At 47.4% G+C, this 72,089-nt stretch overlaps 1 long non-coding RNA gene across 2 annotated transcripts; it reads left to right on the plus strand.

The window, feature by feature from the left end:
- Positions 1 to 14,376: 14,376 nt before the first annotated feature.
- On the plus strand, positions 14,377 to 29,642 carry LOC109286416 (uncharacterized). 2 transcript variants are annotated; one of them, XR_009456361.1, is made up of 3 exons: positions 14,377 to 14,480; positions 27,078 to 27,209; positions 28,705 to 29,642. It is a non-coding gene; the product is annotated as an uncharacterized LOC109286416 (long non-coding RNA). The 2 variants fall into 2 exon arrangements; XR_009456360.1 differs by lacking the exon at positions 14,377 to 14,480 and adding an exon at positions 19,605 to 19,746.
- Positions 29,643 to 72,089: the final 42,447 nt, after the last annotated feature.

The raw sequence follows: 72,089 nt of genomic DNA on the forward strand, positions 1-72,089 counted from the left end.
ATAGGGGGGTCTCCCAGGCCATCAAATCCAGTCAACGTCTCCCCTCCAGTTCAGGGGTCCCAAAGAGAGATCAGAATCTCCTTTTCTCCTCTGAAGGGGCCAAGTATCCCCCATCTCCTCGTGCAGCACTGCCTGCTTCTCAGATGAGAAGAGTTCATGTCCTGCCTCTATTTTCTTCATCACTCTGAGCCTGTGGAAGGGTTATATTGATACCCTGTCAGTGTGCGTGCCATCTCTTCACAGCATGGAATAATGACCCTGGCTTCTGCTTTTTGTGTGCTCCATCACATTATGCTCCCTCCAGACCAGAATAAGTGTATTAAGAGCCCCCACCAACCCTAGTCCCCAGGGGTTACTAGAGCAGTGCCATTCCCACTGGGAGCTGCTCCAAAACATCAGATTTCCAGTCTCTTGTTCTCTGAGATGGGGCTTTCTGAGCTGCCAGCTGTGGGAAAGGGGAACAGGCTGAGGCTTGTCTGGCTGTGCTTATTGGAAGTAGAGGGGATTTCAGTTGTGTCCAGCAAAGAACTGCACGTCCCATATCACTCCATTGGAGCCCAGTCACTCAGCAAGCTCCTCTGCCTTAGAAAGGATGGATATGTAGAATTTGGTCCCTGCTGGCTCAAAGCAGTGCTGTGCGTGACCTGTCCCTATTTCAGTCCTGGACATGGCACTATGAGTCCTATGGGTAAAGGGGCTGACACTGTATGGGCACTCACTGCAAGCAGGGTGAGTGCATCCTGAAAGCTAAATCAGCCAGATAGATAGAGCACATGGGGACAGAGAGAACAGGCAGACTGTGTAGTTTTGGCTCCTTAGAAAGACCTTTCTGTCCCTGACTCTGTCAGTTGTCAGCTGGAGTGAGGCACTGATCGGATTTGCATCACTGGACCCTCGCTTTAGGTCAGCTCTTGGTGGGTGTAGGGTATCTTGACAGTGAGGGGCCTATCAGGCTGAGAAAAAAGGCCTCCCCTGGGGAAGTAGTGTAAGCCTTTTGCTTGAGTCATTTCAGCCTGGCCAGGACACAGTAATATCAGGCGTGCTACAGGAAATGGTCCTCCTCTGGGCCAGGAGGATGGAGCAGCTGTGACCTATGAGCTCTCAAATTTCCCTGCTTCTGATTCTCCACGTTGATGAGCTCATCAAGGACAGCGGCCAGTGCCTGGGGTTTGGCTGTGTCTCTGGCAAATATGAAGTGACCCAGGTGCTAGCTTATCCTCTTTCAAGGTGGGGATATGTGTGGTGGTAAATGTGGCTTCATCGAATCATAGAAAATTAGGGACCTCAGGAGGTCATCTAGTTCAACCCCCTGCTCAAAGAAGGGCCATCCCCAACTATATCATCCAAGCCAAGAATTGTCTAGCTGGATCTTAAAAACCACCACCTCTTTGGGTAGCCTGTTCTAGTGCTTTGCTACCCTCTTCATGAGAAAAGTTAGTTATTAGGAAAAACTAAACTTCCCTCACTGCAACCTGAGACCATTGCTCCTTGTTTTATCATCCACCACCACCACTGAGGAGTTTAGCTCCATCCTCTTTGTAACCACCCTTCAAATATCTGAAGGCTGCTATTAAATCCCTTCCCAGTCTTCTCTTCTCCAGACTAAATTACCCCAGTTTCTTTAGCCTCCTTTCATAAGTCATGTTCCCTAACTATTCCATTGCCCTCCACTGGACTCTCTCCAATTTGTCTACATCCTTTCTATAGTGAGGGGCCCAAAACTGGACACAGTACTCCAGATGTGGCCTCACCAGTGCAGAATAGAGGGGAAGAATTACTTTCCTCAATCTGCTGGCAATGCGCCTATTAATGCAGTAATAATGATTCATTTTTCAGTAATAAAATTTAATAAAAGTGATAAGAGAAACAGTTGCATAGTCAAATGATTCTTCTGGGCCATGCAACTATCATCCCTTACAGTGATTGCACTGCTTGAATCATAAGATAAAGACTGGGGGTCAGGGGCCCAGGGACTCAAAGGTACATGGGTGCTTGACTTCCATTGAAACTAGTGCTGCAGTATCTTAGCTTGGCAAATGTGTCTTTGGTTTCCTGGTACTGTAGGTGTTTGCTGACTTCAGGTGGGACCCGGAAGGATGTCAAGAGACTATTGCTTTCCTCTGGAGGGCATGAACTTTGTCTCATTGCCAAAATGGTCAAAAGGGGTGCAAGGAGTTGCATACAAGAGAGGGTGATTCTCCAGCAGTGTTTACCCAAAACTCTCAAATCCAGCAGGTTCTAGATCCTCCCTGATTCCCACAATCCCTTTTACAGGAGATCTGGTTCACTAGGCCTTGGGGTATGTGATCTCTGCTTCTCCTTCACAGCCCTTTACCACTAGAAGTGGGCTCTACTTGAGGTTAGCCCACAGTGTGGGTTCACAGAGGGATGGGACTATGGGTTTTTGGCAGAGAGGACCAGGGAAAACTTACTGAGTACCTAAGCAGCCTCACCACCATCATTCATATTTTCCTTTATGAAAAACTGCATGTGACTGCAAGAATGTAGAGAGGGTGTGCAAGTAGCAGGTGTTAAGGGCAGCTGGGGGTGTTGGCACTTCGCAATTCCAGGCTGCAGGGTATATCCCTGAATTTCCTCTGCCACCTCTGCCTCCTCATCAAAGGTTCGTGCAGTCCTCACAACACTTGAAGCCTGCTTATCATTGGAGCCACCTCCAGGAAATGCATTTTACATAGAAGGACCTCCTTTCACCAACAGGCTCCATCCTGCCAAAGGAACAAAATTCCTTGTGCTCATTCTTTTTAGGGCCCAGCAGCCTGCTTAGTGGCTGAGCTCCAGTGGAGTGGTATGAGGCATGCAGCTTTTTGCTGGAAGCCACTGAAATCCCCTCTACTTCTGAAAGGCCCAGTCCAGACAAGCCCCAGCATCCTCCCTTTTCCCACAACTGGCATATTTTGGTTTCCATTTGAATCCAGAGTTTACAGCACCTGGTTGTTGTGGTTACTGCCTCCTGATGCAGCCCAACCCTGAGAACTAGGGGTGGTGCTGGGTTGAGCTCAGCTTCCATGGAGGGAAACGTGCCACATATTCATCCAAGCTGCCAACCTGAGCGACTTGCACATGGGCAGGGTCTCTTCACCTTCCTCTTGCTCTGGTGCAGGGACTATCCCACAGGAAGCCAGGTGGAAAAAAAGGTTCCTTTAGCATGAACAGCACAAAGAAGCCAACCATGTGACTGCCAGCCAGAGATGACCACAGTTTGGCCATCCATGACATTTAGAAGCAGCTCAGCCCCGATCTGAAACAAGATGGAAATGTTGCTTAAAAGAGCTCCAAATAAGAGCAATGACAGAGAAGTACCTTTAGGAATGTGATCCTTACTCCAGGACCCACCACTCCTGGCCCTGCTGAGAGATCACTTATTACTCTGATCAGATTATACCTTGGCAATGTAGCAATGCTGCAGTCCCTGAGCTGATTCTCTGTGTCCCATAGGAGGACCGAGCACTGTGGCCAGCTCGGAAGGGTGGGATGGAGGAGCAGGTTGTGTGTGATCTCAGGTGATCTGTATGAAGCCCTGTCTCCTCCTCACTGTGCTTGAGGTTGGCCGGTCCTATCTGTTTGCCTTCACTGACTGAGAGACTCTCTCTCTCCAGCTGGGCAGCAATTAACCTGTGCCTGATTCAGTCTTGTGGTCCTAAAAGGCTGCAGGTTGTTGTTATGGGCAACAGCAAGCTTCTCATGAGGGACTTGGATTGCTCAGCCTGGGCTTGGGATCTGCCGACAAACCAGTTAGGTCCAACAAGGCTGAGAAGCTCGTCTCCTGATACAATTTTCCATTGTCCACTGCCTGATCTTGGTGATCCAGTTGATCATCTGGATCCAGATGCACAGCCATGGAAACAGCCGAAAACAGCTTCAGACTGTCAGAAAATCAGAATGTCCTGTGGAAATTAGAGTAGTCTAGTACAGAGAGTAGTAGCCTCCAAACTTTGTGTGAGTCTCTGTCTAGGAATATTCTGTTATGATGCAGTATTACATAATAAGGGGCTCTAAGGAAATGATGGTGGTGGGAATTTTAACACTTTTATCAGAGGAAGTTACATGTCAGACTCAATGAATCAGTGCAGCAGGAGATGGAATCACAGACTAGCTGGGCTGTTGGTATTTTCTGATACAGCAACCCTCATTCGCCTGTCCCAGCTTCATGTTTATGAAGGATGTTTGCAGACACTGCAACTGCCAGGGACACTAAAGTACATTAGGAGGACCACAGCTTGGTTGGGACTAATGAGAAGGAATCAGGAAGAGCATTTATTTCCTGTGGGTTGCCCAGGCATACTGTCTGCTTGCAGTATTTATCTCTTTGTGACTGTCAGTTGTTCCCATAAGAGTGACTGGTCTCCATGAGATAAGCCAGGTGGATCTCACTTTCATTTCTTGTGGGCATGTGACAAGTCCCCTTCCCCCCACTGATGTCAGCTCTGCTTGACATCCTTGTTGTCACTGTAACCAGAGAAGCCAAGGGTGGAAGGGTTGTGGAGAGCGAGCTCCCTTCTTACCTCAGTGGGGTCCTTCCAGGTCACAGTCGAGGAGCATAAGTCATGGGTCTTGCCTAGGACATTAGTTCCTGCAGCTGACTGCTGCTATCTTTCTTCTGCAGTGGGTAAATAATGGAGGCTGTCAGGTTCCAAGGCTGTTCTTTTTATTCCTTATATACTTCTTTTAACTCACATCTCTCGGCGTGTGTCTACATTGTCTTCATATGTCTACATTGTAGTCATATATATGCTGTAGCTTGGGTAGACATACCTGAGTTAGCTTTACCCTAGCAAGCACACCTACCGATAGCAGAGCAGCTGCCATAGCATGCAGCTCAGCACACATCAACCACTTGAGTATTTACCCAGCTTCTTTTGTGTGCTTTGCATCCTGCATTGAGCTCTATATTGCCATAACTACACTGCTAGTGCCTAGCTGGGGAGCTCTACACCAGCTGCAGTCACAGCAATGACTACAGGGTAGATGAACTCTCTGTTCAAGCCACCATCGGAGACCATCGGGGCTTGAAGAATTCTGGCAGGAAGAAAGCCGACCATTAACTCCTGCCCAGTAATTTTTTTTTACAAGACATTGTGAGCTATACCCAGCCATTGTCTAGGATTATTGTTGTCCTACAGTAGGTTTTAGAGCTGGCTGCCTGGGCACAGTCTGGGAGGGCAGGGAGGAAACCCTCATCTCACATCAATCAGCTGAACTTTTTATTTTACAGCTCATGCTGCACGGCTCTTCCAAGAATGAATAAACCTAGCAGAGTACAGCTGGCAAGGCTCTCACCATCTAATTCATTCCAGATGAGGATCATATGTCATGCTTTATAACTAATGATATATTTGAGGAGATCCTTTAGGAGTCTCCAAAGATGAGCAGGAAAAAAAGGAGAAACATGAAAACAGGCAGATCATACCAAGAGCCTTGATGGTGTTGCCAGCATCACCTGGTGAATGCTTGTCTAGTGGCAGGGTCTCTACTTGTTCCCTGTGTCTCCCCCCAGATCAGCAGTATTTGGCTGTTCTGGAAGAGTTTGGCACTCAGCCTTGAGCCTCCTAGACATATCTTGGGCACATGTGTGTGTGCACGTGTATGTGTATGAGGAATGCAGCTAGAAATATAATAAAAAGGTCCTGACCATCCCATCAGATCCACCTAAGTCCAAGAGAAGCTACAAGAAGGCGTAGACAAGTTCAGGTAAAATGAAGTATTTGCCCCTACCCATATGCAAACCCAAACCCTAACATTTGTAGCAGGAGGGTGTGAACATGTGCAGGCAGCCCTCTTCTGCAAGGACCTGTTTGAAACTCCTGCTCCTCCTGAATCTTCACCAATGCCCAAATCAGTTTTACCTGCCCAGCAGTTCCCTAGTTTAGGTGCATATGTGGCCCTCATATATCTGTTTCTCTCAAGATCCATAACATGCTTTTTATCACAATGCCCCTGTGAGATAAGGCAGTGTTATTATCCTCATATTAAAGAAAGGGAGCAAAAGCCCAGCAAGACCCAGGTGCACTCAGATAGGTATTTTGGTGCCTAGCTCTTATTTAGCTGACTAACTTCCCATTGAAATAATTGAGAAATTAGGCACCTAAATACCTTTGCAAATCTGGACCTAGGTGACTCACCCAAGGTCACACTGGGGGCTTGTAATAGAGCAAGGACTCAGACCTGTGACTGTCAAGTCCTAGGTTAGCACTTCGCTTACTGGACTGTCCTGGCTTTCAGCTTCATTTTTGCTTTACATTGCAGTAATACAGGCAACCTGGAGTTCTGTTTGCCTGTTACTTGATAGAGCAATTTTGGGGGTCCTCTTTTAGTCCCCATCCAGCCTCCTCCTTCTCATGCCCCTTTGTAGCTGCCTTCTGGAGTTGTTAACCTCTGAACTTTTCGCTAATCCTTGGATTAGCCATGTCACAGGTTATCTGATAAGGGTCTCACCACCCTTTGTGCCATCCCAAAATCCCTGACAAACTCCTGGGGGGTCCAGAAAGCTAGGTGCCATTCCACCATATGAGGGAGGAGATGTGCAGCAATGGGGGTTGACAGGACTCTGATAACCCCTGCTGGGTAGTAGTAACCAGAGAAACAATCCTGGAGTCATCTGCCTCTAATAATGAGCTCCCAGAGCAGGGAGAGCAGAGCAGGACCTCAGCAAATAGCTAAGCTGCCTTGGGAAAAGAAGGAAACAGGGTCCAATGGTCTCTTGTGCCCATCTTATCCTTGGTAGCCTGTGCCACTTTCTCTTTATAGAAGGGGGAGGGTGAAAAGAAAAAGTGGAGACCTTACATTACAGTAGACTGTTGCTGATAGCTGCAAATCTTTTCTGTCCCTGAAGGTTAAACCTAATGTTGATGCCCTGAGGATTAACTTTTTTATAACTTGATCATTTCTGTTTTTTAGCTCTGGAGGGTGTCTTAAGGTAAAAGGAAACTCACTCTCCCTACTGTGTCTTGAGCATCCACAACCTATTCAACAGGGTCCCCTCCTCCTTTTCCAACTTAGAGAAGATGACCAAAGAAGAGATGATAAAGGCCTATAAAAGCATGAATGGCATGGAAAAAGCAAATAGGGGTTTACTATTTGCTCTTTCTCACAACACTAGAACTAGGAGACGTATGGTGAAGTTTTAGGCAGCAGGGTTAAGACAAAAGGACGCTATTTTTCACACGGTGTGTAATCAACTTGTGGAATTCCTTGCTACAAGATGTCGCAGGGGCTAACAATTTCACCAGGTTCAGAAGAGGACTGGACAAATATATGTAGGACACATCCATCTGTGGGTACGCAATGTGACAGTTAGAGGGGTAACTGCCAAATTAGGACTTCCTAGACCTCTGAATGCTTGAAGATGTAAGAAATAACAGGCAGGCATGCAGATTAGTTTGAACAGACCCTTTTCAATGCTCTTTCTTTCAGCATCCACTCTGTGCTATTGTGAGATGAAGGATACTGAGCTAGGAAACTGAGAAGGATACCTTATAGACTAACCAAAGTTGATCTGTCTCTCTAGCTGCTATATATAGCGTCTACTTTGGTTAAGTGACAGCTAGCTAGCTAGCTAGCTAGTTAGCTAGCTGATCTTACCCGTGTGTGTGTGTGTGTGTGTGTGTGCGCGTGCACGCACGCATGCGCACACACACACACACACACACACACACACACACACACACTTTGGTTAGTTTATAAGGTGCAAATCTACCCTCCTACTTGACTTCTGACTAGTATGTTTAACTATGTCTTTCAGTAGAGCCATGCTGACCTACACCAGTTGCAGCTCTGGACCACGCTGTATAAAATTCTGGACTGACCCTGGTAAACCCCTCACACGGGGCCTGACTATCCTCTCACTCTGGTGTGGTTCCTTTGATTTCAGTGGAGTGACTCCAGCTTTTCTCCAGTTTATCTAAGAGGAGGATGATATCAAGGGATTGGAGAGAGCCACTTGAACAATCCATGGTGCCTCATTGCACCAGGAAGGTGGTTGGAACTGAAGAATGGCCATTTGTGTTCTCTGGATGGGCTTGGTCCCTTGTAGCAGGGCTGTACTGACTTTGGTTGCCCTCAGGGCACTGCTTGTAACATTTATTTCCCCCCAAGCTAGCAGAGCAGCTCTTTCCCTGCTTTCACTGTGCCCTGAGCTGAGAAGGGTGAGGCTGATGCCATCCTCCCTTGGGCCAGGTAGTGAATGGAAGCTGTATGAGGACCAACTAGAGCAAACAGTGCAATATGAGCTGGCAGTGTGTTTACATATCTCCCTGTCACATCAAGATAGGGAAGGGCTGAACGATGTGATATAAAGGCTGATGCCTGGGCTAGGGAAGAACAAACATGTACAAAAGGGAGGGGAGTGCAGAGGTGACGTCTGTACCCTGTGACGTTCCTTGTGCGTGCAGGATGTTTTGATTACTAAGTGTCAGCCACACAACTCATACACTCACTGAGATGCCAGGAGAGGGAGGGAAAAAGGTAGGCTGCTGTGCTGTTTTATTTGATAACTTCTCTGCCTCCATGACATGCTGACACACAGACAGGAACATGTACATGACATGTAAATACACTTTGCGGTTATGGACAGTGGTTATGGCTGACCTGTTCAGAGAGAAAGAGAGGGCCAGGCTCTGTTGATCTAGGATGTGACTCAGGCTGACACATCCTCTAGTGAGACCTTGTACAGGAGCAGCCAGCCAGGACCTGCCTTTTGGTTCGCAGTCCCAGATACCTGCCCACACCGACTGGGACCAAAGCACATCACCTGCATCTTCCAGCCAGTTGAAGCCCTCTTGCTTGTCTCAGCAGTCTGTGGTGCTGGACCGATTGCTGGTGTTTTCAGTCTCCATCCTGTCCTCACCCTGCTGAGGAGCCATGGACTGACCCAAGACTCACAGGATATGATAAAACAGGCAACAGTGGCACCTTGCACACGTATGGAGCATCATCTAGAACACACATGACCTCATCAGCCTTTCCTCTGTTTGTGCTTTCTTGTTCTTACCTTGTCCCAGTATTTTGAAAGTGCTGAGAACTCGCTGATATCAACACATGGCAGGGAGTTCAGATAAGAAAAACCCAAAGGGCTAATGAACCTGCAGGAAGGAAGGCACGGGGGAAATTGATCTCTCTTGCCACAGGGATGACTCAGGAGACACATAACTGTCACTAGTATGTCAAGGGTGAAAACTCCAAGTAGGAAGAGTGAACTATTAAAATAATAAGTAATAAAGAAGAGTATGGGTAAACCAAGAAGCTATGGGTAATGGAGTGAAAAAGGACACTTGGGCTGAATACCAGGAAGCATTTCCTAGTGGGTAATGAATGTAGGAGGCATCTCCTAAGCCAGAGGCAGGAGTTCCCTGATTCAGAACATAGAAAACATAAAGCACTGCAAAGTTACTCAAATAGAAGATTACCCTGATAAGACAACCTCCCAATAATTAGATGATATATATGGACAATTTATACATTTGTTATATTTTTTCAGGTATAGAATTTAAGAATTGGAGGTTTGCATTGAATTTTTCCTTCTCTCACTGCTACAGCAGGGAAAATAAATCTGGAGGGTCAGGTAGCTCCTTTGGTCTCTGCTTCCCCCCAGCTTTTTCTTCTGGACGTTCCTTCTGCCTCTCCTTACTGTGAGACCCTGCTCTCCCTGAGCACATGGAAATGAGGAGCAAATTTGTAAACAATGACCTTAAAATTAAACATGGCTGTAGCATTTTTCACATAGTACTACCCATACACTCAGTTTATCCAGAATTGATGCACACTACCTTTTTTTTGAAACTGCTGCAAGTTTTAGTGCAGGTACTCCATTAACACACTTTTGAGCAACACTTTGGCACTTACTTGTGTATAGTACAAATTTTTCTTTAACAAAATTTCATTTCCAGGGCAAAATCAGTTAAGTTCCAAATCTCAACTGAGCAGAGCTCAATCATTCAAGTCTGTGTGGTGCTACCACTGGCAATTATCCTCCCTCCCAGACTCATGAGTCTGGGGCTTCAGATACTCCCACAGCCATAGCAGGCATCCTATGTGCAAGCCCAAGGCCAGAGATTTTGGAGTTCAGATGCCCCCTAGTCTTGCTTGCCCCTAGTCAAAAGGCTGAAGGAGTAAGGAGTAAGGAGGGAGTAAGGAGTAAGCTAAGTAAGCTGGAAAGCAATCCCCTATCTCCATAAATTGTGTAGTTGAGTTCCTTGCATTTGGAGGCATTTGTAGACTCTCACATGAGTCAGCCTGCTCCCAGTGCAAGGGGTAGGCTTTCATCCTCTAACTACATTGAGGACATGTCTACATGTGCTATTAATTTGAAGTAGGCTTACTGTGCAGTAAAAATACTGCACAGTAAGCCTACTGGGGGGAGTACATCTACATGTGCTCCTTCTTGGGAGCAAATTTGCTCCCAATGGGAGCAGCCTGGAGAGGGCTGCTCCCACTCTGCCTTGCCTTCCTGCAGAAGCCATGGGGAGCTCCAGGCTCCCCCTGGGTGCTGGCCTAGGGGCTGGCAGGGAGCATAGGGCCAGGAGACAGCCGGAGAGGTGCTGATGTGCACAGGACGAGAGCGCTGCTGTTGCAGAGCTCCCCCGCCCCATACACATGGGGACAAGCCCTGTGCCCAGTAGGGCTTCCCCACACAGCCTGGGGCTGGCTAGGATCTGTCCTGTTCTGGGGCAGGTCCCATCCAGCCCTGGCTGGGGAATGATCCTGGTGCAGGGAGCTCCTGGTCCTGGCTCTGCAATTGGAGCCGGGGCTGGAAAATAGCTCCTTGCCCCCAGGAACTGCCTGCTACCAGGGTGGGCTCTGAGCTTTGAGCCTGGCCGGCACAATGTTCCCCTGACCCAGCAGCAAGCAGCTCCTGGCCCTGGCTCTGCATGTGTAGACAGTGACACTTTACTGTGCAGTCTATTAGTCAAGTGCATGGTAAAGTGTCTTGTGTAGATGCGCCCTGAGTTATTCAAAACTGAGAAGATCATATTGTCTCCCCTGCCTGGTAAGTCACACTTGGCCTATGAATAATATTAGCCTAAAACCAATGTCTTGTGATTTACCATATAGTTCACTGGGTTAGGCCAGGTGTTCTTGGAAAAGGGTCGGCAGTGAGAGGGACTGCACTTAATGGATACTGTTGTATATTTTATTCAGGTGGCCTGTACTAGTCTATCTAAGATCAAGCATTTTTGGTACCAAGGGAAGGGTATCAGGCCCTGGCTCTCCTGGTGCAGGCCTGGTGCCAGTTCCCTGTGGACCAGTTCCCTTTGGACTGGGCCAAAGCAAATAAAAACCCCAAACCAAACCAAAAAAAAGTTTCCATCAGCATGTTTGGCCAATATGGGATATGTGTTTTATAGTTATGTTCTGTGTTATCTGTATTTAATCAGCTTCATAGTTGGTTTCCATTACTAAGCACATGCTGCTTTTGGCAGTAGTTTAATGCTAGACAATGTCTTTAGTGAGATTTCCTTGTTTGCAATTATAAGACTTGGGGCTTTTTTCCATATGCTGATTTGAGGAAAAACCCTCATCTTGTATTTGAGTAAATATGGTAATTCTGGCCTGACTCAACAAGGGGAGTAGGCAGGAACTAGTGGTGCTTTCTTCTCTCTGATCATTTCCTGATGATGGCAGGGATGATTAGAGGGAGGGCATTTTATTGCAAGGTACAAGTACCTTAATGGGCATCAAAACTTCCATTCAGCCTGGGCCAATTTATTTGACATCAATGGGAGCTGCATGCAATTATGCCAAGGCTCAGGTGACCTGCTGTTTGTAAACTCTGCCTGAAATAAAAGAATTCCTCCAAGCTTCATGTCTTGCTCATCTCCCTAGCAGATCAGACAAATCCAGATCAGGCAAATGTGCTTCCTTGCAGGCTGGGGAAACCCCAAGATGCAGAGCAGGGGAATCCTCCAGGCTCTTAAGAAAAAACATTGTGGGAAAAGGCAGAGCCAACTCCCATGAAATGTTTCATTCATTGTGGTCCAGGCAGGAACTGATCCTGGCAATGAGAGGTAGGGGGTGGGGGAAGAAGCGGGGAATGACAGGACATTTTTCATTCCCAGCAGAGTGAGGGAGGGACAGAGGAGATTGGTTTTGATCAGAAGAGATCTGAACCTAGATTTCAGCACTAGCGGTAACTGTAACCTGCTGCCTGAAGTATCTCTTGGCTGGAAGAGACTTGTACTCATTTGTATTTGAAAGGGCCTCCCATGATCATTGCACTCACAGTTTGAACAGATTCCAAGGCTCCTTTTTATTATTGTTATTATTTTTTAATAAAATTTCCTGATTAGCTTCTAAAGCTTGCAGCAGAGGGGCCTGGGAATTCATTTCCTCCCCTTGGCCTTTCAGAGTGATTTTTCCAGGCCAGCTCAGAGTTGCAGTAAGAGAGCAGAATTCAGAGCCACGTTTCTGCTGAAAGGGTGAGGGTCAGGGCACCAGCAGTTTGCTTCAGGATATTTTTGCCTGCCTCACAAAATCTTCACACTCTTTCTGGAGAGTTCAAGGATGCCCATGATGGGAACAGCAATGGCTCTAAGTCAAGAAGGAGGGCAATTGGCAGAGCTGGAGGAGCAAATCTAGAGTAAGATTTCAGCTAGGGACTGAGTGTGAAGGAAGGCTTAAATAAAGTTAAGGGGAGCAGAAGGAGTACAACTTCATGTAGTGTGTAAAAAGTGTGCAAAGGGACCTCACCTCCTGCCTTCTCCTTGCCTTAATGGAGCAGCACACCAGTGTAGGTAGTGTGGTGAGCTCCTCACTCCTGGTTGGGAACTAAGGGCATGTCTTCATGCTGCAGTGAGAGGCACTGGAAGCAGTAGAGTTGCCTCAGCATGATGCTGTGCCTGAGCAGGCTTGTTAGCTTAGGAGCAGCTGCATACTAACATGTCTATCTGGCTTCTGTTTGAAATCAGAGCTAGCTTGGGTATCCCTACCTGGCACGGCAGCTTGCCAGCTAGACATACCCAAGTGTATTTGCAGGGCTGGAGTGTAGGGAAGCCCAAGCCTGCTGTAGCAGCTGAAGGATGCAGATCAGGACTGAGCTGTTATTAGACCTTTACTTGTGTGTGCTCCAAACTTCTCCATTTCCCCCTCTGGAACAAAGGCTTGTACTTCCCTCCTGCATGCGCTGTACTTGTTGGAGTCCAGCGACAGGAGATATTGTGGGGAGAGGTGTGTATTATAAAAGCCCAGGCTGGGCTGGTGACAGGATACTAAGATGATGAAGCTAACTTAATAGTACAGGTTATTCACAGTGTCCACAGCTAAAGCCTCAGCTGTCTGAGGATGAGGTGAACGAAGAGCTTGAAACCAACCTAAGATGGTTGTTGAGGAGCAGTCAGACAGAACAACTGAGTAAGAAAGCCATGGGGTCCTCTCTGAAAAATATGCCAGGCTGTGACGACCAATCCCAGCCAGCTCCCATCCGAAAGTGAAGAGTGCTATGCTACAGCAAAGGCTCTGAAGAGAACAGCATTCACCCAGCTCCTCTGAGGCAGGCAGGGCATGGAGCTGGCTGGGATTTGGTCACCTCTGGTTGCAGTCTGATCTGTACTTTACTTCATTCCTTTAAGAGCTATTCTGCAGACACAGGGAGGCAATGAGGCGATATGAGGCTCTAGCTATTGAGACAACCAACAAGTCCAGGCATAGCTCCTTCTATGTAATGGCCACTGGAGAGGGGGCCAGTGGGTGTGTTTTGGAAACTGCCTTTGGGTTCTCTGTGTGTATATTTAATGAGGACTGTGACTAGCGAGCTCCATGAACATGGGCATGGCCAGAGAAACACTCTTCAGTGTCATCTTGGGCATATGAATGGCTCTTAATCCCCACCAAAGCTCTTGATATACAAGACATCTAGAAGCTCCTAGAGATTCCAGTTTGCCAGGGCGGTGTGGGAAGAGAGGGGGTGGGTTCTCAGCACATCACATTCGCTAGCCTTATTCTTTCTTCCCTGCCCTTCCCATTTGGATCCTTTATTTCTTGGCCAAGTCTCCTTGCTACTTCCCAGCTTCTCAATCTCCTCCCCACCCCCACTTCTGCCCTTGGGATGTGCCAGAGGGCAGCCTCTGGTGGTAAAATGGGAGCATTTCTGATGCCCAGATCCTTGCTGCTTTCAGTTGCTGTCTTCCTGCCTGCTCCCTCATTCCTCCAATGTATGTGCAGAGGAATAAACTGCCCTCTTTCCCTCTGCCTCTCTCCCCTTTCCCCCTTATTCTGTACGTTTCTCTCTCTCCATCTGTTTGATTGAAACTTGGCAGGGATTTCAGAGACATGTTCAGTCATTAAAATGACTAACCCAAGTAAAGGCCAGAGTACAGCTTAAATTGACGAGGGGTGGAGATACAGGATCAGCTGATCCCTCTGAGTTCCAAGTCGGCAGTGGGTGAGATTCCTTCTCCCCTTGTTAATATGTGGCCTCCTGCCAAGTCAAATAAGCTTTCAGGGAAAAAAAGAGCACATTGAAGTAAGAGGTAAGATTTCCAGTGAGACTGGTCAAAACCCCTGCTCCCAAGTCCCTGGGTTTAGTGGATAGTTTGGTGATGACCAGGCGTAGCAGGTGAGCATGGGCAACTGGATTAAGTGAAGTGATGCCCAGGCACATCACATTCTGGTACAGACCAAGGATGGGGGCTGTGGGACAGGAGAGTGGATAGGAAACAACAAGTGGGATATGCATGAAACTCAAGGGCCTAACATTTGTATTACATTGAACTGAGTGGCAAGCGTGTGTGCACATGCACTTGCTCATATGTGCCTTCTGGTTGAATGTGAGTGTACAGATTTACTTATAGGGCAGTCTGCTGCTTACATATCTATATGTGTGTATAGGCATGTGAGTGTGTATGCACATCTTTCCACTCTACATGTGTGGGGGAGGCCAAGTGTTTTCGGAAAGAAATGCAGTTCTCTTTCCTACCCTTCTCCTTCCCCAGTGCCGCATCCATACCTAGAATCCTGTCTTCAGTTTGAGTCACCTCATTCCCAAAAGGACAGAGTTGAAGTAGAAAAGGTCTGATGAAAGGATGTGGAACCGTGAAGAAAGATGTAGAACTCTAATCCAAGGAGAGATGAGAGTGATGGGGGGCTACTGAGTGCAGAGAGTAGCTAAGGGGAGACAGAATCGCTGGGTATAAAACAGTGAATGATGTAGAAATGGCCAGCTGGGATCCAGTGCACTGTGCCCCACAAGACAGAGGGAACACTGTTTAGGATTAAATTAAAAGGCAACTAATTCCAAATAGGTAAAAGGAATCACTATGCAAACCAGCTAAACTTTGACAAGAAACAGAGTTGAGAAGGATTTAGTATCTATCTAAGCAAAGAGTAGCATTGACCTACTAGTTTATGAAATGCCTACAGCTGTGATACTGGTATTTAGCCACTGTATGCAGCATTTACTGTGGCATTGGTCAGGATAAAATTCCTAGATGTACTTGCATCCTCACACTTCAGCTTATATGCTGCTGGAGAGCTGGGAAGCTGTAAGCAGGAAGAATACATCTCCTTTCCTTCCTATTGTATTGGACAGTTAGGTGCATTATGGGGAGTTGGAGGTGGATTATGCTTTCCATGTAAACCTTGGGCACTGGTCATTGCTGGAGTCAGTGGTTTCAACTAAACCAAGTAATAGTTTATTTCTGTCTGATAGGATGCCAAACTATACAAACCAATCTGTTCCTGTTTGGCAGAAGGGAGGCTGCTAGGCTAGCAGGACCCGTATCCAGATCTGACATGGCAGGGGGAGGGTTACTGGTGGCTAGATGGACAATGCCATTGTTAGCTTCCCTCACTTAATTTCAATTCAGCGTTGACTTCACTTTTCCCATTTCTGAGCCAGTGAATCTGGTTCCTTAACAGCTGTAGGGGAAGGGCGGGGGGGCAAGCTTTGATGCATTGTGTTTTTCCCTCCCATTTCTGTATGAAAGCTGTCACTGGGCAGCTTCCCTGCCTGCCACGTGGCTGCACAGGCGCTAGTCACCATGAGGTCAAAAGAAGAAAGCCAGCTGCTCCCAGCTGTGATGACCCTATCTCTGGCTTGACTAGAATGAGATGATGAGAGCATCTTGCTCTGAGCAGGCCTATGAGAAGCTTAAGGGCTTCCCCTTCATAAGACAGATCCTTAGCATATCTTTCCACAACCCCTCCTACTCTTTCACTGGCCAAACTCATGGAAGCTCTCTAGACCATTAGAGGTTGGCTCATCACTGCTCATAGTGTAGTCCTGCCTCTTGGGGACCACTAAAAATTCCATGGTGTCCCCTGGGTGGGATCCCAGGCAGCCTTGGCCTCTCCACTAAGCCCCCTCACTGACTTCAGTCTTTCAGCAATGTGCTGTAAGGGAAACCAAACTGGAAAGAATAATTACAATGGACCTTAGAACCCACTGTCCTTTGAGCAGAAAGGAGCTTTATGATTTTTACTGGAATCTGCTGTGGCAGATTACCAGAAATAAAACACTTCGAATCAAGGCCAAGCAGTCCTACACTACTGCCCTGCCAGCTCAAATGGGATTTAACCAGATTGGGAAACTAGAAATCTTCCCAGCCCCCTTGCTTCCAGGTGGGAGATGGTCCAAACCCTGCCCCTCCCCCACTCTTTATTGCCAAAGTTGGAGTGTAATAATGACAGTATACAAAGGTGGGAGGAAAAGACCCTAGTAAGAAGGTGCAGGTGGGCACCTATCCTCCCAGAAGGCTCCTGCATTGGCCCTCCATTCCTTCAGAAGGGAAATACCTTTTGTGGGAAATCTTTGATTTCAAGAGACAGCGAGAGGTAGAAAAAAGCGCCCCACCCCTTTTTTCAGCATTAATAACAAAGTTGGGGCCAGGAGCTATTTGAAATTAAAGGGTTCTGCTCACGGCACAATAGCAGCCATGTTTCTCCAGAGAAGCAGGACTGCCTGAAAACTGAGACTTGGCACAAGGAACAGTAAGGTAAGTGGCACTTTCAACAGGTGCCTCTCATTATCCTGTCTGGCTTTCAGTTAAGCAAGCCATACCATCTGCCTATCTATTTATATATTTATGTGGTCCCCAGCACCCTAGTGCCTGAGTCCCCCACAGACAAATTTGTCTTCACAGCACCCCTGTGAGATGGGGTAATATAATTATCATGTCTATTTTACTGATGGGGAACTAAGGCACCAGAAATCTTGTGCAAGGGTGCACAGCAAGTCTGTGGAAGAGTAGGGAACTGGACCCAAGTGTATCTGGCAGACCAAGGAATTGAATGTGGGGATCCTGAGTCCAGTATGCTAACCACAAAACTAGGCTGCCTCCTCACAGCTTGTGGTGGATGCTAGTTGGGTTGGAGGATGTGATATCCTCTATGTTTCCCACTCTCCTGGGCTAGGGACAGACATTCAAAAAGCTTGAGCCTGAATTGATTCAATCTTTGCAGATTAGTCTAACCTGGCTAGGCTGAACTGGTTTGTAACTGGACAGACATTCTCTCTGAACTGAGGAGATTCAGGCATATGCCTGCAGTGGCTCAGGCTAGAAGCTGGGGGGCACTAGAGCAGGCCTCCCTTCCCTTAAACAGTGATGAGCTGAGGGGTGTGTGGCCAGGCCCCTGAAGGACCTCTGATGAGGGAGGTCTCCCTGCATAGTCCCAGGCTTTTCCCTGCTGGCTGTTCAGCCCCCTGTCAGCCCCCAGCCAGCACTCTGAGGCAAGGGGTCTGGGGTGCAGTGCATACATCTGTTGATGATACAGAGCTTTTCAATCTCCTTCCCTGCTTCTTTATACTGTCTGCAGCAAACTGACAGGTGAGCAAGCCAGCAGAGGGCTGATAACAGTGATTATCACCTCACCAGCAAAGCAATAGCCCCTCTCCATTAGTTCAAACTCTTCTTAACCAGTTGACCTGTTGATTAGCTCCAAATAGCCCTAAGTAGTCACTTTTCTGTCTGACTGTCCCAGTGAAATTGGAGAGAGACGTACACATATCCCTCTCAGCATTAGCTAGTATACCACGTGCCTAGGGTCCGTGGGGCTGGGGGCTGTGCTGTGGGAGACAGGAGGGAGGGAGGGGGGGATTCCTGCTTGAGCAGCAAGCAGCAAGGAGGAGGTAGGGCAGGGGGAAGCCAGGCAGACCCTGCTGTGTCTGCAGTCTGCTGTAGCTCCAGCCAGGAAGTGTAGGGGAGGGGCCAGCTCTGCTACGGAGCATGGAGCCCTGCCCAGCCCATAGAGCATGCTGGGATGCTGGGGATGTCTGGTTTGTTTTAAACCAGCAAGGGGTCTGGGACAGACATTGCATAAAATGGTTTGACCCAAATCAGTTAAGTCTGATACCACATTCAACCAGGTTTATCTCAAACCAGTTTCTGCCATTTTCAAGCTGGTTTATGTGCACTGAACATCTGTTCTGTTACAGGTTTAAACCGGTTTCTGATCACTTAAATTGGTTTATGTGTAATGTCTGTCCCTAGCCCTAAGGACACCAGAGGATTTTGGCATTCATGAATGACAGCTTTGGATGGTTCTAGAAACAGAAGTCAGGGCTGAGAGCACTTTGTTGAAGTGGGATGGAGAGTCTGATGGGGAATGTAGTACAGAGGCAGATAATGAGAGCGCTGAGTTCCTGCCTCATCCTTGCTATGGTATCTGTAAGGCCATATCTATGATGTAAGGACAGTTGGTTGCTTACTAAGAGAGTGGTCTGAGTGAGGTGGTACTCTCTGCCCCTGTCTGGGGCTGCAGCAGACCCTATTAACTGACACTGCTTCTCAGGAACAAGCCTCAGGGACCATCCCCCCCTGCCCCGTGCTCTGACCCCATTAACAAATGCAGGTCACTTGGAGCTGGTCTAGAATCTGCAACCTTCACAGTGCATCTATTCCCATTGGCTCTGCCTTCTTCCATCCCAGCCCTTACAACTTCACCTTCCAGCTTGGCCATGCCAAGTTCCTGAGCACCGTGAAAGCTGGAAAACACTAGATCCCTGGTGGAAGGGGTTCCCTCAGTGCCCAGTCATCCTCTAGAGTGCTTTGAACTACTCAGGTGTGTAAACTCTTGGTGAAAGCTGAGCAGAGAGAAGGGTCCTGAGCAGAAGCCAAGAACCTGTTAGCAGCATGCTCTCCCTGCCATGCTGTGAATGCAGCCAGCCCAGCATTCAGCTGGTGTGCCGAGTCAGCCATTCTGGCCAGGATCCTAACCACAAATAACAGAGCCAATTACTGCCTGGTTTTCAGTTCTGGATTCAAGGGGAAGGAATGCAGCTGGATGTGCGCAGCAAAGCTCTGATGGTCAGCCCCCTTTTCACCAATGACTGTTAGCCTGGTCAGGAGGGTGCTGGCCACCAGGAAGGGTGGGGATTAATGTTGTTCTTGCCTGTGTGTTGATGGAGTCTTCCCAGAAGGGGCAGGAAGTCTCTAGCTGGGTTGCCCAGGGCAATCAGTCTCATGGTCTTGAGAATATCTGTCTCTGAACTAAGCAGAGAGAGACTCTAGGGCTTGACATGTAGGGATGAGGAAGGTATCTCCCTGAGGTAGTGTAGTAGCAGGACCCCAAACATCTTTGTGAGTTAGAAGAGTGTTAACATAAGCTTCTTCTCTCCCCTGTGCCATCACTCAGGTTGGCTTTACCTCTGCAGTTTTCCTCTGCAGGTGGGAATGTGTCTATCATCATCCCATGTGGCAAGGGAGGTATCCCTTCCTTCTTCCAGGAGATGCCACTTCAGCCTTGTCCTAAGAGATTTTGAAGGGAATGCAGCACCCTCTTCCTCAGACAAAAGGAGAGGTAGGAACTGTACAAAATCCATCTAAGAGCTTCTGAAGTAACTTAAGAATAACTCTTAAGATACCAGTAATGTAAGAAGATCAGAGAAACCATTCGCATTTCCCCATTTGTTCATTTTGTATGTCATCACTTTGCCTGAAGTCACTTTCCCTTGTACAGTCCTTTCCCTCTATTGTATGTGTGTGGGTCTTTCACAAGTCTTCAGGGGAGAGAGAAAACATTTTTAAAAATAGGAATCTCTGACTGTAAAACCACAAGACTGACATAGGCATAGGAGCCAAAACTACTTATTGGTTAGTCACAATCCCAATGACTTTGTTGGTATGATGTGTCCTTTTACCCATCCTCTGTCTACATCCTTTGTCTTTACAGACTGAGGGATCTCTGGGGTAAGAACCTGGCCTGTCTACAGGTCTGTACGATACTTAGCACATCATGGCTGCTGCTGTAACAGAAACAAATTATACATCCAATAACCACAATCTGCTCATTTTGGAAACTGACTAGAGTTGAAATTGACGGTTTCCCTTTATATTTAGGAGTAAAACCACACATCCTGAAAAAACTCTAACTGGTACAAGACATCCTGCTTAGCAACGCACGTTTTCATGAATTTTCATTAAGTTGAATACAAAGAAATACTTTTTATTGGGGTAGTGAAACCCTGTAATAAAACACCGAGGAAGGTTGTGGATTCTCCTTCAACATACATTTTTAAGGACAGGTGGGACAAATATCTGTCAGGGGTGGTCTAGGTGTATTCAGTCTTGCCAGGTATTTGGACTAGACGACCTCTTGATATTCTTTCAAGCCCCATGTGTCTAAAGTTCTGGCATCATACTAGTACTGGTTCTCCTTTGAAAATAGAGTCCATTTCCCAGCTCTCTGTGCTCATATTTACAATACGCTATGAGACTGGGCCTAGTTATCATAACGGTAGTATCACAGTGCGTGGCCTCCTTCTCCCTTGACAGCAGTGCTCCATCAGAACAGTGAATTGGATGACTGAGAGGAGAAGCTTGCAAGTTTCAGAGACAGAATATACCTGGGAGCAGAAGAAGAATGGTAAAAGAAAAGTTTGAAAACATGAACCAAGTGTAACTGATACAGTGTTGCATGCCAAAATTTACAGTACTTCTGGGCAGTGTGAACAGTCCCATACATCTCAATGCATTGTAAACCCCAAGACCATTGTTCTAGGCGTCACAGCCCATGCCCTCTCAGAGGACTCTGTGTATGGCAAGAGAAGAGTGCAGTGGGCCCCACTCGCCTAAATACATAGCTCCCCTCCCAGGCACCTGGCTCAAGGAAAGAGGATCTTTGCTGCTACTTCCATAGATGTCTTAAAGGGATGGGGGGCTATGGCTGCCAGTCCTGTAGGGGTGAGAGGGCGTCCATGTGACCATTGCCCCTGGCTCTTTGTGAGGGGAAGGCATCCACTGCCACTGCCTCTCCATTGTTTAGGGTCAGGACCACCAGGGTAGAGCCAAAGGTAGGGTCGTGCTTTTGGCTTAAACCAGCTCTGTCCTTGCCACTTGGTGCTGTATGCTTTTAGTAAGAGGACCAAGTTCTTGTTCTACTTAGTCCAGTGAAAACTCCAGTGACCTCCCCTGCCATGGAATGCCCTGTGGACACAGAATATGACTAACCAACGGCGTTCCTTTTGTCTCCGGTGTCAGCTCCTGAAGCTCCTACTTCCACAGGTTAAAATCCCTGCCACATACCCAACTCCTGGGGCTCTCAGGGAGCCCACAAAAGCCACCAATGCCAGGAGGAAGCTGTTCACACAGAAAACAGATGAATTCCCTGTTTCCTCTGTTCTCACCCACTCAGGAAGAGGAATGGCAAAGCAGCAAGGAGGGAGGTGATCTGCAGGAGGTCAGAAGGGAAAGGTCAAACTACCCGTACAGACCTGTAGGCAGGCCAGGTCAGAAGGGAAAGGTCAAACTACCCACTTGGCATCCGGAACTAAACTGTTTGATTTGTGCACCAGTAAGATCCCAGGGTGGGTGGAAGGAAATAATACAGACCCCTATTGGGTGATGGGAGGGTGAAGCAGGAGCCCTTCAACAGGACTGCTATGGCCCTGCCAACCACTCTAAGAGGAGTTATATGCATTTCTCCCTACTTGGAGGCTGGAGGAGAGTCCTGAGGAACCCTTTGGGGGTGAGGGGGAGGGAATGGGGGATCCTGAAGGGATTCTGCCACGTGCAGAATCTGTTTCAAACCCCACTGCTGCTGCCAAGGTTATGGGAACAGCCAAGACCTACACCCAGAGAGGGTGTTACATCCTTATGCTCCTGACAGCGTGGGAAGGAATCCCACCCCTGGCACAGGTGCTGTGTGCCAAGCATCCAGACCCTGCAGCAAGATTTTACAGCCAAGTTAATCACACAGAGCCAGGGCTTGTCATGAAGATGCAGGCGCCACACCTCAATCAAAGGCGCCACCTTGGTCAAGCCCTCCTAGGTATTGGAATGGCTCCCATCCTACTCAGTGTGTGCCAGAGAGGGCAGCGGATGGGTGGCAGAGGATTGCAGTGGGGTTTGATTTCCTGTTCAGCTCCCACTGGTTAGTTGGGCCATGTGAATCCTATCTCTTGCCAGATGACTCCTGCATCTCTGCAGGGAGTTGGACCAGATCATTGATTTTCAACCCTGGGGTGCTGTGAGATCCTTTAAAGGGTGCTGCACAAAATGAGCGCTGTTAGGTGTGCAAACACCTACACATGATTCATAAGATATACCCAGAGATTTCAAATAGGAATCCAGAGTGTCAAAGCCATTCTGCCCTGCTGTGAGCTTTCTGAATTCTTTACAACAGAAGAACTACTCTTATTTTTAAGTAGTTGAAAAATGAGAGACAGTTAAGAGCTGGCATTTTCCAAGGGGTACCTGGAGTCTAATGAGAGTTACCTTGAATCTAAAAAAAGTTGAGAACTACTGGACTAGATGATCCTCAAGGTCCCTGCCAACACTTTGAATCTAGGATTTCTGCCCAAAAGACTCAGTGCTCTTAATCAGAAGAAGGGCTTCTCTTTCCCTCTTTTTGTGGGGCTTCTCTTTCCCTCTTCCCCACTGGAGCTTTTTGTTTTGCTTCTCTGTGCACCATGCAGCCACATTGCTTTCTAGCTGGATGATTTCTGGTCTTACTCATTTGTCCCGCCTACTTCAGAGTTAGCATGGATTCCAATGACAACTTTTTTGAAAGTTCCTTGTTTAAAAACTCAGTGGTTAGATGTTGCAGATGGTCCCTTTTGATCTTTTGGCTAGGAATTCTATGGTTGTGTTCATATCCTTGGAGAGAGCAACTAGCTAAGCAAACAGGAACAGAGTGTTTTCTGATTGATCTGCTGGGAAGGGGCTGCCAGTCTATCCTGATAGCTTCTGAGCACCTTCATGATATCTCAGGCACATAAGCTGAGAAGGCATCTCCAATAATAAAGGCAAGGAGGTTCATTGTAAAGAGTCAGCCTTGCCCAGGGCCACCCCAATCACACCTGGCTTCTGGAGCAACATAGCACAGCACTGTTAATGAATGTTTGGCTGTGTCTTGACTGGAGGATAATAATCTTGAGTGCACAGAATAACAATGAATAAATGCACCATATTCAGAATGATCAAAGCCCTGGGAAGGTGTAATTAATGCTCACAGCTGCCCCATGAAAGAAGTCAGAATCAGCCCCTTTTTACTGAGAGGGGTGCTAAGGTATAGAGCTGCAAAGTGTTTTGGCCATCGGCTACCTAACCAGTCAGTGTCAGGGCACAGGTGTGGCTTCAGAAGGTCCTCCTGTGTTCAGGCCACTAGTCCACCATCCCTTTCTGTTGGATTTGGAACTCTCCTGTTCTCCCTTGTGGAGCTGGGAGGGTTGTGGTGTGGGGTGGGAGGGGAAGCACTTATCCAGGCAGCCATCCCTGGTGGGGGGGCACCCAAAGAAAATTCCAGGAATTCCTACAAACCACTGTCATCTAAGCAACAAGCATGGGACAAGAGCAGGCTGGGGAGTGCCTAGCACTGTGAAGCTGCTGCCTTTGGTTCTATACAGACTTGGGGGTGGACTCTTTTCCCCACTGGTGGCATTGTGTCAAGAGTAACAGAGTCAGAAGTTCACTATCAGCCGGTTACAACGGGAGCACACTCATTCTCAGCGATGGAGCCTGCACTTTTTCTTCTGAAAACATCAGGAGCTGTGCCATTCCTTTACAGCATTGAGGAGTGGCACCATGTGTGTGGCACAGTGAAGCTGGTTCTGGACTCCTCAGTGGCCTACGCCTTATGTGGGCATTTATGTCAGTGCCAAAAGAAGGTAACATGCTAGTAAACTTATGTGGGAACATTTTGCATTTAGGTTGCACTGGATGGGCATGGGTGTAAAGGCCTCCTTGAGGGGTAGGGCAATGAAGAATTGGTCCCTGTATGACTCTGAGAATTATTGCCCTCAGCATCTAGGCATGTGGCTTTATTGGCATGTGTATCAGCAACTTCATCCCGTCTGCAGGGGATTCAAATACCAAAGAGAGCTGCATGTGTCCAGTCTCCCTGCAGACAGACACTGAAATGCTGACTCCTGGGATGCTGCAGGATGATTTCTCCTTGCTCCCTGAATCCTCAGCTTCATCCTCTCCTCTGTAAGAGCTATTTGGACATTTTCAACTTGGGTAACAACAAGTGTTCTATTATTTGTAAAGATGAGGCCAATGACTGATAGAGGCGTGGGGGCCACAGAGGGGCCGAAGAGGCAGCATGACTGGCTTTGTAGAACTTCATACATCCAGACTGTACCATGTCTAATCCAAACCGGGGGGCAGTTCAGATCCTGGCCCCATTTCCTACAGGCAGCTATAGCTGCTCTTCATCAGGCTGCTTCTAGCTAGTTCATTATTCCCTTGTTCTCTCCCTGGCTGTTTGTTGTACCATGGACTGTCCCTCATTCTGTACCTAGACTGTGAACTCCTCAGGGTGGGGACCATTTGCTTTATGTACATGGGCAGCCTCTAGCTCAGTGGGACAAATAATAAAGTTAATGACTTTGGGGCCTGGGTGGGAGGTTTGGATATACAGGACCTTCAGGGTCTATAGTTCAATGGAGAGTGCATTCCTCCATGCTTGCATTTATTAGTGGAGATGCCTTCTCAGCTTATGTGCCCCAGATATCATGAAGGTGCTCAGAAGCTATCAGGACCCGTGAAGACTGTGCAACACTGGAAAAGAAAGTGGCACATGGGTGGAAGAAGCTTGTCCCTTGCTGCCCGGGCTATACCTGTCTGGGGATATGCAGCACTCATCCAACACCAGGATCATTTTATAAAAGTAGGAGCAGCGGTGGCTTGTACTGGGCATGGGGAGTCCCCATTTTCCTTCATTTCTGGAGGCCCAGTCTAGCCAGTTCTGCCCCTCAGCTGACTGGTCCCATTCCTCAGTGCTGTCAGCCCCGGCCTGTGCAACCAGCGGAGTGCCCGAGACACAGCAAAGAAATGAACATCCTGAGCAGACAGGGTGACAGGGTCTGTCACACAACAGAGGGTCTGTGTGGCCCGCTCGCTCCAAACTGGGTTGCTATAGGAAAGAGCAGAAGCTGGGGGGAATGTGTGGGACCTATTCACACCCCCAGCCCTAATTCAAAGTGTCCCTGAGGTAATGTTTGCCTGGCTTGCTGGGATTGCTGCCCAATAAAGGGCCTCTAAGCGGGAGGGGGGGGAGCTGGAAGGGGCTGGGAGAAATATTTGCCTTGAATGGAAGTGACTTTTAGAGGTGAAAAAAGTAAGAAAGAGCCCTTTGAGAGACATGGAGATGGGGGAGGCAAGGGGGATGTGGCAGAGGGAGTGTGCCCCCTGCGGGAGCACAGTTGTGACAGCAGCCTCCTTTTGCAGACATCCCGCCGTGCACGCTGTGTGGGGGTGCTGTACTAGCTTTCAAATGCAGAGGGCCCAATTCGGCTGCTCCGACAGCTTGCACTGGCCAACGGGTGGGGAGGCACCAGTCTGCGCCATGCTTGGATTGATCTCTTTATTTTACGTCTTGCTGTAGGCGAATCTGTCATGGCCCTGCCTGCACAGGGCTGTGAGGGGAAGGGGAGAAATGTCCAGCTGCTTCTGACTTGAGTTCAGCTCAAACAGGTGAATCGCCCACTCCATGGTGCATTTTTAAGCCCTTTGAGATAACCACGCTCTTCCCTAGTGACCATGGCCAAACTGACCCCAGTGATGCGAGGGAGCAAAGCTCTGTGTCCTGCCCCAGGCTGTGCTCCAGCCCGTCCCCTATCCTCTTTTCTGTCTGGTTTTTAAATAGCATTTGGAAACAAACAATCCTCTCTTGTACTGCACTCTTCCCCCTTCCCTCCCCCGGCTGCTGTGAGTGACACTGAGCCGTCTCCTGCCACACAGCTCCCAGACAGAGAGCAAAGAGGCCTGGTCGACTGCACTGAACCTGTGGGTGACAAAGCAGCAGGGGAATTGGGAATGTGGCCCCCCTTCCCCTCTTGTACTCCTCCTGAAAAGTGCCCCTCCTGGAGGCATGTGATGTACAAAAGGTCAGGGAAGACAAGGGCCTGGAAAGGGGGGCATCTCTGGGAGCGTGTCAGGGGTGGGGGATATGGAGGCCCAATGTGTGTCTGGTTGACTGCTGCATTCTTCACACATCAGTGAGAGCTGCTAAGTGCCTGGGTGTCCCTGAGCTAGTGAATAGGTTTTGAATGGGTTTCGGGCATTCAGGTGTCAAGGCAGGTTGAATAGGTCGCCTGCTTGGAACAGGGCTGCATTGTGGAATGAAAACTGTAGGGCTGCATGCTAAGGGCTGTGCACCATAGCTCATTAAGGCCAAAACTCAAAACTGACCAACAGTTTTTGATGACACCACTTCTTGGTGGCTCTGATTACAGCTGCCCTCATTTTGGGTGCTCATCACTTTGGCTTAAATACTTATGACTCCTTCTTTAATAGTGTGGTAGCATTTAGAAATTTCCACCATGGACCAGAACTCTTCCCCTTCTGCTCCCTGTACTAATGGACACTTCTCTGTGGTCAGAGTAGTTTTCATAGGAATATAGGAAATGGCTGATTGAATAAGCCTGGTGATGCATCTACCCTAGTATCCTAGATCATGGTAGCTAGTTCAGAGGAGGGCAAAAGAAAACCCAGTGGTATGGTTATGAGTTAACCTGAGCCTAGGGAACATTTCCTTCTGATCCTAGTAGTTAGAAGTGAGGTAAGCCCTAAAGGAAGGTGGCTTCTATCCGATGCTAAACCTCTTGCTTATTTCTTACTGTTTTCTCTTCCAGCTCTGCATGTCCTTGATGGCCATATTGATTTTTCATTGTCTCCCTGCTTTCATAGGTGCAGAAAGAACTGAAACCATTTGGGATGACACTTTCCAGGGCTAGAGTATCCCGGAGGATAGATTATTGTTTTGGAAAATCCCTTCAGCTACTTTTGAAAATTCTGGGAAAAAGAAATGAAATTCTCATGGTAGGAAACACCCCCCCCCCCCCCCCCCCCAGCAATCCCAAGCCTGTTTTTTTCTGCAGGCTATCGTGCTACATAGAGAGGAGGCTTGGCAAAGGGAAAATACTGGTGGGTGGAGGATAAATGATCATGCTCCTTGGCCACTGAATAAGTTTTTATAGCGGGGCTTAATGACCTCTATGACTTCAGTGTTCTTTGTAGTGGGCCTGATCAAGGGGGTTAGTGGGCCATGGTTGAGCTATTTTGCATCCAAAAATAGAAGTTAATTGGCAGTTTTCTGCAAGACAAATGAAGCTTTCACAGGTGGATCTAGAATTTTGAAAATGGGAGTGCAAATGGTGAGGTGCATCATCACATATGAAACAACACATATTTTTCTCCAGTTAACAATAAACTAGAAGCTATACTAATATGCTAGGGGCCTAGGGCTGCGTTACTGAGTTTAAAATGAAAGCAAAAACAAATAAAACTTCATTAGAATGAGTTAAAAATAATCTGCAGGGCTATGAAATAGGAACTTCATTACCAGGAGCAGCTCACAGACAGCAGCATTGCAGAACAAAGGATATCTTGATTAGTGGAACATTGAGACCATTGAAAAGAAGAGAGGGTTGTTAACACCTGTGGTATGAACAGTTTAGAAAAGATCAGGTAGATTATAATGAGACATGAAATCAGTTGATTCTCTCAGCACTGCCTAACTAGAAATGTTGCTGCCACTGCCAGGCAGTTGGTTTTAAACTTTGGGTGGATCAGGAATCAAAGGGTGTGCAAGTGTACCAGTGCACCCCCCTGGATCACCCCTGGAGGATTTAATATTCCATCTCAAAACTGATGTCTGACAGTGCTCTACAGAAGGGGGCGAGCACCCCATGTGGTAATGTTTGCAGTTGATATGAGATTATTTAGGTTAGTCAAGTCCAGTGAAGGTTGTAGAGAAGGCACTTAACCAAGCTAGGCGATTGGCTACATAGTGTGGACTATATTAGGCTCCAAGATGCTTCACGGCAATATAATCTACCTTGCATTTACTTGCATTCACTTGGCCAAAGAAGAGGAGGCAAAGGAAGTGAGGAAGTGAGAGTGAGACAAGTTAAAGAAAGTAGGCTAAAAGTTGCTCACACTAAATTTAGTGGTTCTGTGCTAGTTAGATCTGGTATAGGACAATATATATCTTAAATAGGGACTATAATAGCCATATGAATATTAATTAGAGAAGAACCTATTAGGAACATTTAAAAAGCTTTGGCCTTATTTAGTAAGCTTTTTGATACTGAGCCAGGGGTAGAGTATAAATATCTGGGTTCCTCTCACAATCTTTGCTCTTCAGCCTTGAACTGCAGTGCCCTTTTAAAACTCCATATGTAACCTAGGTGAGAAGTCCTTTCCCCAAACAGGTTGGCCACCTGTTTAAGACTTTCTAAGACTTTAAGACTTACAGAAATTAATTTGAAATGCTCAAAACTGTTAATAAGACTATTATTTCTTTACATCACAGGTACATCACAGGTTCAACCTTTTGGCCCTGTGGGCCAGAAGAGTGGTGTGGGGCCAGGCTGAGGGCTGGATTGGGCCCTGGTACCTGGAACTGCTTGCTTTTTGCCCCGCACACAGGCATTGTGCCCCAGGGGCCTAGCACCACTCCTTCCTGCAGGGATTGGATCCTGGAGGCCTGACACCACCGCCTCCAACCCCTTGTGCATCTGGATTGGATGTTGGGGGCCCGGTACCATGCCCTCCCACTTTCCATATGCTGGGATTTGGTTCTGGGGGTCTGACACCTTTACCAGCTGGCACTGAATGCTGGGATTGGGCTCCCCAGGGGTCCAGAGATTTGGCAGTAGGGAATCATGATGCTGTTCCCCACTGCCAAATTCTGAACCCTGGGGCTGTCTTGTGGGCTAGATGATATGATGCCATAGGCTGGCTCTCACCCATGGCCCAGAAGTTTAGCACCCCTGTTATAAACTAGTGGTACTCAACTTTTTGGCCTGGCAGACCAAATGAGTGTCAGGGGTTGTTTGCTGGCCAGATCGAGCCCCACACTCCAGGATTTGGGCCCACCATCACCCCCTCCCTGCTCTGAGAGCCAGGAGTGGGACCTGGGACCTGGCATCATCCCTTCACACCCCCATGTTCCATGCCCACCCAATCCTGCATGCTGGGATCACCACCCAATCCAGCATACAGGGCCTGGGGCTCTCCAAGGGCCCAGAAATTTGGCAGTGGAAGTGTGGTGCCACCATGCTCCTGATGCCAAATTTCCAGACCTGTGGGAAGCCCCATGGGCAGGCTCTGGACCACTGGTCAAGGATTGAGCATCCCTGCTTTAGATGAATGCACATTTTATAATTTTTAATCATTTGCTTGATATGCCTTACCTGGGCTATTTGGACATTTATATCTTATCTGTATTTTTTAAATTAAATATGCTATTAAAACTATCTACGTTAATGTCTATGAGTATTTCATTTTGCTGGGACTGGCTCTTTGAACCTTTCTTGGTTCTTAGAATATCTCTGGGGGTCAACCAAAGGGACAGGCAAAATTTAGCTTTGCTAAATGCAACGAAATGTACATTGTAGAGAATAATCAGAATTACCCATATGCATTATGAGGTTCTGTAGTAGCTGGCATGACTTAGGAAGGAGGCCTGATTATCACCGTAGACAGTGAAATGAACTCCTCTGTTCTGTGTGTAACTACGACTAAAAAAGTACAGATGCACGAGGAATTGGGTGGAGAATAAATCAAAAAACATTATCATTCCATTATCAAACATCATGGCATTGGCTCATGGGGAATATTGTTCTATGTGCAGCTCTGGTCACCCTACCTTGTAAAAGAGCTAACAGAAAAGATTATGTGATCTGAAGAGAGAAGGGTTTTGGAACCAGCAATGAGAATCATTAGGTGCCTAAGAAAAACTCTCATCTCCTAAAGTCAACATGATTTAGGATTAGAATTGCTGCCATTGTCTTCAAGTGGGAAACAAGTAGGGTCCTGTCCATTTAGGTTTCCACGCCATGCCTACCACCCTGGGGTCCAAGTGTTCTACAAGGAGATCATAACTAAAGTAGGCTAAGAGTACAGTTTATAACATTGCTGCTTGTATTGGGAAATGCACATGCCAAAACTGTGTTTCTCAATATTTGCAAGCTGGCAACCTCTTATGCAAAGTTAAAAAAAGAAATCCTCAGTCCCATGACATTTACTATAAAAACAAAAATATATTGATGCTCAGCCTGTGTGATTTTTTTGGTGAATGTGTTTGTAAAGGCTGAAAAATGCCTAGAGAGGAGGAGTGTGTGGGGAGTGGGGCAATGCTACTCACGTTGTTATAGATTGTCATCAAATTATCCATGTCTTGCACTTCCCCAGATTACCTCCTGGCGGGAAGGGCAACCCCTCAGATGAGAAACACTGCCTAAAACATATAGCACATATAATCTCTCAGCTGAGTACAACCTCTCAGCTGAGAGAACACTGTATTTGGGGCCTGAACTTCTGTATTTCATTTTAGCAGCCTGTATGTTGCCTGGCCATTGGGTCCATTGCACTTAATCTTGTGTTTGTATTTACCCAATAAATCTTCCAAAGAGATTTTGGAATTCCCCCCCAGGAGGCTAAGACTGATAGTGCAGGCCAGGTCATAGAGGACATGGCTCCCATTCATGCACATGAGAAACTGGAAGCACTCAATGTTTGTTACCATTTATTTCTTCACATTTTAAAAGATAACTTAATTAAGAACATTTTCCCTTGGATGCAGTTGGCCCCCTAAAGCCTCTATTTAAACAACCTGGAGATGCTCTGCACTGAATCCAAACCCTTTGAGAGTTCCTTTGGTTATTGCCGATTAAGGGAACTAGGTCATGCTGCTGGACTATAATATACATAATTCTGCTGTTCCAGCTGGAGAATCTGTGAAAGCTGGAAAAGAAAATCATAATCCTGGAAAGAGGTCTTGCTGGATGTACTCTTCCCAGAACTACAGAAAATCAGTCCAACTGTGCAGGCTATCATGAGAGACATCAAACAGACTTCATTACACCAACCAAATGGGTTGCATTCTAGTAGGAAAGGCAGGACTGTGCTTGCACGATAAATATGTAAATAAATTACTGTAGCCATTTCCCCACCCTGCATGGCATCAATTAATATGAACTGGAACACAAATAATATCTTGCAATTCTCTTTCATTCCAAGATGCTTGCAGGAGAACTTTGTCCTCCCCTGAACTGCACTTAGTACACAGCAATATTGAAGAGCTGTTTGAAATGAGAATGGCATAAGAACGTTTTAACAGTTTGAAAGGAGACAGAATGGAGTGGTATTACAGTCCTGCGTATTAAATCATAGACTCATAGAAAATGAGGCTTGGAAGGGAACTCAGGAGGTCATCTAATCCAACCCCCTGCACAAAGCAGGAACCATCCCCAGCTAGATCATTGTGGCCAGAGCTTTGTCAAGCTGGGCCTTAAAAACCTCCAAGGATGGAGATCCCAACACCTCTCTAGGTAACCTATTTCAGTGCTTCACCATGCTCCTTGTGAGAGAGTTTTTCCTAACTTCAGCCTTTTCCTCATCATCTGTCACAGTCTAGCTCCATCCTTTTGGGAACTACCCTTCAGGTAGCTGAAGGCTGCAATCAAATCCCCCCTCAGTCTTCTCTTCTGTAGACTAAATAAGCCCAATTCCCTCAGCCTCTCGTCGTAAGTCATGTGCCCCAGCCACCTAACCTTTTTCATTGCCCTCCTCTGGAGTCTCTCCAATTTGTCTACATCCTTTCTGTAGTGGGGGGCCCAGAACTGGACACAGTAATCCAGATGTGGCCTCACCAGTGCAGAATAGAGGGGAAGAATTACTTCCTTCAATCTTCTGGCAATGCCCCTACTAATGCAGCCCAGTATGCTCTTAAATTTCTTGGTAAGGAGAGCTCATTGTTTACTCATTTCCAGCTTATTGTCCACTGCAACCCACAGGTCCTTTTCTGCAGAGTGCTGCTTAGTCAGTTGGTCTCAAGCCTGTACCGTGCATGGGATTCTTCTGTTCTAATTGTAGGACTTTGCACTTTTCCTTATTGAACCTCATGAGATTTCTGTTGGCTCAATCCTCCAATTTGTTGAGGTCACTCTGAATCTTATGCCTACTCTCCAATGTATCTACTATTCCCCTGAGCTTGGTGTCATCAGCAAACTTACTCTTTTCCAGTCATCCAGAAGACCTCCCCCAGTTGCTACGAATTCTCAGAGATAATGGCCAGTGGCTCTACAATCACATCAGCCAATTCCCTCAGCACCCTTGGATGCATTACATCTGGCCCATGGACTTGTACACATCCAGCTTTTCTAAATAGTCCCTAATTTATTTTTTCACCACTGTTGGCGCCTCACTTTCTCCCCAAACTGTGCTGCCAGATGCAGGAGTCTGGGAGCTGACCTTGCCTGTAAGGACTGAAGTGAAAAAGACATTGAGTATTTCAGCCTTTTCCTCATCATCTGTGACTAGGTTGCCTCCCCCAGTCAGTAAGGGACCCACACTTTCCCTGACCTTCCTCTTGTTGCTCACATACTTGAAGAAACCCTTCTTGTTACCCTTCACTTACCTTGCTAGCTGCAACTCCAATTGTACTTTGGTCTTCCTGATTTCATCCCTGCATGCCTGAGCAATATTCTTATACTCCTCCCTAGTCATCTGTCCAAGCTTCCACTTCAAAACCAACCAAATGGGCTTCTATGTTGAAAGTGAATTGGCCAGGCAGATGAGCTAGATTATTTTGGACTGTGGACAGATGTCACAATATACATGAATATAGGAGGTAGGGAGATTTATACTTTTGGTGTGTAAGTCAGCTGAACTGATATAAGTACAGCCTGTATGTTGCTTCTCACCACAGCTTCTTCCTCCAGTCTGCTGCTTTACTGGCATAAATCCGTTAATTAAGCAGGTTTAAAGTTACAGCAATTTAGCTACACTTATACTGGTATAGGAAAGGACAAATAAAACAATTACTAGGTGCAGTGTGACCTGCGGCAAGCTGGTATAAATGTTCCCTCTGTCTTTGCTTTGAGAAGACTTTTCTACCCCTAACCTCTTATCTATGGCAGTGATTCTCAAACAGGCTGCTGCGGCAATGTTAGCAGTGCAAATATGATTCACATGATAAATCCAGAAATTTCAAATTGGAACCCCTAAAAACATTCTGACCTGTTGTGGTCTTTCTGAAGTCTTTGTAATGGAATAATGCTCTACTATTTTTCTGTAGTCAAAAAAACAAGTGAAAATTAAAAGTTGGCATTTTCTGAGGTGTGCTTCAAATCTAAAAAGGTTGAGAACCACTCATCTAGGGAATCACGGTAGCGCCTCAAATCAAATTGGAATGTGGCCAGGAAACCAGGATGGACATCCTGATTCTTGTGGAAAGTGCCATAGGATTGGACTACAAATGTTTAGAACCTCAGATTTACATCTCATCAGGAAGACAGCACTCTCATCAACTCAGTGACCCCTAATAGTCCCTTGGGGAATGGGCTTACAGGAAACAGAAAGAACACTTTCTACAACACTGGGGATTTTCTTACTGTTCACCCATCCAAATCACACTCCTGCTTGATGTAGCAGGCTACTTCCTTTCCGGATATATTATTGTATCATTTTCTTTTAGCATGGTAAAAACTTCATGGAAATATGTAATGCCTCCCCCTGTCATACTATAATGGGCTTGGGTATAGCATGGTACAGCAGACGCACCAGCGTGGGAAATTTCTAAAGAACCAGCTTCCTTTAAACCACATTTTCATTTAACTAGCCTAAATATATTCTGCTTTGAAAACATGTACTTAAAAATAACTTACCGAAATATTTATGTGCACGCCAATGGGAACTTTCCAGCTGTGATCACAGGCTCTGGGGGCACACTATACAGCCCACGGTAAAGGCCGCAACTGCCTTCCTGCTCTATCATGCAGAACTGTGTTATTGCATCTCCTGTTTCCAGGGTGTACTTATTTATTTCTCATCTCCCTCCTCCCCCATTCTCAAGGTTTTGGGATTTCAAAACCGTCACTGGTTCATTTTCTCAGCGTCATAATCATCATCTCTCTACCTTACTATTGCAGGTTCTCTCTCTTTAAATTTTAATTTTAATGTAGCTGTCTGATATAGAAAAGACTATATATTGTTTCCATTCCATTCCCTCAACCGCTCTTTCCTGCCTGTCTGTAGATGGTGAGCTGATTGGGAGGGGGCTATCTGTTGATTATATGTATGTAGAGTGCCTGGCACAATAGGGAATGATAATAGAGGCTGGGGCCTCTAGATAAGTCATTCTTAATCAGGGTACTGTGAGATCCTTTTTAAGGTTGCTGGGGAGTGACTCACAATATTAGCACTGTTTGCACTACTACGTGCAAACACCTGCACATGATTCATATGATACACGCAGAGATTTCAAATAGGAAATCAAAGTATAGTGTCAAAACCATTTTGACAAGTTGTGTTGTTTTTTGAGCTCTTTGCAACAGAAAAATGAGTAAAAGCTAAGAGCTTCAGGGGTACAGGTTGTAGCAGTGTTGACCTAAGGACATAGGCAGGCAAGGTTCTTTAGGTGAATCTGATATATTTTATTAGACCAATTCAATAGTTGGAAAAATTCTTCTTTGCAAGCTTTTGGGTACAAATACCCTTGATCAGGCTGAGGAAGCATCTGCAGTTGGTGTGTGCTCTTCCTGGATGGAATGAATAGTATAGAAGCCACAGGCTGGTATGCATGCAAGAAAGCTAAGAGCTGGCATTTTCTGAGGGGTGCCTTGAGTCTAACTACAGGTACCTTGAATCTAAAAAAGGTTAAGAGTTTAGACGCTAATGCAATTCTAATCCTAAACCTAATCCTAAAACTGTCCTTCTGTATTATGGTTTTCACCTTCTCCTTTCTTGGTTACCATCTGTATTCTCCTTGATGCATCAACAACTAGTTATTATTAACTGGAATGGGGCCAGCCAGCGTATATGACCATTACTATCTGTACATAAAGATAACCACTATCCTTAAAGGAAAGGAAGGCACATTTCTTAAGGAAGCATCACACCAACACCAGGTCAGGTGAAAAATTCTTGTCATGTGGCAAAAATTAGTCTGACAGCCCAGGGTGCTCAACCTCTGGTCCATGGGCCAGATCTGGCCCCTGGTGCCTCATTATCCAGCCCATAGTGCAACCCAGGAGTCCTTGGGGAGCCCTGCAGGGCATGCCCCTGCATGCTAGATCTAGCATGCAGGATGTTGTGGGGCCTGATCCTGGTACGTGGGGCTGAGTAGAGAGAGTGGGGAGCCACAAGACCCCAATCCCTGCAATCAGAGTCCAGTGGAGGTGGTACAGACCCTGGATCCAGATCCCCACATGTGGGGCTAGGTGGAAGCGATGTGGAACCCCAAAGCCTGACCCCACATGCAGAGTTGGCATAGCCTGCTGGGGCCCCCAATTCTGGCATGTGGAGCCCTGAAAGAGACAGCATGGGGTCCAGGGCCCCAATCCTGGTACACAGGGCTGGACAGGGACAGCCCAGGGTCCTGGGGCCCTGATCCCATCAAGCACAACTGGGTGGAGATGATGGAGGTGTCATGGGTTCCTAGGGCCCCAGTTTTACACATGGCACTGGGTGGGGGCAACATGGTCCAGATCCAGGTGCATGGGCCTGATTCTGAAGTGTGGGATCCAATCCAGCCCTGCACCACTCATTTGGCCCATGGGGCCAAAAGGTTAAGCGCCACTACTCTACTCAATGGAGAGACATCATATAACCATATATCTTGGTTTATCATATGATGTCCCTCTGTCCCAGTAACTTCTTCCCAGGTACTTCAAGTTCCCAATTTTCCACTTCAGCGTCATTCTTACATAAGCATATAGAAAAATGACATGCATGGTGTTTTATTTAGTACATATTGCCACCCTGAGAAGAATTTTATCCCTCCTTGTTTAGTAGAAACAAACAGCTCAGGGGAAGGAGTGTTCAGTGTGATGAAGAGTATGTGGATTAAGAGAGAGGTCAGATGAGTGTAGACACCATCAAAACTGTATTAGTGCTCAGCCTTGTTCAGTGTTGCATGATAAATCTTACTTAGGACACAAAATGACTGGAAAAAAATCTTATGCTGCCAGAGACATTCACATGTTGCCGTAGAATCAGAAGATGGCTGTAGAGATGTCAACTCACAATATGGCAAGTTCACACTTATTTTTTGTAGTCATATTTTGTGACTCTATGAAGTGTGACCTATGGATGTATGATTCTGCAAATATTAGTCACCACAGTATTATGCCACTGTCCTTGCCTTTAGCTATATACCTATAGAGATATCAATGCTTTTCATAATACTGTATTTATTCACTTGTCATACTCACCTTTCCCACAAAAATTAAGTGATCAAAAATTGGGTTATATGTCTTAAATGAGGAAGCTGATTCTGAGCAACTTGGTTAGGGATTCCATACCCCTCCCCACTTCATTCTGCTTTACCAAAATGTGATATGTGAATAAATATGGTAGTATATCTGACAACTTTGTACATACCAATGGGAAAAAAACAGTTGCCCATCAATGAAATACAGCTTCCTTTGGAATGCAATGGAGCAGCTATTAAAGCAGTGAACAAGCAGAATTAGATGAAGGCATAGAAATTATAAGACAATATCTGGGGTCCTGCTTCCTAGACATCAGGTGATTAAGTTAGAATTTTATCTTCTATAAAAAAGTGTAAGTCTTTAGCCCCTGTGATTGGGAAGCAAAGCTTTCAGATCTGAACAAAACATAACTCATATAGAGGTATCTGATGGCATCTGTAGAAAGCCTGAAGCACTAGTGTGAAAAGGTGGGGGCTGTCCTATTCATCTCAATGGGTGTTAACTCCAAGGCCCACTGTTTTAGAGGCTCAGGCAACACTAGTCCAGCAGGAGATCTGGGGAGCGTGAGCAAAGGGAGATGTGAATAACAAGCCTGTCCCATCAACCCAAGTAAAAACCTCAATAACTGGTATGTACTGGCTAGCTCCCTCTGTTGTTATCTACTGGTGGGAGTCTCTGCTGCAACTCCTGGAATAGTAGCATGGCTTTGTGCTTCCCTGGGAAGCAGGGAAGGTCCCCTAGACACTACCATTAATGGTGGAGTGCAAGGCTGCCAGGGCAGAACTATAGAGAACCTGGATAGTGTGATGTGCACAGGGCCCCATATTGCCTTAATTTGGCCCTATGTATAACAACACTGCATAAACATTGGAGACAGCAAGTTCTGAGATGGCATTTAGCCCAGACACTGGGAGTGACACCCTGATTTTTATGTAAAGTGCCCTGAGTGCCTTAGCACAACCTGTCAAGGCCCTGTATTCTATACCATGCCTCCACAACCACACCACACCACTGATTCAGGGGTTGGGAGTATGAAACATCAACTCCACTTGCTGCAGAACTCCAGCAGTCCATGAGAATCTCTCATCCAAACCGGGCACACCCTGACCCTGCTGAACTTTCTGAGGAGATTATAGCTTAAACTTGGCATGACTGCATAACATTGAAAGATGTAGTATGGAGGATTAGAAGCCATTTTTCTGCCCAAATGGGCTTGGGGAGTTGTATTACTTCTGCATCTGGAATGAAAATGATGCCTGTCATGAAGGCAGTAATCCCCTATCCACTCTAGCATGCAAGTCTTTAGGACTTCTCTAGCAGGTGGATGTACTTCTACTATACTCAGTGAATGGAAGTGAGCTGTGGCTAACCAGCACACTAATTTCAGACCAAACCAGTAGGGGTCACAGTAGGTCTAACAAATTCCCCACACCATCATTATAATCCTGCCTGCCCTCACATCCAAAACAATTTACCACTGATTGACTAGTATTAAGGCCTCTTCCTACAGAACAGCCACAGCTAGTCAAATAAGCCCAGCCTTCTAGATGCTAGTTGGTCTTACATACTTTCCTGAAAGGAAGAACTAGCTGCAAGTGCTCTCGTGAGATTTGCTAAGAGGTGGTGACACAGTTACAAGCATCTTCCCCAATACATATTCAGGCTGCAACTAGACAGTATAGAATATATAGGTGTGGACACATTCTCTTGCTGTCGTGCTACAGTAGGCTAACAGTAGATATGCCAGGGTAGAGGGTTTGCCCCTTATCTTTGTAATTTTTGGGCCTCCCCTTTCCCCTCATACTTCCACCCATACAACCCATTCCTAGAGCCAAAGATAAAAGAGCCTTGAGGTTACATGGACTCTGATTCTCCTGTGTTGAATGCAGCATACCCACAGCTAGTTCAACATCTGTGCAAGCAGCTCTCCACCCTAGATTCTAGATGGATCTGCAGTATCCTTGGCTCTCAAGGTGCCCTTTCCCACCATCTCAACTATCTGGGGCATTCCATAGTAGCAGTAGAGGGGTCATGGACCTATGCAATCTGCATGGTCTTAAACTTAACTATTTGATGGCCCCATTCAACTGCAGTTCCACCGAGGAAGTCCTAGGTACAGTATATGCAAGCTTGCCCCTTATGTAGCTCTTGATATATAGGCAGCCAGCACTTCTTTTCTTCAACTATAACAACAGTTCTTGACAAAAGAAGAAAATTGGAGGGGGAAAATCCTATTTGTCCATACCTGTAAACATGCGCTACCTTAATTTTCAGATGATTTGAGGACAGGCTTGATAACAGAATGGAGGCATGGCTGGCTGGGATTTCTGTGGCATACCTGCTCTCACGTTGAGTGCACGGGGACAATATAGAACAGTGCATGGGACAATGTCTTCATTGAATGGAGCAAAGTGGACTGGGTCTCATGTTGGACACAGGTTCTATATTTCATGGCTGTTTGCATTGTCATAGCTGGCTACTTTTGATTTGTCACTGAGCCCAACATGAGTTGCAAATTTGAAATTTTCAGGAAAATCTTGGTTCTTCTTGGTCCTCCTCTATCTTCTCTTCTTTCCTCTCCACTTCTGGCTTAAATTCAGGGAACTAGTAGTACCAGTGCTAATTTCCTTCCTGCAACAATGTTGAACTTCTGGCCAGGTTATTGCAGGCAGGGACTGAATCTTCATGCTCTAGTTGTGAAGGCATAAGCCACCACTGTTTGAACTGAAAGGATAAATCCTGTTAGGCATGGCTATAGCAAGCTCATCAACATCTGCACGTGACCCAGCCATCACTGAAGGGGGACAGAGCAACTTATTACTTAGGTGATGCATTCCCACCCTAGCCAGGGAAGCTCCACCCAAGCCTCAGGACTTCACTCAACTCAATTCCCCATACAGGCTACTACCTGTAATGCCACACCCCTGGGCAGATCATTCGCAATGATTACTGAACTCACATGCCTCTTAGTTGAGGAAGGGAGGAGTCAGGTGAAGAAGGAGCAAAACAGATAAATTAATCAGCTTCTGAACACAGTTTGGCAGCCCAACGGGGCCACCTTGGAGTGCCCTACCTAGCTGTAGGAACAGGTGTTGTATAGTGTGTCATTTGAAGAGGAGCAGCTGGGGAGATATCCTCAAAGATTCAGAGAGATGATGTAGTTCAACCTGTAAGGTTCTCTTCCAAAGCATCTGAGCTTTGGATCTTCTTGTGAAGTTTTCAGTGTTTTGGTGATATTTCAGAATAGGCCTTCCTTGGTCTCTCTGGCTGTTTCCTCTGTGAATCAGACCAGGAAAAAGCATGACAAGTTCAAAGTTAAATAGAGCAACCTGATGCCAATCAAACATCTTCAAACCACAATAAAGGTTTCAACCTGATCTGCTCTGGGAAACAGCTGTGGGCACTATTCCACAGGAAAGAGGCTGATACTGTATGAAGCCCTGGTGCAGCTTCAGCTAAGATATTTTGTGCAGGGCTGGGCCTTGTCCCCAGAGAGGCTGATTGCCCCAGGCAGAATGAAACTTGGTCTGCATAGAAGGGTTGATAGAAAATCAGGAAGGTCAGTTTGTAGCCTGTTGGACTGGATCAAGACTGAGCACTGTGGGCATGTCTAAATGTGCACATTTACTGCGCAGTAACCAAAATTACTGTGCAGTATGGGCGTGTGTCTACACGTGCACACCCATACTGTGCAGTAAATATGGTGACTTATGCTGACTTGAGCATAAATTTGATATCTGCATCATGCACGTATCAAATTTACGTCTGATTAGTTACTGCGCAGGAATGCATATGTAGACGCCTTACTGCGCAGCAACACTGTGTGTGTGGACTGACTTGGGACTAACTTTAACCTTAATGTGCTTTAACGCCTGCACATGTAGACGCTAGCCTATTCCTGCTTACTATGCAGTAACTTACTGCACAGTACATTTAAGCTGGTGCAAATGCACATCTAGGCATGCCCAGTATGTAGGGACCTGCAGGCAGGCTGTACCACTGCAGGAGAGAGCAGACTGGCTTAGATGATCTCCATTTTGTGCAATTTAGGGGCAGCCCACTATGTCCTGAGAGGTTGTCAGTGTGTCAAACCTCTAACTGGCCTCTCCTGATCTGGCTCTTTGATGAAGATTTTGCTAGTCAAGTTATCAATTGGTAATGTGTTGGAGTCTCTGAGGATTCTCCCACCCTAGGAGCCCTTCCCATAGAGAGTGAATTACTTTGAGGTAGTCTTTATCCTCAGGTGGGAGAGGAGATCCTAGGAATGACTTACACCTCACTCAAGCACCAAGCTTTTTGGCTGTTATCATGCCACCTTCCCAGTTGATTTCAATGGCAATGAAGTTCCAGGAATGTGGTAATTCCCCCCCCCCCCCCTGCATACAATGAGATTGTTGTTGGCTGGGGCAGGTACCAACATTAGGCTGAGACTGGGGTACCCCTAATTCATTCAGGCCCCTCTCCCCTTAGCACCATACTGTAGTTGAAGAGATCTGATAGATGAATACAGGCTGTATTTGGCAATGAATCAAGTCACGGGCCAAATTGTGCAATACTGTGAAGTACATGATGCAATTGAACTTTGCAATACCCATGGCAGAAGTTTAAAGTTGCAGAGCCTGGGTCCTTATTGTATAGTTTGAATGCATTCTCTGCATGTAGATACATGAGGTCAGCCAATGGGGTTGTACAGTAACACTGCTCAGGGCTCCTCGAGCTTTGCTGTAATTTTTCTTGGGTTTAAAATTGTTGGATACATCTGTTGCTCATGCAGGTGGAAAACAGAGTACAGGGGAGAACCAAGCTCAATGAAAACATGACTTGGCAAATCTAACTTGCACTGCTTGGACAATACCCCTCAGTCCTAATCTGCAACCATTTAGGTAGCATTGAGGGTACTTTTACACATGCTCCAGGGGTGGGTGATTTAATTAGAGCAGCTCTGGGAGCTGCTCAAATTAAAGTGCTGAGGTGTCTTGTGTATCAGCATCCTTGCACTTCAAAATGGCAGTGGGGGCACTTGAACAACAGCTTGTTCAATGAGCTTTAAGATCAAGTGCCCCTGCTGCCATTCTGAAGTGCAGGGTTGCTGGTGCACAAGATGCAAAGGCTGGCTAGGATGGTAATTACCACACTCCAGCAGACTCAATTAACTGTCTGCTCCGTCCTCCTCTAATTACAGCCTCCCAACACATATACAAGCACCCATAGATTCCTACACCCAGCTGTAACAATGTGCCTCACTCCTACCCTGCTGCTCCCTGTTAGTTCAGCCCTGGTTCCCCTAGTAATAAAAACAATGCTAATACTTCTCACCCATTCTGCTATTTTTCTCCTGGCCTTCCGTTACTGATGCCCTTCTCTCCTGACCTGCAATCTCCTCCATTGCTCCAAACCTGGGAATGATGTGAATGACTGTCTAAATCAGATTAAACCATGATTTGAAATTCAAATACAGGTCTACCCAATATAGTATGGTGCCCTATAAATACCTACAAAAACATTAAATAGCATATCTTGTGACATGACAGAGCTCAAAACTAATGTTGTATGGCACTGTATCCTTGGACAGCCTGTAATTCCAGGTCTCTAATGATCAGAAGCTAATGTTCCTAGCTGTGGGAGGCTGCCAGATATCAGAGCTTAAACCTGTCTATAGTCCAGCACTGATTCTTATCTATCCTGGGCCTTAGGCCAGAGTAATTCTCCACCTCTGCTTCTGCATTAACTATCCTTGAGGTAAAATAAAAAAATGGCATTTGTGAAAGATTGTTTTTCTTTATGTGGTGGCTGTTGCTGCTGTTAGGGTTGATGTGCATGTATAATCCAGCGGAGCCTGGGTTAGTGGGACAGTACAGGTAAGTAAGCCAGAGATGCCAGACAAATTCAAAAGTTCAGAAGTAACATGGAGCTGGACTGTTCTCAGTGGTGGGAGATGACAGAACAACAAGCAAGGGAAGTTTAGGTTAGAGATTAGGAAAAACTTTCTCACTAGGAGGGTAGTAAAGCACTGGAACAGGTTACCCAGAGAAGTGGTGGAGTCTCTATCCTTGGAGGTTTTTAAGACCTGGCTAGACAAAGCCTTGGCTGGCATGATCTAGTTAGGGATAGTCCTGCTTTGTGCAGGGGGTTGGATTAGATGACCTCCCGAGGACCCTTTCAACCCTCATTTTCTATGATTCTATGAACATGGTTTCCTAGTTGTCTCTCTCAGTGCTTTGCACTGCTATATGTCACTAGACCTGGGCACTAATTCAGAAAGGACACATGAATGGCAGCCCTACCAGCCTGGCCACTGCCACTCTGCCACTGCCACTGCCACTCTTGCTGCCCTGGCCACAGAAATTTCTTGTTCTGTCTCTGAGCGTAACAGAGCCCATGAATGCTATGTGCCCCCGGAGGCTTGGGGGGCATGGCGAGTCCCCGCAGTCGGCAGCAGCACTGTTGGTGGCACGATTGTGGTGGAGGTAAATGGGGAGCTGCCACAGGCAGCAGCAGAGGACGGTGGGGCGGGAGGTGAGTGCTGACCAGTGGTTGGCAACCACCTGCAGACACTGCCAGCCGCCTCAGTGGCGGCCGGCACCAATTGCAGACTGCCTGTAGACACTGCCAGCACTGTCAGCGGCGGGCGGGGGCAAGAGGGGAGCGGGGGCAGCAACCACCCACAGATGCCGCTGACAGTGTTGGTAGTGCCTTTTCACAGGGGGTACACTGCCACGATCAGGGGGTGCATGTGCACCTGTGTGTACCACCTTTGCATTGCCAATATCAGAGCCTATTGTATGTGACTTAGATTAGCAACGGTAAAGTGCTTGATGGATTGTCCTCAAGGTCCTCTGTCTCCCTGAAACATCTTACCTGCCCTCCTGTATGGCAGTGCCTCTCTTCTGGAGAGAAAAAGAGAAAATGCCTAGGCAGTTCCAGGTCTGCTCTTTCAGAAGAAATGATTTGGCACTACTGAATGTATCCTTCACCTTTCCCTTCCACCTTGAGGGGATGCTAATCCTGGGCATTGCCCATGCTGCCAAGTTTGCATGGAAACTGCTACTAAAGAGCCAAGTAGGAGCTACTTTTGAAGCCCAAAAGGTAGGGGAAGATGAATGCTGGGATCAATTTCCTGATGTACTTCCGCATCTTGTGATTCATTCTGCAGCAACTTTCAAAGGGAACTGATTGCAGTTTGCTGCTTGGCCTGGTATGCGAAGCCATTTCCTTCCATATTTCTTAAGCTGTGCCAAAATGATGCAATACTACAGGTGAATTTCCATACTTTCACAGGCTGGCATACATGGCATCTCACTGGATTCCAGCTGTTCAGAATGTGGTGGGTGCTTCCTTTAATGGACAGCAAATGTTTTCCCCTGAGGCACATGGAGACCCCTTCTTTCCCTGCCCCTTACATTACCCACAAGAGCAACACAGAATGCAACTCCTCTCATTGCAAGTAGCACTTAGGCAGCACCCTGATGTGGTGCACGCACAGCTCTTCCCATCCTTGTATTGTACATGTGGAGTTCTTCCCCTCTGCATGATGAATGAAAGGCATTTGCCTGTTCCCACTATCTCTATCATATGCTTGACAGACATGAGGTCACAAAGCAGCAATGCTAAGAGCAGTGCTAAGCAGCAATGTTAACAACAATGGCCTGGGGCTCAGGGAAACTGGCTCTGCCACTGATTTGTTGAGAGATCCTGGGCAAACCACTTGCTGTCTGTGCTCCTTTTTTTCCCACTTAGTAGATTGGGGAGAATGGCACTGATCCATCCACATGTATAAACACCTTAAGTTTAACAGATAGGTAGGACTATAGGAGCTCAAGAATTATGATCACCCATCCTGTGGGGCCCACAGAAAACATACATTCCACATACAGAGGCTGCTATTACTATGCAGTAGCATTGAGTGGCACGAAGCATGACACAATGCTACATCACCAAAAAGCTGTTTGGGGACACTACTCTTCAGTAACTTGGTTACTGCATAGTCATTTAGCACTTGTGTATGCAAATATTAAATGATTGTGCGATAACAACTGCACAGTCAGCATCTCAGTGTCTCATGTAGATGTGGCCAGTGAGAAGCCGTGTATTGGCCATGGAGAGGCCTGCTCTCCCATCCTGCCTATGGAGAGTACTCATTCCCTTCTTCACAGTGCACAGACAGCATATGGTTCAGAGAGCTCTCACCTTCAGATGGCCATTAAACCTATGGAAGAATTTCCACAAGAGTATGCATTTCCCAGTGAAGGATGCCTTTTGTCAGACTAACTTTCTGGCTAAATCTTTGAACCTGGTAGGAAAGAAATTATAGAAGCAAAAGCATTGGGGAAAACAGAGGGTTGCAATGGCTACTCAGCGTAGGGTAGCCCAAAACCTGGCAAAGAAATGAAGCTGTGGTGCAAGCGGAAGTAGTGGACACCAAGCAGCCTCTGTGAGTTGAGGTTCAGGCAGGAATACAGTGGTGCCCATAGGGTAGCAACAGAGGTGGGTGATAATCTGGAAATAAGACAGGAGTGTAAAAGGTATAGCAAAACCTACAGCTTTAACTCTTTAGAGGTCTCCAAGCTCAAGGAGGAGAGCAGCCCTTCCCATCTTTTTCATTACAGGATTAGCCAGGAGTTGATGAATGTGATATGGAATGCTAGGCTAGGATCAAGGAAGAGCCTGCAGATGCACACAGTCATGCAGATGCAGATGTGTGTTGGACCTAAGGGAGCAAGCTGGGGTGAACTCTTACTCCTGAGCAGCAGCTTTGACAGGGACCTTAGGTGGGATGGTTTGGCTGGACAGATAAATGTGCCATGCAGATGCTGGTTGCTCTAGATGCCTAATGCTTTGACCCTGAGCTGGAATTCCAGTGTTCTTGGGCCTTGGGTTGACCCCCAAGCTGAGGTGTGCATGTGCTGCTTCAGATACTCCAAGACCTGGAAGAAGAGGCTGAAGGCCAGGCCTGGATGATTCAGTAACCTTAACCTAGAGAGGGAAAATATCACATTGAGCCTTATGGGAAAACAGAAGGCAGCAGTTCCACAGGACCTAATTCAGAATAAGATGACATGCCCAGACAGTGGAGTGAGCAAGAGTGCAGCTTTGCTACCTAGCATGCTCTAGCAAAGAACCCACACGTAAAGCAGATGTACACATGGTGCCCTGTCTATAGAAGCTTTCCCCCTGGGGAGGGTCTGCCCAGGACAACAGCTCTGGGAGCAGCTGCTATCTAGAGCAGTGTTTCTCAACCCATGGGTCATGACCGAAAAGTGGGTCACAAAAATATATGAAAGGGTTGCAAACAAACTAAAATGGATCAACAAACTTTAAAAATGGATTTTCCTTTAAAGGAGAAAAAAATGTGGGAAACTGTGGCTTTTCCTTTGCAGGCTGGCAGAGTTCCTTGCTTCTTCAGACTGTCTGCAAACCAGGTCATTTCTAACACCTTTCTCTGTCTCCTCTTGAAGACTGATAGATTGCAACCAGCAAGTTGTTTGTCAGAAAAAAGTGTATCAGCCCATCAAGCCCTACAGAAGAAAACATCTCTCTCATTAGTTTCAAGCTCTTATCTGCAGGGTGCATTTTCATTTGCAAGCCACTAGCTCTCTGCGCTTTGTTCCAGTGAAATTGGAGACCGACACAGACACCCCTCAGTAGTAGCTAACATGGGGGGAGCATGGCCAGATGCCTAGTCCCTGCGCTGGGGTCCCTACCATGGGAGAGGGGCAGGGGGGGAGGGGGAATCCCTGCTTGAGCAGCCATTGTGGGGGAAGGGGAGGGGCAGGGACAGGTGAAGCCTGGCAGCCGCTGCAGTCCCTCAGCCAGCCAGAGCAGTGATAGTGCTCTGGCTAGGAAGGAGAGAGGCAGGGCCAATTTTACTCTGCTCCAGCAGACACCCTGCCCACTGCTGCAAAGCATCTGGGATGCTGGGGGACTCTGGTTTAACTTAAACCAGGAAGGGGTCTGGGACAGACATTGCATAAACCGGTTTGATCCAAATCAGTTATGTCTGATACTACATTCAACCAGGTTTATCTTAAACCAGTTTCAACCATTTTGAAACTGGTTTATTTGCACTGAACCTATGTTCTGTTACTAGTTTAAATCAGCAGAGCCATCTCTAGGGGCATGCAGGGCCTGGGGCATATCAGCCTGTGTCGGGCTGGGGAGGGGTGACAAGTGGCCAGAGCCAGTGGAGTGGAGGAGGGAGGATGGCGAGTGGCCAGAGCCGGTGGTGCTTGGTGGTGGCAGTGGCGGCAGAGCCAGCAGTTCTTGGCAGCGGCAGTGCATGGCGGTTGCAGTGGGGCCTATACGACACTGACCACGGGGCCCTCCAAAGCGCACGGTGCAGGGTGGTTGCCCCAATTTGCCTCCCCCGTAGGGACAGCCCTCTAAACCAGTTTCTGATCGCTTAAAACTGTTTATGTGTAATGTCTGTCCCTAGCCCAGAAGACACATACATGTGTGTGAGAGAGAGAGAGAAAGAAAGGGAGAGAGATGTTGAAGCCAGCTGGAACAGCAGTGTGTATATGTAGCTAAGCCTTGTCTGTTGTGTATATTCAGCAAACACTGTTATTTGGAACCCTCCATGTCTCAATGATTCTTTAAAATTATGGGTGATGAGTAAAGATCAAGAAAACACAACAATCAGTGACATGGATGGGTTCCTAATCCAGGAATATAGTGACTGCTGACACCTAGTAAAAGCAAATATAAACAAGCAACTGCTGCTACAACAGCTCCTATTAAGCCATTTGGCAAAACATTTGCTAGGATTGTGGAAGTTCTAGAAAATCACCTAATGTCAAAGTCGCTCGTGATGGCAGAGCATTTTGGGATTTAAGAACAGAATCAAAAAGAAAATGAAATAATTTGAAAATATGTGTTTGGATTAAGGAAATGAAAAGAGTGTTGCCAGCTGGGAGAGAGGAACTGGTTAGCATGCGGTATGCAAGATGAAGCAATCTAAAAACAGTTATTGACTGAGGCTGATTTGCCCTTAAACATGCTCTGGAAACTGCTGTGTCAATGGAGACAACTGCTATTGAAGACAGGGGATTGCAACAGCTTCAAATGGCCCAAAACAAAGATTAAGTTAATTTTTGGACGATGCACAAGTCTTTCAGGAGAGCCTTGGAATCTGAACACATGAAAGCAACAGTTATGCTCAAAAAGGGAACAATCTCTAAATTTTGCAAAGCTCGTCTGGTACCAGTTGTGATCCACTCAAAGGACCTACCATCCTCACAGGGGACTCAGGGAGTAGACATGGTTTATTGGAGGGAATGAAGTGCTTGGCGAGTGCTGGTGATAAGAGCTTATAGGGCATAAGCTGCCCTTCCCCAAGAAGGCTCAGGGCCATTTACAATAAAAGACAAGATCAGTTTCTTTTTCCTAGAGTAGAGGATATTTTTGCTTAATTACCCTGTGGTAAACTTTCTCTGAGGTTGACTAGCCCAAGCATATCTGCAAATGGAGAATGAATTCAATGACAAGAAGTAACCCCATATTAACACATACTGGGGTTTATTGCAATATAACAGGCTAGTATTTCATAGGAGTGCCACACCTTCTTTTTGGCAATAAGCCATGACCGGTAATTGCAGGGCATTCCTGGCACTCAGTGTAACTTAGATGATATACCAGTTAAGGGAGTGGGTGATGAAAAGCACATTGAGAACCTCTCAAAGGTACCTACAAGGCTGTCTGAGTATGGACTTAGACCCTGAGACATGGAGAAATGTGAATAGAAGTATTGTGACCACACTGCTGACAAAGATGGTTTTCATAAATCACAAGAAATGCTGGAAGCTATTCTTCAGGCACCCCAACCACAAATGTGTCACAATTAGGTTCACATTTGTTGGTAGTCAGTTATTATGAGAGGTTCTTGCCTCACATAGTGGCAATGCCTTATCGTCCAAAGAACTCTTACACAACGGACCAAATCTGTGGTGTTCCTTGGTGTACCAAGGCTTTGAATGAAGCATAGACCCTTGATATTAGTATAAAGCCTCTCCATACATGCTACAATGCATCTTTGCCTGCAAAGTTAGCTTGTGAGTCTTCCCTATTTGGAAGAAGAGCAGTAATTCCAGATATAATAGAAAATTTTAGGAACTTAACACTAGAAGAGACCTTCTGGGTCATGGAATCCAGGCCCCTGTTGTCACAGGCAGGGCCATTCCTAGTGGGCGGCAAATCGGGGTGACTGCCCTGGGCCCTGCACTTTGGGGGGGTCTCGTGGAGCCTGGCCGGCTTCGTGTCTGGCTGCCCACTGCTCCCCTGCTGCCGCCATGTCCAGCCCCACACAAGCTGATTTGCCCTGGGGCCCCACACCCTGCTATGGTCGTCTCTGGTCACAGGTACCACACATAAAATTCTCTTCATAAATTTTCAAGCTCCATTAAAAATAATTAGGATGTTTTCACCCATTACTCTTACTGGAAGTCTGTTTCAGAACTTCACTGCTTTCATGGTTAGCAATCTTCTGATTTCTGGATTACAGACTTTCCATCCATGTGATCATCCTAATAACTCTTCTTCACACCTGCTCCAATCCAAAGCCATATCTCTTGAACATACCTGGCCAGAATTGTACACAATAGTTTAGAGGAGGTCTCACCATGCCTTGCACAATGGCATTAATATTTCCTTAACTTCTGGATAGACCTCAGCTGATACATCCTAGGATTTGCATTTTTCCAACTTGTACACAAATGGCTTTCTCCTTTTGTTGTTTTCAACTGATGAATTCTCAAATAACAGCAGCTGTTATTAATTTTTAAGTACACACCTTGAGCTTCTTGGGCTTCACTGACTGCCTATCTTGCATGCAGACCAGCCTCTGGCTTCTTTACTATTCATTCCATCCAGGAAGAGCGCACACCAGCTGCAGATGCTTCCTCAGTCTGATGAAGGGTATTTATACCCAAAAGCATGCTAAGAAGAATTTTTCCAACTATTTGAGGTAGTCTAATAAAAGATATCAGATTTACCCAAAGAACCTTGCCTGCCTAATAGGTCTGTGTGAAGTGGCTAGCATTCGCTTCAGATTTGGCTGATTCGGTGGACAGTGATTTGATTTGGTGATTTGAATCAGTCCCGAATCGATTTGGCCGAGTCTGATTCAGAGATTCAGCTGCTGCTGAATCTCTGAATCAGCCAGGCCCATCCCTTGCCCCTCTTCCAGCCTGGCAATGGCTGCCCCACCCGCCCCAGCTCCCGGCACTTGGAAAAAAAACCCAAACTCACCGGGTGCTGCCGGGCGGGGGGGATGATTCCTGCTGCCCACCACTGCCCCACGCTGTATGGGGGGCTCTGCACAAGCCCCCTGACTCCCACCCCCCCCATGGCTGTCCCACTTGTTCCAGCTCCAGCCCCTTAAGAAAAAAAAAACAAGGAAAAACTCCGAACTCATTGTTCCTGCCGGGCAGAGGGTGATCCCCGCTGCCCTCCACTTCCTGTGCCATGTTGGGGGCTCTTCCACAGGGCCCCTGAAGCCCTGATGCCACTGCAGGAGCAGTGAGTCTGGGGTTTTGGAGATTTTTTAAATCGATTTGGACTTTTTAATTGGTCCCCAGATTCAATTTGGATTTGGAGATTCAGCCACCAAATCGGGCTGAATCTCCTTCGAATTGAATCACCATTCAAAGCTTTGCACAGCCCTACTGCCTTGCATTTTTTACTATTGAATATCACCCAATTTCTATTACTCCATCTTCTAAGGTCATCCAGTTCCTTCTGTCTGATACTCCAATCCTCCTGCTTATTGATGATACCTCCCAGCTTTACATCATCAGTAAATTTCATTAGTACATTACTACATCTTGTGCCAATGTCATTAATGAAGTGTCATTAATGAAAACATTTAACAAGATCAGCCCCTCATATGATATCTGAGGACCTCTACTAGTAAACTTCCTCCAGCTGGAGAATTCCCTTTTCAAGACATGTTTTTCCTTTAGCCAATTCCTTATGCACGTCACAATTTCTCAACTAATCATCATATTCTCCAACTTTGTTTTCAGTTTCTTGTATGGTACTGTATCCAATGCTTTACTGAAGTCCAGATAGTCAAGATCTGTTGCAGTATTGGTACTGCATCAGTTATCTTATTAATTGATTCATAGATTCATGGATTGTAAGGTGCTGGAAGGGACCTCACAAGATCATCGGGTCCAGCCCCCCTGCACTAGGCAGGAAAGACAACTGGGGTCAGGTGACCCCAGCAAGGTGACTGTCCAGTTTCCTTTTGAAGATTTCCAGGGTAGATGATTGCACCACCTCTGGAGGGAGTTTATTCCACAGTCTGGACACCCTAACTGTGAAGAAGTTTTTTCTAGTGTTAAGCCTGAAACAGTCTTCCAGGAGTTTGTGGCCATTACTGCTGGTTTTCCCCAAGGGTGCCCTGGTGAACAGTTGTTCACCAAGCCCTTGATGTACTCCCCTGATGTAGTGGTAAGCTGCTACCAAGTCCCTTCTCAGCCTTCTCTTTTTCAGGCTGAAGAGGCCCAAGTCCCTCAGCCTTTCCTTGTATGGCTTGCTTTGCAAGTCTGATCATATGGGTGGCTCTTATCTGAACTATGTCAAGCTTTTCCACATCCTTGTTGAAGTGTAGTGACCAGAACTGGACACAGTACTCCAGCTGTGTTTTCATCAATGCTGAGTAAAGTGGAAAAATCATTTCCCTGGTTTTGCTTGAGATGTGTCGGTTGATGTATGCCAGAGTATTGTTTGTCCTGAAGGCTACAGCATCGCACAGATGGCTCATGTTCATACTATGGTCTATTATTACCCCTAGGTCCCTTTCAGTCGTGGTGCTAGTCAGTTTAGCGTCACCAAGCCTGTAAGTATGTTGGGGGTTGTTCGTCCCCATATGGAGCACTTTACACTTCTCAATGTTGCTTCATCTTGTTCCGATCTGCCCACCTTGCCAACCTGTCTAGGTCCACCTGTATCTGCAGCCTATCTTCAAGCGTGACCATGCTCCCCCATAACTTGGTGCTGTCCATGAACTTGGCCAGTGGGCTCTTCACCCCCACATCCAAATCATTGATAAAGATGTTGAAAAGCACTGGACCAAGCACAGACCCCTGAGGGATACCACTGGTCACTTCTCACCAGGATGACACAGATCTGTTCATTAGAACTCGCTGGGTCCTACCCCGCAGCCAACCTGACTGTCGAGCAGTTAAGTCTGAAATCCTTCAGTTTTCCTGTGAGAACATCATGGGATATCCGATCAAAGGCCTTTTGGAAGTCTAGGTATACAGGCAACTCCCGCTTACCGCCGTTTCACTTACTGTGGTTTCGCTATAGTGCTCATTTAAAATACATACCCAGTTTCACTTAGCACTCAGAGCGTTTGGTTATAATGCTCAGCACGGGGCTGGGGAGAAGGAGTAGTGGCGGCGGCAGCAAGTTCAGAGGTGAGTGACAGCCAGCAGGGGCCCAGGGTGGGGCAGCAGGAGAGCGGGATTTGCTCCTGCACGCGGTGCTGGAGCTGGCTGGGAGAAGTGGGAGAAAGCGGGATGGCGGGCAGCATGACCACAGAGCCCAGGTTGGTGCCCAGGGCCAGGGCTGGCAGGGTGGGTTGGCAAGAGTGCGGCAGGAGCCCATGGCCACAGGCAGGTGAGGAGGAGTAGTGGCAGCTGCAAGAAGGGGCAGGTGGCCAAGGGGCGTGAGTGCAGGACCTGGGGTGGCAGGGTGGCAGAAGCACGGGGCCTGGGGTGGCAGGACACATGTGCATTGTCCCCTGCTCTAGGCTGCAATGTGGCTGAGCCTGCAGAGCCCCCCCTGCCCCTGGGCTGCACCTCCCCGCTCCTGGGATGCAGCTCGTGCCCTGTTCCAGTCACGCACTCACTCACAGGGCATGAAAACCATCCTAAGCCTGCAGCAATCCAGTGGCAGCAGATAGTTCCAGTGTTGGGTGCCCTGGAGGGTGCCCCTGCTGGGTGGAGTGGGGCACAGGTGCTGGCGGGTGGGTGGCCCCCCTGTTTCCCCCATGCCGGCCGGAACCCCACTGCGTGGGGTCTGGGCTGACAAGTTGTGCAAAATCTATTATATTTATTTACATTAAATGCTATGGGGAAATGGGTTTCACTTAACGCTGTTTCACTTCCCACTCTGTTTTTCCGGAATCAATTAAGAGTGCTAAGTGGGGGTTGCCTGTACAGTGTTGACCTTCTTTCCCTTATCCAGGTGGCGAGTTACCTGGTCATAGAAAGAAATGAGATTGGTAAGACAAGACCTGCCTGTGTCAAAGCTGTGCTGGCTGTTGTTCAGAATCCTACCTTCTGCAAGCATATTGCACATAGACCCCTTGATTAATTTTTCCAGGATTTTTCCTGGGATAGAAGTTAGGCTAATTGGCCTATATTTGCCCAGGTCCTCTTTCCTCCCCTTCTTGAAGATGGACACAACATTGGCCCTCTTCCAGTTTTCCGGGACCTCTCCTCAGTGCCATGAGTTTTGGAAGAGTTTCACACAGGTCCCGTGATGACTTTGGCCAGCTTCTTCAGCACTCTGAGCCTGTAAGTATGTTGGGGGTTGTTTGTCCCCAGATGGAGCACTTTACACTTCTTAGTGTTGAACTTGATCCACTTATTAAAGAAAGATATTATATTAATCTGGCATGATCTACCTTTGAGAAATCCACATTACATTTTACCCATGTCTATTTACCTCTACATTTTTTTATTATTCTGTTACAAAGCCTTAAATACTACTGAGGGTAGACAAACAAACCTGTGGTTGCCCAGATCACCATTTTCTGCTTTTTTAAATATAGGAACTACATTTGTTATTTTCTCATTACAGAAACAACCTCCAATTGGATAGAATGATTAAAAATACTTATTATGAGGCCTACCGCGTACTAGTTCTTTCAGAAGTCTGGAAAGAACATTATCCATGTGGCAGGACACAGGTTGTGGAGGAGCCAGCAGGTGCGGTGTGGCTTAATGAGGTGGTGACATGACTACAAGAGGGTTCCTGGATTGGAGGATGGGGCTGGGCAGCCTCAATATAAACCCAGACCCTCAGAGCTGAGCTGGCAGTTGTTGCAGGGAGCCAAAGGGATAACATCGCCAGCCGGAGCCGCTGCTCCCAGAACACCTGGTGGTTAAGGGTAGGAACTATGGGGATGGAGGAGGTTCCTGGTCCTGGGGAATGACCTAAAACTACACCCTGCTAGAGTTGGATGGTGTGGTAGAGCTGCCTGTGGTGGGGTGGTCCCCAGGAAATGCCACACCATTGCCACCCTAGGGAAAGGTGAGTATGGGGTGCTATATAGCCTCAGCCCCCATGACCTAGTGGGTTACTCCAAAGAGGGGACAGGTGAAGGATCCAGGCACATTATCAGACCTGAGACCCAAGGGGCGTAAGGCCAAGAGCCCCAGTGAGGGGGCAGAGTAGTGGGCCCAGTGGGGGTGTGTGAGAAAGTAGTAGAGCGATCAAGTGAGAAGGCTGCATAGAATATAGGGTTTGCATGGGCGGGCCTGAAGGACTGCACATGGGCCACGTAGAGTAGGGTCTGCATGGGTGGGTCTGAAGCACTGTGCATAGGCTGGACTTGGTGAGTGAGTGAGCTGGGTTTGGAGGGGCCTGAGAAGGCAGACCCATACGGGAGAGCGAGGGCAAGTGGCTCAATAACCTAACCAGAGAAACCCTCAACTGGTCAATGCTGGGGCCAGGACCAGAACAGTCAAATGGCAAGGATGCCCACTGTGAGGGACAGCCAAATTCAGGGGCCTGGAGTCCCGACTGGCCTAGAGGCGAGGCCAGGGCTTGTGTGGCCAAAGGTCATAGAGGGAGCCACTACTGAGAGGGAGAAGGGGCTTTGCAACCCAGAATGAGGGCAGAGTAGATTGCCTGAGAAGGGGGGATCCAGGTGGGGTCCGAACGCCAGGTGGTCAGAGAAGGAGGTCTGTTGTGGGGCCAGAGCCATATAGTGATACCATCTGCAACACATGGGACACGGTATAAGGGGTGGTTTAGAGCCATGTATTATGCCCTTGGCATCAGGTAATAAATGGGCAGCCTCCCACCTTAGAAACAACTACTAATTATGTTACAACAAAGGTGTGGTAGGTGAGGCAGGTGGGTGGACTGCCCTAGACAGGTGGGCGGGCCAATGGTTAGACTGGCCTCGTGACAGCCCCCTGTTACAATCCAGTACACTCAATTTACGTGCATTAAATTCTTTGAATTTTTCTTCTATTTAAGTTTTGTTTGTTTCCATTTTCATATCCTTGTTCACCTTAACCATCCAGCTTTTCCCCCCATATAACACATAATGTCATCATATTCAGTGAAAACAGAGGAGGAATATTCAGTTAGTTTTGGGGCATACTTAGATTATTTTACATCTTTACCTCATTCTCCCTTCATAGCGGCCCTACTTCTTTCTTTGTTCTCTTTTTTATTTATGTGGCTGAAGAAGCTTTTGCTATTTGTTTTAATATTCTCTGCAATGTCTAACTTAGCTGGACTTTTGGCAATCCTCACTTTACCCCTATACTTCTTGACCTAGGACAGCTTTCACTGTTGTTCAGTCCTTTTTTCCCCCATTCCCTATAGCTCTCTGCTTATTCCTAGTAACCTTTTGAGATGGTTATTTATCCAGCTAGGCGTGGAGTTCCTTTTAATGTGTTTTTCCCCTTGCTTGGGATATGGATTTCTGATAGATTTAGTTCCTCTGACTTGAAAAAAATTCAGGTCTTCTCTACATTCAAGTCCTCAAGCTACTTCAGTCATCTGACTTTATTAATTCCTTTAATTTGTCAGAGTTTGCCCTTTTGAAACCAAGAAACTTGGCTATAGACCTGCATTTATTTATCCTTCCATTTAAAATAAATTATGATTGCTCAATCTGTGTTTATTTTCTACTACCACTTCTTTTGTCATGTCCTATTAGTTACTAAAGCCAAGTCTAAAATAGCTTCAACTCTTGTTGGGAGAGTGGCTATTTGCTGAAAATTTCTCAGCTGTTGCATTCAGTAGTGTCTGGGCCCAACAATTATTAGTAGCTTTTGTTCATCAGTCTCTGTGGATTCCCAAAACTTGACTGTATGGGTCTCTAGGAAAATCCAAGCTTTATCCCACTTTCTTTCTAAACCCTTTCCCTCAGTAAACAGAGTTATGCTCATTTTGATAGATAAGCTTTGAATTTAGTCTGGGGAGCTAAATACCAAGACCAGAATCTGCAGGGTAAATGATTTATTCTGGTTAGCAATCATGAATCTATTGTTTTTTAACCCCCAAAAAGGAGTCTGGGTAATAGCTGCAATATGATTACAGAGATGGACAATATTCTTGAGCACTTGCCATAATGATATGAGTGCAAAATTGGCAGCCAACACACATGTGTGGTACCAGAGTGGTCGCTGCAATAACACGCAGCTCCTGTGTATACCCAAGAATTACATGAAGGCTATTTGGAAACAGTAAAAAGGAAAGTCCTGCCTACAAGTCTGGTGTGGTAGCCAGAGACTGATACAAAAGCAGAAGAGAGGACAAGGATACCAGTAGATCTAGTAAGAAAATTTTGCATTGGAATAATTTCCCAGTGGAAAACGCTTTTTCCATATTTCTACAAAAAAAAAATCAATTTTCCATTGGAAGATTGAATGGATGGTTCTCCAGTCACAAAGTGAAGGTAATGGGTGCTTTCTAGATAGGTGACAGCCTACTTCTTCAATTCTCAGTCCCACTGCCTGCCCAGCGGTTGGAGAAGCAGACAAGCATTGGGAAGGCTGGGAAGCAGGACCCCGAAAGTGCAACTGACAAGCACCTCCACATGGGTGGCCAGAAGACTGGAATGTTCCATTCTGGTTTTCCCAATGGATAATTTTTTGGGAAATCCCTTCCTATGAACAAAATCAGGCTCTTTACTTTTTATCTCAATTTGAGAAAATAAAAATTTAAAAAGATGATTCTTTTTTTGTAGAAAAGGATTTCTATTTTCCAGGTAGCTAAAGTCATCAATGAAAGCAGCACATGCATCAATATACTGCTTTGTATCTGTGGGAGCAGCTGACCGCTCCATAACAGTATATCTACATAGACTGCAATGGGCCATGTATGGGACATATGTTTTTGATTGCAGTAGATGCCCATTGTAAATGGCTTGAAGTACTGTGTGTGGATTCAGCTAATTCAGCACAGACGGTAAAAGCATTGAGGCTATTATTTTCAAGAATAGGAGCTCCTGAACAGATTGTAAGTGACAGCGGGAACTTGGTTTACATCTGAAGAGTTTCATTTGTTTGTCAAAAGAAATGGTATCAAACATGTCACATCAGCTCCTTGCCATTCTGCCACAAGTGGAGTCATGGAAAGGCTTATCCAGACATTTAAACAAGCTGGATCCATGCTAGATTTCCAGATGAAATTAGCTCATAACTCAAGACGGCAATTTTTTCCTGGGCCTGTAAAAATTCAGGACATGTTACTACGCATCAGTTGCCAGCAATGTTACGACACAATTTAACATCTGTCTGGACCTGTTGAAGCCTGATATCCAGAGGGGCGTTCGTAAGAAATGGTGTGATCAAATGTCTGCAATGGGTCATATCCGCTGCACAGTTTTCTTATGGAAGAACAACTCCTGAGTTGTCAAGAGATTATCAAGATAATTTGTGGAAAGCTGGAGAAGCTATGTCATAGCTGAGTCCTCTGGCTTTCTGGACAAAGGTTACACTGAACATGTCATGGTTAATTGGTGTGAATGGAGGACCCGTAGAGTGGAGTTACACCTGGGATGAAATAGGTCTTTGTTCTTGCTATGGTAATAATCCTTAACATTTACAGGGCGTGTCTACGTGAGACGCTTACTGTGACTAATTAGCTCCCCAGTAAAGTCTCAGCATCTGCACATGTGGCCCTATTAGGCCACTCAGAGCCAGACACAGGCATGAGTGAACAAGGCAGCCACTCAGGACCCAGACAGAAAGCGGGCCTGAAAATGGTAATTTTTAAATTATTATTACCATTATCCCTGGCAGAGGGGAGTCTGATACTAAAAGTTCACCTGGGGCTGCCAGGAGTCAAGGTTGGTGCTGAGGCCACCATAAACTAATAAACGCTGATGTAGGATTTACAAGTACTATTCTGTGGCACTGTTGGCTGTGTGTAGATGAAACAAGGGGTGCATGTGCATGACACTTTAAAGCAGGCTAAATGCTTTTGCATTGCTTTAATGGTGCCAGTGTTTGCACGCCTCGGTGGTGTATTGTGCATTAATTCCAGCAGCTGTAGGAAATTCGGCAGTGTAATGCACCTTAAATGACTTGGGGTGCAGCAAACTAAAACTTTGAGGATGGGGTGATTGTGTAGGAGGTGCACGTGGGTGCACGTGCACCCCCTGAGCATGGCGGTCACCACGTGCCACCCCGCTGCTGACACCGCTGGCAGCATCTGTGGGCGGTCCGTGATCCCTGATGGCTGCTGCCAACACTGCCGGCGGTGGCTGCAGGTGGTCACTGACTGTTGCTCAGCACTCGCCACCCTCTCCCCCCTGCTGCCAACAGCATCTGTGGGAGCTCCCCCACTTACTGCCGCTATGCTTCCGCCACTCCCACCACCGTGCTCCCGCTGCCGCTGTGCCCCTCCCAGCTGCCAGGGGCACATGTCATTCATGTCTGAGGACTTTTAGTTTGCTACCCCTACAGCCGCGGAGCAAAGCAGCAGACTCTGTGTAGCTCCACAGCTCTGCAGAAAGCTGTACAGGCAGCCTGGCAGCAGCCCGGGAAGGCAGGCTCTGCTCAAGAAAAGCGGTGAGCCTGATTTCCCCACCCCCCACTGCCTGGAGCCTGCCTGCCTGCCTGAGCTGCACAGGGGCCCAGTGTTTCCCTCCATGGCTGTAGTGCCCCCTGGGACCACCTGAGCCAGGTGCCTGCAGATGGGTACTGCCGGGGAGGGAAGCACCAGCCCTGTGCACAGCCTAGGGAACACTCCCGGCATTGGTGTTGGTGACGGCGAGTGGGAACCACCCACAGCTGCTGGCTGCTGGGGTGGGTGGAGGGGGAGTGGGAAGCAGGGACCTGGCAGTGAGGGGGTGGGGGGCGGGTGCGAGCGGCAACTGCCCGCAGAAACCAGCAGTGGCGGCTAATCTCGCGGGGGGGGGGGAGGGACGTACCCCCCCATGTCCCTCCTATGCATTGCCTATGCTTTGTAGGCCTCTCATGTCCCTTCCCAATCAGATCTAAGACTGAGCAGGTTCATCAGGTGATAAGGATTGACTAGAGGGTAGCTGATCTGTCACAAGGTGAAGCTGGGCCCAGTTCCTGTTACAGGGCCAGTTAGCATGTGATTACATTCTGATACTGCCCTCTGATGTATATGCCAATAATCATGTTGGCAACATGACTGGCATATCTGGCAACACCAGATCTGTGCAAGACAGATAACTTTGGGACTTGAGATAATGACATCCTTCAAAATGAAGGACAGGTGAGAGGCATGGGCGTATTCCTCACATATGAAGTAACATTCTGTCTTAGGACTTGGGCTTCACTGGAGATGCAGTAGGGTCAAAGAGAGAGCTAGCATTTATATTCAACTTTTATTCAGACTATTCATTGAACACACCCCATTTAGGTTCCTTTTCAGTGATATCTGTTTTTTTCAAGCTGATGGCCTTTTCTCAATTTGTGTTTCCATCTATACAGTTTCCATCTATTTGTTTAACAGGCATGTAGATAAATGCATGAACACAGTGAAGGGAGTAGGCGCAGTACATGACTCAAGACCGCGTGAGCAGCCAGACAGGTGTTTGATCTAGCAAGCTGAGACAGAGGAGTTTCCTAAGGAAACATCTGGTACACTGAAGACAAACTACATTGCACAGATATGGCCAGTCCCAAAGTTATCCGCCTTGCACACATCTGGTGTTGCCAGACATGCCAGTCATGTTGCCAACATGATTGTTGGCATATACATTAGATATATAGCCATGTTCCTTGCATACATCAGACTTGTTGTGAGCCAATGTTGTACAAAGAGATATCTGCATTGAAGGAGGGAATCCCATAGCACTTTAAGTCTCCTGTGGAATTAATGTTCCCACGCCCTTTATTTTGCCTCTTTCATACAGTGTGTCCTGCATTTAGGATGTCAAGAGATACGAACAACTCCTGCTTCCCAGCAGGGTGCAGGGCTGGGTTGAACTTCCTCTGCCATTGTTAATTGTACCAGTGTCTCCTGTTTGCATGTCAAAGACTTCTCTTTCCATGAGGTATTTTAGAAAGGGGTGGAGCACATTATTGGTGGTAGCAGAGAGTCCCTCCCTTCTGTTGTGCAGAAACTGTCTATCATGTACACTTCTAAATCACCCACATGAATTCAGAGAAATAGAAATGTGACTTATGTCCTCTGCCAACTGTATCATGTGAACAGAAAGTGAGATGAAGAGATAACAAAGTGTGTTTTGGAAACTGGCTCTGCAAGTGCTCAGGAATGAGAAAACTGTTGTTGAGTAAGACCTCTGCCCAGAAGGCCAAATCCTGGTATCAGTGGGCAGCCCAAGTAACCAGACTTTACAGGGAAGATTTCTGCAGTAATCCCCTACCGCAGGCCAGCGTGCTGCAGCATTCCCCTGAGATCCTCAAGGGGAAGTGGGAAGAACAGTTGGCAGACATGCATAGTTGTAGATCCATTCCCCTTTCTTCCTACCTGTCCTTGCATTCCCACTCTGAAAGTTACATGCTCATGATGAGGTCCTGGCATTTCTTATACTGCTAAATTAAATAATGTAACAGGCTGCCAATGTGGGCTCACCAGCTTGGCTTGAGATACTTAGCCTGGGGTAGAAAAAGTGCCAGTGAACTCTGAGCGACCCTAAGGATGGAGCAGGGGAGCCCTGCCCTGTGGGAAAGGAGAAGCCAATCGGAAGAAGGGGTTTTCAATCCCTTCATTCGCATGGAAGGGGGATGGCCGGGGTTGGGGGTCAGCTACCCTGAGCCCTGGCTGGCCAGTTTGCAAGCCAGGGAGCAACTGCCAGAGGGGATAAAAGCAGCAGCCGAACTGGCATGGGGGGCATTGCTGACAATGACTCTGTCACTTATTGGGAAGCCTGTTGGAGCAGCTGAGAGTGAGCTCCTTGATTCCTTGTGGTAGCATCTCAGCAGTGGCTGAAAGCTGCTAGTTACCTTACCTGTGGTTCTCGAGTCAAGTTTTGTGATTCTGGTTATGCCATTTAAGTTCACTTGTAGGTAACCTTTCCTATTATTCTTGTTTTGTAAATAAAGTGTAAATAGTTAACTCAGTTAAGTGTTAGATCTTCTTGGGACCACGGGCTGCTCTGTGGGCAGCAGGGGCCGGCTGGTAAGTAAATTGGTGCTGACGGGAAATCCTGCCCCACTCTCACCACACCATCCCTAATATTGGGCAGGGGTGGCAACTATTGGGCCACCACCTGGGTTACAATAATAAGCCTCCATGTATAAACATCACTCAGTATTTTCACCAGAGCAAGTCTGTTCTTAGAACTTTTTGCTATTTGATGTCTGCCTCCTGTTCCTTCCATCACAGACCAAAGCTGAAATTCTTTATATTCTGGGATTATCATGGGGTGCCCCTGGGGCAGCTACCAGTATGAAGCAATCCAACAACCCTGTGTCTCCCTCCATGGTGCTAAAACCTACCATATCATAGCCTGGTTTCAGGGCTCAGACACTCTTACACGGCTGTGCTAGAAGAAGCCTGCTGTGGGCTGTGCCTCCTTCTCCCAGTAGGTTTACATAACAGTTACTTCATGGCTGTACTGCCTGGTAACCATGTTAGGTGTAAACACAAACTGTGTTTGGTTTGATTGATGGCTAGAAGCTAAACCAGATGAATTTGAATGAGAAACAAGGCACAATTTTTTAACGAGGGTTATTAACTCTTGGCACAAACTACCAAGAGACATGATGGACTTTCCTCCTCTTGACATCTTCAGACCAAGGTTGGCAAGTCAGTCAGCAGTGCAGAAGTCCTTGACTTCAGAAAAGCTGACTATGACAAGCTCAGGAGGCTTGTCAGTGAGGCCCTAAGGGACCACGACCCAAAGGGGAGGGGAGTTCAGGAAGGGTGGTTGCTCCTCAAGGGAACAATCCTGGATGCACAAGCAAAGTCTATTCCGTCTCGGAGGAAAGGGAGCAAAAGGGCACAGCAGGCCCCTTGGCTCTGCAGGGAACTAGTGGACCTCCTGTGTCTAAAAAGAAAGACCTACAAAGGATGGAAGATGAGATCCACCTCCACGGAGGAATATTCTGCACTGGTCCAGACCTGCAGGGAGCGAACCAGGAAAGCCAAGGCTGCGACTGAACTCCAACTAGCTACAGGTATCAAGGACAATAAAAAGTCCTTTTTTAGATATGTGGGGAGCTGGAAGAAAAGCAAGGGCAACATCAGACCCCTGCTAAACCAGATGGGACAACTGATGCCCAGGAAAAAGCCAACTTGCTAATTAGGTACTTTGCGTCGGTTTTTCACCAGTCCCATGGGACGCCCCTGCCTATCACAGGACAGGGAGGCCCGGGTGAGGGAGATTCCTTGCCCTCCATCGATGCTGACCTTGTGAAGGAACACCTTGAGAGGCTGGACACCTTCAAGTTAGTTAGCCCTGACAATCTACACCCCAGGGTACTCAAGGAGCTGGCTAGCATCATAGCTCAGCCCCCGGCACGGATCTTCGAGAACTCCTGGTGCTCTGGTGAAGTGCCCAAAGACTGGAAGAAGGCCAATGTGGTGCCTATCTTCAAGAAAGGGAGGAAAGTGGATCCAGCAAACTACAGGCCTATCAGCATGACCTCTATCCTAGGGAAGGTCTTAGAAAAGATTAAAGAGACCATTCTTAACAGACTGGCCAATGGCAGCATCCTGAGGGGTAGCCAGCATGAGTTTGTTGTGGGTAGGTCTTGCTTGACCAATCTTATTTCCTTTTACAACCAGGTGACCTGTCACCTGGACAAGGGAGAGGAGTTTGATGTCATATATCTTGTCTTCAAAAAAGCCTTCGATCTGGTATCCCATGATCACCTTTTAGCAAAACTGGCCAACTGTGGCCTCGGCCTTACCATGTTCCACTGGCTGGGGAATTGGCTCCATGGTCGGACCCAGAGGGTGGTGGTTGACAGAAGTCAATCGTTGTGGTGCGCTGTGACCAGTGGGGTCCCTCAAGGCTCTGTCCTTGGGCCTATACTATTCAACATCTTCATTAATGATATGGACATTGGTATCAGAAGTTGACTGGTCAAGTTCGCTGACAACACCAAACTTTGGGGTAAAGCATCCACACCTGAGGACAGGAGGGCGATCCAGACTGACCTTGACAGGCTCAGGAAATGGGCGGATGAGAACCTGATGGTGTTTAACACTGAAAAATGCAAGGTTCTCCACCTTGGGAGGAAAAACCTGCAGCATCCTTATAGGCTCAGCAGTGCTACGCTGGCTAGCACTATGGGCAAAAAGGACTTGTGGGTCATGATTGACCACAAGATGAACATGAGCCTTCAATGCAATGCTGCTGCTAGTAAAGTGAGCAAGACGCTGGCTTGCATCCATAGATGCTTCTCAAGCAAATCCCAGGATGTCATTTTCCCATTGTATTCAGCCTTGGTAAGACCACAACTGGAGTACTGCATTCAGTTTTGGGCTCCACAACTCAAAAAGGATGTGGAGAAGCTTGAGAGAGTCCAGAGAAGAGCCATGCGCATGATCAGAGGTCAGGAAAACAGACCTTATGATGAGAGGCTGAGAGCCATGGGACTCTTCAGCCTGGAAAAGTGCAGGCTCAGGGGTGATCTGGTGGCTGCCTATAAGTTTATAAGGGGTGCTCACCAGGATCTGGGGGGGAACATCTGTTCACCAGAGTGCCCCAAGGTATGACAAAGTCAAACGGTCACAAACTCCTCTGAGACTGTTTCAGGCTGGACATAAGGAAGAACTTCTTTACTGTCTGAGCCCCCAAGGTATGGAACAGACTGCCGCTGGAGGTGGTTCAAGCATCTACTTTGAACACCTTCAAGAGAAATTTGGATGTTTATCTTGCTGGGATCCTACGACCTCAGTTGACTTCCTGCCCCTGGAGCAGGGGGCTGGACTTGATGATCTTCTGAGGTCCCTTCCAGCCCTAATGTCTATGACATCTATGACTTTCTAGATGATGTCCTTTCATCAGCGTTAAGGTATTGGGCTCAGTACTGGCTTACCTTGATGAAAGACTGTCTTATGTTATACCAGAGGGAAGATTAGATTATGTATTATCCTCAGTGGCTTTAAGACCTACGATTCTAACCATGGCTGAACACAGTTTTACATACTACTTTGGAAACGGTCTAACATCCTACCTAGGTGGAATAAGGATCCCAGTAACAGCATGGCAGTTCTGAACACAAGTAGTTACCATACATGAGCAAACTGCTTTACATTAATTTTGGGGTTGGCGGGGCTATAGAGCGACTCAATATAGAATAGTTAGACTACAGTTCAGTTCCCTTCTGATGTGGAAGGCTGAACTCTATTCACTGCATCAGGGGGTGACTGCAGTACTTTGTGCATTTGACTTGGCCAGTAACACCAAGTGGGCAGCTGTCAGCTCCTCCCATCTCCCTCAGACTCTGTGTCCATTAAGTGCAAAAAGGTGGGAGTTGCCTCTCGAATACTGTTGTCACAGCTGGACGTAGGCTACCAGTACTGGTGAGTAGGGAAGCCAGGCAACAGAGCCCTTTAAGTATGTGACACTGAACAAATGGCATTTGAGAAACCCTGCTAATGCAGCATTCACCCCACCCTGCTCTGGGAGAGCCTTTTGGAGGCTGCTCTTAGGGAAAAGAACTAGCTACGAGGGCAGCTGGAAGCCCAAACTTCAGATTCCTCAAAGCCTTACAAAGTCTTTGCACTGGTCTGAATGTTATGCATGAGATTTCAGGGGCATCCTGTTTCAGGGCTTGATCCTGTGACACCAGTCTGCACATCTGAACTGAGTAGATGCCAAGGCATAAGAAAACCTAGAAAGGAAAAGTGATCCAAACCCTTGGAGGCCTCCCAGTAGACCACTGTGTTGGGGTTGGGGAGAAATGCATCTCAGTGGGCTTATCCTGTCCATAGCTATGGAGATCCTGGAGCTGCCATATTGCAGGCTGTGCCGGGGGCTCCTCCTGCTCCTGCATCTTTGCTGTAGTATCTTCTAGCGTAGGGGTCAGCAACCTATGGCCCATGGGTCAGATCTGGCATGGTGGATCCTGCCCACAGACCTAACACTTTGGTTTCATTTAGCAGTGGGAGGCTTTAGCTGCAGATACAAGAGGCAGTGGTGGTTGGGCCCTAGCTCCTGCATTCCTGCCTCTGACCCGCTGCGGGTCATTCTGGCCCACAGCTGGAAAAATATTGCTTACCCCCATTCTAGAGGGCAAGTGGAGTATCTGTCTTGCAGATCCACTCCTGGCAAGCTCATCCAAGGGCCTGATCAGGAGAACTATGTCTTCTGTTTCACTGGAAGCTCTGAAATGGCTGATAAAGATGCATCCCTACTAGAGTCCGTATTAAACTACTTAAGGGTAGGCCCCTGGAATATGTTCATTAGTTTCCTTCTCTGCAAAGGTAGGCCACGGCTTGATGGCTACAGTGTACCCTAGGCTGTGCTCAGTAGCCAGCACAGTGTGCCATCAACTGCACTCATCCTGTAGCTTCCTTCCTTCTCCATGTAGTGTGAGGGGGCCGGGATGCCTCTAGATGGTAGGTGCAAAGCTTGTAGTGAGGGGGTTCCTTTGTTCTTTGCCTGTCCTGCTCTCCCTCCCTGTCTCATCCTCTCTCTTCTTTCTCTACCCTTCCCTGTCCTCTTCCTCTTCTTTGTGAATGTTCCTCCCTCATTTCTATTGCATCCCATCCCTTCTTCCCTTTTGCCACTCTCCCACTCCTGGCTGAGTGCTGCAGCTTTTCCTTCCCCCATGTGCTAGAGCCCTGTGCTGCTGGGGAGGTTAAAAGGCATATGGGGAGCTGTTGGATTTCTCCTGCTGATGGAGGGAGAGAGGGCAAGTTGCTGACCTCTCAGCAGGGAGTGACACAGGAAACCCATAATTACATGCTTGTGACAGCAAGGCTGTATCATCTTAATCACGTTGCTGCCATGTAAGAGATGCTGCCTGATGGGGATTAAGGAAAACAAATACACACTGACACAGCAGCTGCTCTGCCAGGGAATTACTATGGACATACTAGTGCTGCAGCCCTTGATACATGCTGCTCATCCCAACCATGGGGAGTCTGACATTAAGGCCCTGGCATGGCTGGCATTGCCTACATGATTGACAAAGGTGCTCTTCCCATGGATTCACATTGCCTTCATGGCATACAATAATCACAGTGCTCCCATAGCAGAACCAGGGCACCAGGTGTGGCTGTGATTCCCTTGGTAGCCAAACGCCTCCAACCCCACTCTGGCTCCTTGGGGCATCCTCCTGTTTTACCTCACCTGCCCTGCCTTGATGCAACAAATAATACTTAGCTAGACTGCCCCAGGGTCTTGAAGTGAGCCATAGTCCCTCTATTATCTCAAGTGCCTGGCTGGAACCTGTCTTGCTCCTCTGACTCTGAGACATGGCCCCTCTGGCCTTCTCCATGCATAGAGCACAAGCTGCCTTATAGGCAGTAACTATGGCCCCCATCTTCCCCAGCATCCATACCTATGACTCATGGATGTTATTCTGACAATGTTCTTGACCTTCTTGTAGGAGCCCCTGCCTTCTTGGTTTTAGCCCACTGTTATTTTGGTGGCAGGCCTCCAGCCCTGGTCCACTTCTTTTGGCTCAGCTTTCTTGGCTTCAGCCCTCTCTGTATGTTGGTCTGGAAGGCTCCTGGCCCCTGTCTCAGGCTCCATTCCCCTGTCTCAGGCTCCACTTCCTCTCTCAAGTTTTATTCCATCCCCTGGTGTCCCTGACCCAGGCTAAGCTGATTGTCATCTGACCCAGTTCCCCCCCAGTACCCCTGGCCTAGACAAGGCTGCTCATACTTCACCAGCTCCTGGCCCCTTTAACTGGGCTCAGCCCCCTGAGTCCCTGACTGTCAGGCTGCTATCCAATGGGTGTTCCTCAAGTGCCCCCTGTGCCTCCTCTCCAACCCTTTTAGCCACACCTGGTCTTCTGGTATCAAGTTAAACACAACACAAATACAAACAACCGCTTCCGAACAAAAAGCCTACCCCACTCTTGGTCGATGCCAGCCTGGAAGCCCTACCTCCCTTTAAGCTCTCACCATCTGGCACTCATGGGTTGCTTGGGTGCTTGCCAGGCTGCCTCTGTCAGCCCCTCTTTCCCCGGAGCTCCACTCCCTGCACCATGTAAAACCAGACTGATTTCCTTGCTCCAACCACTGGGCTTATATGCCTCTAAGCACCATCCCTTCTGGTCAGGTGAGTCCTCAGCTACCCACAGGTGTTTCCCCTTTGCTTAATATCCAGCCTGCTCTCTGCTGCAGCCACATACAGCAAGCTTAGCCACTGCACTTGTCACTTAGCTCCCTGTCACACTCCTCAGAGTGTTACACACATTTAATTACAGCCCAGCAAGATGGGTCAGATTCATTCTCCCCCATTTTATAGGGAGGTAAACTGAGGTGCAGAGAGGTTAGGAGATTTGCCCAAAGCCACCTGGCAAGCCAGGAGTATAACTGGGTTTAGAGCTCCTTTCTCCTTCCTTCTTTACTTCTAGACCATAGTCCTTCCTGGATCTAGGCACTAAATTCAGATGTCCTGATAGTCAGACCCCTGCTTTTACATTACAAATGACACTTTCTTCCCTGAGCTGGGAGTAGAAGCCAGCCTCCCAGTCCTGTATTTTACTATGCTGCCTAGTATTTCTATTGAGAATTGAGCAACTTTTGTAACATGTACTTTTCCTGAGTTATTTCCCATTTTAACCTTCCTCATGTGATGATGCCACCTCTACATTCACATCCCCAACTTGCTATATACATAGCAAAAGTCTAAATTCATCTTGTTGGCCACATAAAAGCTGGCAATGTCAGTGTATAGCTCAAAACCACACTGAGGGGAAAGGACTCAGGGGTAGAAACAGTAACACAATTGGGGGGCAGGGAGGAGAAAATCATTGTGGCATTTCCCCAAAAGCTTTCCACATTTTTAAATTCAACCTTTCCAACTATTCTATAGTCAGGTTAAAAAAATACATTAAAAAATTGATGACATTTTGCCTTGTTTTTTTTTTAATCTAGTTTTAATTTCACTATTTCATCAATATTTCAAATGCTTGGTCAACACTGTTGAGGCTGACTCTACTCAACTCCCCAGTTATGGGAGATTACCATTGTCAATCAGTCTTAATGTGCTCTTCTCACAGCACTTCCAGTCCCCAGTGGCTTGGAATGTCTTAGTTCAGAATCACCATGCGGCAACATGACAAAATAACCCAAAACATTTCCCATGGGATAGTAGCTCACCAACAGCATGGAACAGATCAGCCCTAGGAGAATAGGAGATCTGTGGGACTGGCCAAGTGGCTGAAGTCTGGAGCTCGCAGATCTGCTCAAGTTAGCATTAAGGGGACATATCAGCCCTAACTGTGCCTTGTTAGAAGACAGACAGTTATGCATATGAAACTTCATCTCCTTGGATGTCAAGTTAGGGATTTAGTTCTCCTGTAGCCTTCTGCTATAGACATGTTGAGGTGATGAGCACCATGTCTCTGAGGCAGAGTAGAGAATAATTGGTATGGCAGGGCAGGAGTTTGGTATCAAATCCTTCTGGGGCATGGAAAAGGTCTTCTTCTCTGTTACTCCCCTCTATTACAGAGACAGGCCAACAAATTAAGTGTTGACTGCAGCATGGATCCTACAATGGGCATAGCATGTGTAGTGGTAAATATGGAGCTCATTACAATTGTATAGTGAGTAAATCCCTCTCAAAAGCTCGGTCCAGCTGAGAACAACATCCACTCCAATAGCAAGCTGGCCTGGACAGCACATATCAGTGAGGTTCACACTTTCTAGGATAGAATAATAGGCCAAGAAGTTTTGCTGCTATAACCAAACACAACCCATCCCTCATTTCAGTTGGCTTCCCCCCTCCCCGAGAACACTCCTAACATTCATGGCTGCTTTGGCCCATCCAAGGTCTATGTGGAAGCCCATGACACGATGAGGGAGGCTGTTCCACTGTGATGACCACCCTGACCAGAAACAGGGAGCATGGGCAACTGGTACCACCTGAGTCAGGGGGGGCACGTGCCCCCCCCCCCAGTGGCTGATTGTGCAGACTGGGAAGCGGTGCTCCTAAAAGTGCCAGTGGGGCTCCACCTGGTGCCCCCACTCCCTGGCCAGTGCTTGCAGGGGAGGCCCCGGCACTCCCGCCTGCCCCCCCTGCCCGTCGCCTAAGTGGGGAGCGCTGCCTGTCAGGGGGTGTGCACCATTGCTCTCAGGGGGTGCATGTGCACTCCCGTGCACCCCCTACCCATTGCCACTGGCAGGGAGCATGGGGGATAGTCTTTCACCATTCCCACCCCAGTCATCCACCCCTGAGGTAGGTTCAGATAAGAATGAGGAGAAGCTGCAACCAAATTTGTGGGCATTTGTGTGAACTGTACTCCTAGCATTTAGGACTGGTTGGCCCTTTGCTAGCAGCCTGGAACATTGCAGGCAAAGAACAAAAGGTTCAGAGCTCCAAACCTCAGCCAACACTTAATCTGGTGTATGACTGAGGATCAAGAGATAGAAAGGTTGCTCACTTTAAATCCTTTTGAAGTATGATCCAACTCTTTTTGCTGGAAACCCAATAGCTGTGTGCCAAAGGGAGTGTCAAGCCACGGTTCTGCAAAGAGAGAGGGTGCTCTGGGCTGCCAGAGGAGAAGGAGGAAGAGGAGGCAGGAAGACACTCCTGAAGAGCACCTGTGTTTGGACTTGCTTGTGTCTGCCTTGCATGGGGGCAGATTCTACTTGAATAGCTGATAGAGAGCATTACCATCCCTTGGCACAAGGAGGTAGGAGTGTCAGCCCCCACAAAAGCTCCTGTGGCCAATCCCCAGCTCCTCTGGGGGATCAGAGTAGCGTTCTGTGGAGAAGGCAAGTTTCTTTCCGACAGCAACAGGCAAGCACAGAAGGAGACAGCCAGAGCGTGGGAGCAGAGACAGGCAACACTCTAGCACAGGCCCTCTGAAGTTCCTCACCCTAAGTGACAGCCTGCTGCTGGCCCTCCCCTTACACAAACACAGTTTGCTTCCCTTGCCTTTTCTCTTAATGAATTCCTTCTCTCCTGGCTGTTGTTTTTGGCTCAGGGCTGGCTCTGCGGTTTTCCTTCCCAGTCAGGTGACACAAACATTGCCCGACTGCTGCCTCCTCCAGGTGACAGACACCTGCACAGCCCCCCTTCCCCAGGACTGGTTCACACTGGCTGTTAGGAGGTAGTGTTACAGCCAGGCCCTTCTACAGGCTAGCTGCTGTGCCCTGAGGTTTCTGTACTGGAGAGAGAGAACAAGATCTATGCAGAGCTTTTCCTTCCAGGCACCACTACTTGGATAAAATCTGCTATGAACAAGGCAGTGCCTTCAGTGTCCAAATGGCCAAATGCAAATGGTGTCGTATTTAAAAGGGCAGTCAGAAACACAGGTGAGCACATGACATGGGTGAATGCCAGATGAGCAGGGCCAAGACATAGGCATGGGTGAACTGGGCGGCTGCCTAGGGCCTGGATAGAAAGAGGGCCTGAAAATGGGATTTTTTTTTTCTGTTGTCCAATTATTATTATCATTATCTGTGGCAAAGGGAGGCCTGATACTAAAAGTTTGCCCGGGGTCACCCGGAGTCTAGGTGCGGTGCTGCAGATGAGAGCCTGTCCTGGTGGTGTCCAGACTTGGTGCTGAGATAGCGCTGTGCACTAGGGTTGTGCAAAGCTTCAGGTGCAAATTCAATTTAGAGGAGATTTGTCCTGATTTAGTGGCTGAATCTCCAAATCCGAATCGAATCAGGAGACCAATTAAAAGGTCCAATTCAAACTTTGGAGATTTGGGCAGTCCCTGTTCGCTGCCACAGGTAAGTAGGGGGTGAGGGAGGAGGGGCTGGAGAAGGGGGGGGGAACATGGAGGGACCCTTGCCAGGCCCCATCCCCTGCCTGTTTCCCCTGCCCACTCCCTCAGCCCCTGCATGGCTGCCCTGCCTGCCCCAGCTCCTGGTGCTTAAAGAAAAATAAAAGTCCTCACTCACTGGCTGCTGCAGTGGCCTCGGGGCATCGAGGGTCTCTTGGCAGAATGCCCCCATGCAGCGCAGGGCAGTGAGGGGCAGCGGGGATCACCCTCTCACCTGGCAGGAGCTGGTGAGTAAGGGCTTTTTTTTTTTTAAGGGCTGGGATGCTGGGGCTGGGAGAGCAGGCAGGGGATAGGGAATTATGCCAGAGCCCCCATGTAGTGTGGGGTAGTAGGGGGCAGCGGGGATTGCACCCCGCCTGGCAGCAGCCGGTGAGTGCCAGGCTTTTTTTCCCCAAAGAGCTGGGAACTGGGACAGGGGGGGGGGGGGGGGAAGCAGGCAGGAGTTGGGGCTGATTTGGAGATTTGGCTGATTTGATGGGGGCTGAATCTCCGAATCTCCAAATCAGACTTGGCCAAATATATTCAGGACAGTGATTCGAATCACTGAATCAAATCGCTGTTCCCTGAACCAGCCAAATCTGAATCTGAAGTGAATACTAGCAGCTTTGCACAGGCCTACTGGGCACATCACGGAGAACAGGGAAAGGAGGCCTTCCAGCAGAATGGTGCTCCCCAGTGGGGTGCTGGTAGCTGTGTCCCAAGGAGAAGGTGTTGTTATTCTCTTTGCTGAATCCAAAAGAGCCAGCTCCTTTGTGCAGAAAGCATGAGGTTGCCAGAACATCATGAGATTAATGGAACAATAACATCTCAGTGGTGGCGGGGGGAGGTTCCCTATGCTTTCTGACACCTAACCCCTTCACCTCACATGTTCGAGCTTTTCTCTGCAGCCACAAGATGAAAAACTTCCTCTCTCAATTACATGAAAACACAGATTTTCCTCAAATTGTATGAATCCAGGGAACAGGGCTTGAAGGAAACCACAAGATGACAGAACTTGTGCTAAAATCACAAGAATTGCCAGTGCTTGTTCCCCCTTGCCTCCTGCCCATGCTTTCCTCTTTTTTGCTAGTCTGCAGACCTTAGTGCTTCCAACATGTTGCCCACTCCTCATCGTTCCATCTCCAGACCGTCTGTACCCTCTGAAATCATTTCCCTGCTTCCTTGGCCTAACCAGCCCCCTGTCTAATCATTCCCTCTCTCCAGCCAGCTCATCATCAGGGATCCTGGTTTTCTCTGATTTGAAAAAATCCCTAACTTTTGGTTTTAAAAAAGTAACCCCAAATCCACATTTTTGCATGATTAAAATGAAATACCACTATATATAGATTTGTATATTAGTGATGTTTCATTTAAATCATGGGAAAATGTGGATTTGGGGTAACCACATTTTTAACCTAAAATTGGGGATTTAAAAA

This window comes from Alligator mississippiensis, chromosome 1, assembly GCF_030867095.1.
Source record: "Alligator mississippiensis isolate rAllMis1 chromosome 1, rAllMis1, whole genome shotgun sequence".
NCBI lineage: Eukaryota > Metazoa > Chordata > Crocodylia > Alligatoridae > Alligator > Alligator mississippiensis.